Source organism: Rhinolophus sinicus, chromosome 9 (genome assembly GCF_057876585.1).
Source record: "Rhinolophus sinicus isolate RSI-liver-muscle chromosome 9, RSI-T2T, whole genome shotgun sequence".
NCBI classification, from domain to species: domain Eukaryota; kingdom Metazoa; phylum Chordata; class Mammalia; order Chiroptera; family Rhinolophidae; genus Rhinolophus; species Rhinolophus sinicus.
Window position 1 is genome coordinate 40,678,828 of NC_142509.1, and position 61,173 is coordinate 40,740,000.

The 61,173-nt window shown below is 44.1% G+C and overlaps 1 protein-coding gene and 2 long non-coding RNA genes across 3 annotated transcripts in view; 1 reads left to right on the top strand and 2 right to left on the bottom strand.

The window, feature by feature from the left end:
• LOC141569170 (histone-lysine N-methyltransferase PRDM7-like) overlaps nucleotides 1-14,760 on the bottom strand; it is a 24,265-nt gene extending 9,505 nt beyond the window's left edge. Inside the window, exons 1-10 of the mRNA XM_088801125.1 lie at nucleotides 14,662-14,760; nucleotides 13,047-13,175; nucleotides 12,528-12,651; nucleotides 12,131-12,238; nucleotides 6,671-6,720; nucleotides 4,828-4,984; nucleotides 4,105-4,206; nucleotides 3,628-3,899; nucleotides 3,182-3,249; nucleotides 2,031-2,300 (exon numbers count right to left, since the gene is read on the bottom strand). Of these exons, the coding sequence (XP_088657251.1) occupies nucleotides 2,031-2,300; nucleotides 3,182-3,249; nucleotides 3,628-3,899; nucleotides 4,105-4,206; nucleotides 4,828-4,984; nucleotides 6,671-6,720; nucleotides 12,131-12,238; nucleotides 12,528-12,651; nucleotides 13,047-13,175; nucleotides 14,662-14,760 (1,379 nt within the window). The remainder of the gene's footprint in view (nucleotides 1-2,030; nucleotides 2,301-3,181; nucleotides 3,250-3,627; nucleotides 3,900-4,104; nucleotides 4,207-4,827; nucleotides 4,985-6,670; nucleotides 6,721-12,130; nucleotides 12,239-12,527; nucleotides 12,652-13,046; nucleotides 13,176-14,661) is intronic.
• Nucleotides 14,761-34,100: 19,340 nt separating this feature from the next.
• On the top strand, nucleotides 34,101-43,438 carry LOC148757351 (uncharacterized). The gene is made up of 4 exons (XR_016022447.1): nucleotides 34,101-34,253; nucleotides 34,646-34,900; nucleotides 36,826-43,208; nucleotides 43,314-43,438. It is a non-coding gene; the product is annotated as an uncharacterized LOC148757351 (long non-coding RNA).
• On the bottom strand, nucleotides 34,763-60,229 carry LOC148757352 (uncharacterized). The gene is made up of 4 exons (XR_016022446.1): nucleotides 59,786-60,229; nucleotides 57,793-57,881; nucleotides 35,945-36,022; nucleotides 34,763-34,886 (listed from the first exon to the last, which is right to left on the bottom strand). It is a non-coding gene; the product is annotated as an uncharacterized LOC148757352 (long non-coding RNA).
• Between the last annotated feature and the right edge of the window lie 944 nt (nucleotides 60,230-61,173).

A 61,173-nucleotide genomic window follows, 5' to 3' on the forward strand; every position in this document is an offset into this window, starting at 1 on the left:
TCCCCTGAGTGTGTCCTCTGGTGTGTGATGAGATGTGGTTTCCGACTGAAGCCTCGCCCACACTCCCTGCAAACATAGGGCTTCTCCCCTGAGTGTGTCCTCTGGTGTGTGATGAGATGTGGTTTCCGACTGAAGCCTCGCCCACACTCCCTGCAAACATAGGGCTTCTCCCCTGAGTGTGTCCTCTGGTGTGTGATGAGATGTGGCTTCTGACTGAAGCCTCGCCCACACTCCCTGCAAACGTAGGGCTTCTCCCCTGAGTGTGTCCTCTGGTGTCTGATGAGACATGACTTTACACTGAAGCCTCGCCCACACTCCCTGCAAACATAGGGCTTCTCCCCTGAGTGTGTCCTCTGGTGCTGAATGAGATGTGACCCATCATCAAAGCCTTGCTTGACTCTTACAGTTCTTGACATTCCTACTCCCACAGATAATTTGCCTGTGTGCTCCGGATACACTTTCTGGTCTGTCCTGGGTTCTCCCTCCACCATTTTCTCACGTTCCCTACAACTCCCCGTTTGCCCATTGGGTGGTTTTGAAAAGGCCCCTGAAATCCTCCTCTGCCTGATCTTTTTAAGCAAAGGTTTGGACCTTCCTTTGACCTCTTGACCGTCAGCGCTGTCATCCCAGCTGTGTGGATCAGTCCCTTGCTCCTGCTGACTCTGATCCTCTGGGCAGGGTTCCTCCGACTGGAGGTGCTTCCCTGCTGATGTCCCTGGAAGGACCTGAGAGGGGTGACTGCGGCCCACATGCTGGCTGAGGAATTTCTGAGTGGAGAAGGCCAGAGAGCAGGAGGGACAGGGATGGATCTCCGGCTCTGATCCTGCTGAAAGAGAAAGTTGAGGTCAGGGCAGGTGTTGACAAGGCTGCCTGGGCCGTGTGCTGTGTCCTGGTGAGACCGGCCCCACTGGTCGGTCTCTGTGTCGACAAGGCAAGCTCTGCCTTCCACAAAGGGTTGCTTTACAGTCTGTTTTCATCCCATTGTTCTGCACTACATCTTCACAAACCCAGAAAGCCCCTGTCAAGGGCCTTCTCTACATACTGCCCACACTGGGGACTTCCAAGAAGCATCAGAGGCAGTTTCAGTCCTTTTATAGATGGCAGCGCAGTGGCCCTTCCCCATAGACAAGACTCTTGTAAGTCACATGAAAGAGAAAAACCACAGGCCCCAAATGGCGTCACTCATGCTAAAAGCTCATGAAAACACACTAGATTTAATACCCGATCTAACTGCAGTCTCAGCCTCTCCCAGAAACCGTCTTCATCAACCATTCTGGAATTTTCTGGTCAATACCAGTGAGATCATCTGTGGACCCTCTTCATCCCACCCCATGGAAAGAAGAGGCAAGCTGCAGGATAAAAACTCTTCTCCCCAAAGCTGTCCCAGCCCCCGCATAATCTTTTCTTTTGCTAATCGCTCCCTTGTCCACCCTTCTCCATATAACAACCTTCCATTTACAATCCTTTGGGGCGCCCTGGTAGATGCTACATGGGTTTCTGCTGACTCATGAATAACGCCAATTAAAACCTCAGATGTACTCGTCTGAATTTTGCCTTTTAACAAGCGTATCACTGTGAGACAGTGTCTGCAGCTATTTTACTGTGTTGAGAGCTAAGAACACTCTTGATGACTTAGGTTGAATTGTCCCTAGTGACGTCCTCTGTGGGGAAAGGATCTGTGAAGTCAGGAACCACCCAGCCTGGAGATCCACAAATGCGCAAGGCAGGATGGAGTCGTGGCTAAAGGGAGCATCTGCGTAAAGCTGAATCTGAGCCTTCCATTCGAAAAGGTATTTGAGGAGCCCTATGAGCCTGGATCTCTTGTCGGGAAGTGGGACTCGGATTGGACAAGACAGAGGGTCAGGTCCCATTGAAAGGATTTCAATCTGAAATGCAGCTGGGGGATAAAAAGATCAGAACAAAAATAAAAAATATAAAAATTGTTCCTAAGAGTCAAACATATATGAAATGAATCCTTCATTTCTGAAGCAACTGATTTGAAACTTGACTGACATTAGACAGGATTGTACCCTAGGAGTTGGACCATGAGCATTTCCAAGAACCCCTTCTTTTCTTTCCATTTTGAAGAAGAACTGCACTGCCCACCTGTCTCCGCCCCGAGCTCTTGCTTCCACTTGCTGCCCCACTTGATGCCCAGCTCCTGGCCGTACTCGTCCCCGTACCAGACCAGCAGTTCACAGCCCGGCCTGATGACCTGGCAGGTTCGGTAGAAAATCTGCCTGTGATACTGAAAGGCCACCAGGTTCTGCTCTTCGTCATCCCGGGCACAGTTCACATACCTGGGATTGAGAGGCGAAAGGAGGGAAAACACAGGTGCTAAGTTCCCACTACGTGCCAGATCCCTGTCCAGCTGCCCTCCTGATACGGAAAGCCTTCGGGCTCTGACGTCGCCCACTGCCCCGTGCACTCCTGGGGGACCTTCTGTCCACATCTAAGCCCCTCGCACAATGTCCTGTGGACGCCTGCGTCCAAGTGCTGCCTAGAAAGCTTGCCCCGCCCTTGGAGGTCTCTGTGGCAGCACGTAAGACAGGACAATAAAGCTCATTCGTATTCTGTATCCCCCATAGCAGAGAACCCCTCAAGGAAAGGGGTTGGGTCAGGAGGCCAAGGTGCCCAAGGCCAGACTGGCTCGCTCACGCTCTGCAGGCTGCAGGACCCAGGTCTGTTTAGAACCAAGGCTAGGGCGCTTTGCTGTCCTCACAGGTCAAAGGTCCCTTGTTTTAGGGTACCCTTGCACTGTGAACTTCTTGAAAATAGCAAAATTATAGTTAAATTTTTCTAAAATCAATTGTTTCACGTCTGTTGGCAGTAAGTCCTCCATAAGGACTAGGGTTGTGTGATCTGTGTATGTAAGGAATCCCACTGTCTGAATAAGTGTTCATTAGATTAAAGTATGAATCCAGGGTCCCCAGTGAATCTCTGCCCCTTCCAGGTTTTTCCAGGGCCCAAAGTTTGTACAGCATAGAAAGTTGCATTTTGAGGACATGTACCATATTTTATCTCCTTTTTTCTTCATGTCTCTTGGTACGAAAGAGCACTGTGTGGAGAAAAGAGCAGGGGATCGAGGGGACCATTGAGTGAGGCTTGATGAGAAGGGAAGGACCAGTGGCCTGACATTGATGAGGGTCCTGTCTGGAACCCAGACACCTACTGGCCTTACCTCATCCAGTTGGACTGGGATTCGTCCTTTCCATCCACATACTCATAGCAGTTTCTCCCTTTGGTGATCTGAGGTTCAGGGAAAGAAGTTAAAGGCTTTGTTTTGGTGGGGAGGTAGTAGAAGAATTGTTCTACTCCACTGTCATCCAGGCGCTTTCAGCCTGCATGGATCCCACTGCCAACTGTGATGACATGACATGCTTCTCGCTCACCATCTACACGTCTGAGTCGATCTGTCCACTCAGCAGGAGCACCTCACGGAGGGGCCCCTCTGCTGCGTCTGCACCACTTTGCTCCCGCTTACCCTCTGGTCTTTAAATTGGAGTGCCATGTTCACGCAAAGTACACTCAGCACACAAAGCTAACCGTAGTGTCCCCATACACGTGCCAGCATGTAAGTGTGGCCCCCAACCCACAGGAGACAGGGGACAGGTAGATGCTTCTCACCAGCCAGGAGTATCCACTGTTGGCTGCCTCTTCATCTTCTGTGATCTGGCCCTCGTAGGGGCCAAAGTTCAGACCCAGCGGCAGATCAGACGCCTCGTTCCACACTCCAAGCCCCGCCTCAGGGATGCCCGACACTCTGATTCTCAGCCCAGGGGGCAGAGTGAGGGCTGAGCGGTTGGGATGCCCCTTATCCACCACACTGTCCTTTACAAATGTAGGGGACCCATGAGTAGCACAGCGGTCAATGAAGAAGTTCTGACACTTCTCACAATCTGGAGGCAAGAGCAACGGGGATTAGGGAAGGTGTAGTGTGTGTTCCTGGACGTAAAGAGCTTCAGAGAGAGGCCAGGCAGTCACATCACTGAGCCTCAATCCTGTACTCCAGGCCACGAGAGGAAGGGAATGATTTGGGGACCAAATGACCAGACCAAACTATCATGTCAAGACATAACAGCCTTGCTTGTGAGGGTCACTTACACAGGTAGTCGTCATCCTGGGGCTCGCTGACCTCTTGGTATGTATGGCCCTTTCTTTCCCGTAGGCTGTACATCTTCACTTCAATCTCCTTTCTCCTGATTCCTAAGTTGGAGACGAGAAGGTGAGTGAGGTTGGCGGGCTCTGTAATGTTAGTCCCTGTTTTGCCAGAAAACACGAAATCTACTATCAAAATGTCACCTGTTTTTCTGTTTGTCCTCCCTTAACTGTTGGTTCAGAGACTCAGACTCCACAATGACTACAGGTGGCTGATTCAATTTTAGTTTCTAGCTCTTCACATTATCAGGTTTAACTTCCCAGTCTTCCTATTTACAAAATGGTTCATTCATAGTTACTCATCCAGAAAATATTTGTTGTGGGCCCAATATGTGTTAGGCATTGAGCATACAACACCAAGAAAGTATGGTCCCTATTATCATAGATGGATTTATTAGACAACTTGGATGTGTCAATTCTTTGAAATGTAATTTAATGCTTTCAAACAATGTATGAGCTTTGTATCCTTATCTTCACTTTACAGATTAGCATTCAGGAGCCCACAGAATATGTAAGATTTGCCCAAAGCCCCAGAGCCAACCTGAGGTCTCAGCTTAGTCCACCTTAAACCCAGGCCTACTCAAAGTCCACCCCACAAACCTCGGCCACACTTATCAACCTTTCCAGAGGATTCAGAGGAACTGAAGTCTCCAAATTATTTTCTCTTACCTGATTTTTGTCTAGAGTGCTGTCCAGAGGTATTTGCTTCTCCAGGAGGGGACACTGGTTTCTGGGTCTGCTCTGAGCCACTTGCCTTCAGCAAATTTGTGGTTCCTGACAATTCCTTCAAACTAGGTTTGTTCCTTGATGGTGCCCTGGACGTTACCTTCAATGTGATAGCCACATATTAAGAGATAAAATGTGTTTCTTTAATTCTTTAGGGCTTATGACGTGTTTTCACAGGCATGACTTTAATTACTACTTTGACTACCTTTGGAAGTTCCTGGGGAGTATGAATATTAGAGGGAACAGAAAGGGCCTATGTGGGTAATGAGTCCAAGGCTAGAACCCATGCTTTAAGGCTCTTTCCTTCCACCTTTTTCCATAAAAGTAGGAGTGAGAGAGATTGGGAATAGAACAAAGAAAGGGTTGGGAGAAACATACGTATCTAGACAACAAAGAAAATTATGCTGAAAGTTGCAAATTGCTCTATCTTGGAAAGAATGTTTGTAATTCGATTAACTGGTTCCCATCAATTCTGATTTAATAAGGTTGTACCACGAGGTAGTTCTCTTTAGTGTCCTGATCCATAACATGGTCATTCTTAATGAGTTAGAGACCATGGCATGTAATAACATTTACCAAAGTTTTTTGTGAGCTATTTAATTCAATATGGAAGTGAGATTACAGTCCTGCTATCAACGTATCCCTTCAGCCGTCTCCATTTTTGAAATCTAACAGATATTATCTTCAACATTCATTGACCCTCTTACTTCTAGTTTAATTTGTAAATTTGAAATCACTCATTCAGAAAACATTCAGGGGGCCCTCAGGGGACCTGAGCTGGTCCAGGGACTTCTGAGAAGAATCACATCTGGAGCAGCCTCTCAAAGAGCTCGCAGTACAGAGGGAAGCATTGATTCTAAACAATTCCAAACTACATGAGCGTCACCTGATTCAGCTCAGCGAAAGAAGCTGTTACTTCCACCTACAGGAATGAGCATTTGAAATCAGTTCCGGAGGGATGTGGAATAGTGAGCGATTGACATGAAGTCGTTACAGAAGGACGAATGTCTGTGGAATGGTGAGTGACTGATATGAAGACCTTACAGAGGGATGAGCGTCTGTGGAATAGCGAGTGACCGACATGAAGTCCTAAAGTTGTTGTATTATCTGTTGCTTCTTAGTCATCAGTCTTGAGGCTCCTCAGGGATAGGAGGTGATTCCTTTACTTAGAAGGGGAGGCTCTGAGGCTGGGGTCCTCTATCCTCCCTCCCCTGGGACCACTCACTGCACAAACTGCCTGCATACCAGAAAGCTTTCCTGAGTCAGAGGGTTGTCGTGCACCTCTCAATGTAGCATGGCAGAAAGAACCGAGGTTGAGCTCGTCAGTCAGATGAACAATGTAAACATGTATGGATGAGACGGTGCAAATTTTGTAAAATGATGATGTTCTAATGAGTTCTTAAGTGGTTTAGAGAAGGAGCTTTGGATTAGATTGCACTACCCCTGACACTGTGCTCTCAGACACATAATCAGACATTTCTGTAACTCTGAAACCTTAGTTTCCTCATCTATAAATGGTGATAGTTACAGTGCCTACTTCAGGATTGTTGTAAGTGTATTCATGTAAAACTCTTAAAGTCTGAAATATTATAAAAATAAAACAAGTGGCAGCTCGCGTTGTTGCTGTTTGTTATTCACTATTAAAATGATGAAGATATCGACACTGTGTAGAAGAGACCAGGAAAGGAAGGCAGCAGTCCCTAGAACAGTCTGCAATTCCTTCTCTTACCTGCATGTGGATCCACGAGGAACATTTTCTCGACAACAGGACTTGGGAACTACTCACCTTCTGGTGTTTACTCTGTCCCACTCTGAAGTCCACCCAAGAAGGCATGACTAAAAGGTGATGAGAAAGCAGTGTTTTGGTTGGTAAATGTTTCCAAAATCTGGAGATTCTTACTGGGGACACAGAATTCTGAATCAGAGATTGACAAGTACAAACCATTGGAAATGGTTTCTGAGGTACCATTAAGGCTTATGCTTCTATTGGGGGCATCAACTAATTTTCTTAAAATGTTTAAAACTAGACAAAGCCTCAGCTATGTTTCATTCTATGTTCATAAGGTATCTATTACATTTATTTAAAAAATAAATTGGCCTTTCATGACAAAAATACTCCACAAACTAGGAACAGAAGGAAATTACCTCAATATAAAGGTCATATATGAAAAGTCCATCTCTAACATCTTGCTCTACAGTGAAAAACTGAAAGCTTTTCCTCTAATATCAAGAACAAGGCAAGGATGCCCACTCTTGCCACTTCCACTCAACACTGTGGAGGAGAGACTGTTCCCTGAGATGACTGATGTCGGTCCCTCGTGCTAGGTCTGGTTAGATGCAGGCCAGAACAGAGATTGCTTCCCCAGAATCCCCAGAGACTGTGTGATTGACCCTCCCACTACGCTGGTTCATGCCGGTTCCTGGAACAGGCCAGTACCCTTCCCCAAGCTAGCATGTGAGGATGTCCCTCTCATCTGGGGTGGTCACACTCCATACCCCCATCCATCTTGCCCTGTTCTGTATAACCCCTTAGCTCCTGCCACACTTTGCGGAGGACATCCATGGTGTCTCGCTGCAGCCCAAGAGGCGTCTCATGTGTAAGTTCCCCTAATAAACTCTTGATGTAAAGATGGAGTTGTCAGCCTCTTCCTTTTGTCTCTGAGCCCCAGGAAATTTTATGAAACAAACGTAGTACTAGAAGTCCTAGCCATAGCGTTAGACAAAAAAGGAAACAAAGAGTCATCTAATTTGGAAAGCAAAAGGTGAGATTACATCTGTTTGCAGATGCCACGATCTTATGTGTAGAAATTCCTAAAGACTCCACAAAAAATCCTGTTAGAACTAATAAATCAATTCAGCAAAATTCCAAGCTACAAAATCAACAGTCAAAAATCAGTTGTATTTCTATGCACTACCAACGAACAATCCAAAAAAGGAACTTAAGAAAACAATTCCTTCTATAATAGCATTAAAAAGAATTAATGAAAAATAAACCTAGGGGCCGGCCCGGTGGCTCAGGCAGTTAGAGCTCCATGCTCCTAACTCTGAAGGCTACCGGTTTGAGTCCCACATGGGCCAGTGGGCTCTCAACCACAAGGTTACCAGTTGGATTCCTTGAGTCCCGCAAGGGATGGTGGGCTGCGCCCCCTGCAACTAGCAACGGCAACTGGCCCTGGAGCTGACCTGCGCCCTCCACAACTAAGATTGAAAGAACAACAACTTATTCGGCAGTGAGAAAAGATGATATAGGAACATTTGTGACAACATGGATGGATCTTGAGAGAGTAATGCTGAGCGAAACAAGTCAGACAGAAAAAGCAGAGAACCATGTGATTTCACTGATATGTGGTATATAAACCAAAAACAACAAAAGAACAAGACAAACAAATGAGAAACAGAAACTCATAGACACGGACAATAGTTTAGTGGTTGCCAGAGGGTAAGGGGGGTGGGGGGGGGAGGTGAGGGTAAGGGGGATCGAATATATGGTGATGGAAGAACTGACTCTGGGTGGTGAACACACAATGGGATTTATAGATGATGTAATACAGAATTGTATACCTGAAATCTATGTAATTTTACTAACAATTGTCACCCCAATAAATTTAATTAAAAAAAAAAAAAAAGAAAAAAAAGAAAGAAAGGACAACAACTTGAAGCTGAACGGCACCCTCCACAACTAAGATTGAAAGGACAACAACTTGACTTGGAAAAAAGTCCTGGAAGTACACACTGTTCCCCAATAAAGTCCTATTCCCCTTCCCCAATAAAATCTTCAAAAAATAAATAAATAAAATAAACCTAGGACGGTGTAGATGCCTGACTGTACACCTGAAGCTGAAGCTAAGTAATATTTAATGTCAACTATAATTTCATATATATGATCACAGGATGTGGAGGACAGCATAGGGAATAGAGTCAATGGAATTGTAACAGCTGTATACAATGTCAGAGGGCTAGTAGGTTGGGGGAGGGGGGTTATCACTTTGCGAGGGGTGTGAATGTCTATTATATTGTTTTGTACACCTGAAACTAACTTTAAAAAATGAGCAAAGAAAAAAAATTAAAAAACCGATCCAAGGAGGTGAAAAACTTGTACACTGACAATGATAAAACATTGGTGACATAAAATTAAAGAAGTGAATGGAAAGACATTTCATGCTCATGGATTGGGATACTTAATATTGTAAAGCTGTCCATACTTCCTAAAATAATCTAAAGATTCAAAGTGTCAATGTCCAAACAGTAGATCATTTGTATCAAAATTGATTTGAGCCAAACAATATATGCCTGGAAGCAAGAGCTCAACAGACTGAGAAAAATGCTTCTCAGAATAACATTTTTCAGCTTCTTTTATGCATTTAGCATTAAGGAGGGAATGTAAGGAAGATTACCAGAAGGTGGGAAAAAGGAAGGTGGGGAGTGGACTACAAGAGAGCTAACAAGATTCTGTGCTCTCTTGAGGGTGGTTAAGCTTCAGAGGTGTCTGAAAAGAGGCATTTCCAAGGTGTGTTAATGTAGATGCACAGAAACAATAAACAGAGCTTGCTTAAGGCAAAGAGAAGCCTTTTACTAAACAGTTATATGACTGAGGCGTGACTACCCACCATGACTTGCCCAGTTAGGAATTTATGATCAGATCACCCTGTGAAGTTACTTTCCGTAGAACCCCTTTTTCATCCACTAATGTAATCCCTATCAAAATCCCAATGGTATTTTTTTGCATAAAAACTATGGAATATCAAAATTAAATTAAATACGGAATCTCAAAGCATCCTGAAACGCAAAAAACAATCTTGAGAAAGAACAAAGCTGGAGGCCTCACATTTGCTGATTTCAAAACATACTACAAAGCTACAGTACTCAAAACAGCACAGTATTGGCATAAAGACAGACCCACAAGCCAATGGAACAGAGTAGTGAGCCTGGAAAGACACTCTTGAGTATATGGTCAAATGATCTTCATCAAGGGTGCACAGACTACACAATGAGAAAAAGATAATCTCTTCAACAAATGGCGCTGGGAAAACAGAATATCCACTCACAAAAAAAATGAAGAGGGACCCTTGTCATACAGCATATATGTAGAAATTAACTCAAGACAGATTAAAAACCTAATTGTAAGACCTGAAACTGTAAAACTCTTAGAGGTAAAGCTTCAAATAGGCAATGCTTTCTTGGATATGACACCAAAAGCACAAGCATCAAAAGCAAAAATAGACAAATAGGACTACATTAAACTTACAAACTTCTGTGCAGCAAAGAAAAAATCAACAAACCACACAGACGACATATGGAATTGGAGAAAATATTTGTAAAACATCTATCTGGTAAGGGTTAATATCCATAACATATAAAGAACTTCTACAACTCAATAATAATATACCAAATAATCCTATTAAAACTGGTTGCTATGGACTGAATTATGTCCCCCCTTTCCCCATGCATACACTGAAACCTTAACCTCCCATGTGATGGTATTTGGCGATGGGTCCTCTGGGAGGTAATTAGGGTTTGATGAGGTCATGAGAATGGGACTGCCATGATGGGATTGGTGCCCTTATCAGAAGGGAGATAGGCTCTCTTTCTTTCTCTTCAGAAGCATGCACACAGTGAGATGGAAGCTGCCTACAAGCCAGGAAGAGAACTTCACCATGCCGACACCCTGATCTCAGATTTCCAGCCTCCAGAACTGTGAGAAAGCACATTTCTGTGGTCTAAGTCATCCAGTCTGTGGTATTTCATTACGGCAGCCTGAGCTGACTAACACAATGGGAAAAGGACTTGAATAGACATTTCTCCAAAGAAAATATATAAACGTCAACAAGCATATGAAAAGACAATGCCACTAATCAAAGGGAAATGCAAATGAAAGCTACAATGAAATGTCATATAACAAGTGTTGGCAGGAATGTGGAGATATTAGAATCCTTACACATTGTTAGTGGGAATGCAAAATGGTTCAGCCACTATGGAAAATAGTATAAACATTCCTCAAAAAATTATAAATAGGGGGTGGCTGGTTAGCTCAGTTTGTTAGAGCGCGGTGCTGATAACACCAAAGTTACCGGTTTGGTCCCCACATGGGCCACTGTGAGCTGTGCCCTCCTTTAAAAAAAAAATATACATAGAACTGCCATATGATCTAGCAATCCAAATTTTGGGTATGTATCCAAAATAATTGAAAACAGGATCTTGAATAAATATTTGCACCCCCATTGAAGCATCATTCACAATAGCCAAGATGGGAAAGCAACCTAAATGTCCATCGATGGACAAACGGATAAAGAAAATGTGGTAAATGCACACAATAGAATATTATTCAGCCTTAACAAAGAAAGAAATCACATCATATGGTACAACATGGATGAACCCTGAGGACATTACGCAGAGTAAAATCAACCAAACACAAAAAGACAAACACCACATGATTCCACTTATGGAAGCTATCTAAAGTAATCAAATTTATGGAAACAAAATTGAATGGTGGTTGTCAAGGGGCCATGTGGGAGACATCAGGGAGGCCAAACAACTGTCTGAAAACCTCCCCCAGAATCAAGACAAAAATCGGGTTCATTTTGGTGTAAGAAAATTATGTGCTATGATAAAATATATGTAAGTAAATTATATATCTTTACATAATATCTTAATCATTTCCTCATCTAGGACATTTAATCCAATAACTGAACTATTATGAGATTAGTGTTAGAAAGCTCTTTGGTGGATTTACAGTGTAACTAAGGTTTCTGCAATTGCCCTTTAATTAACACTGTGTAGCAAAAATAATTGTTTTAAAAATGATAAATCGTAAACATTTGGAAAGTATGAAGAATTGCACTGGAAAATGTATACATGCACCATTTAGCCTAATGTCAGGATTCTGCCACAACGGCTTCAGATCTTTTTATTTCTATTTTAAAATTCAAAAACAAAAAGCTAACCCAGACATAGGCAAGTCACCTGCTAGATATTCCTCCTTCTCTTGGAATGTAACTATTCTGAATTTGTTATTTCTTATTCACTTTCAGATTTCGATACAGTTACTGCTTATTCATGTATCTGTAAACATATAATTATTGTACACATTTTAGAACCTGATAGGAACCTGTCGCTTTCTGTATAACACTTTTCTGGGCATCTTGTTTGCTGAACAAGCAAACACTGTTTCCTTAACCCCTGACAGGCAGCTCAGATCTACCCCAGGTCAGTTTCAGGACGGTGCCTCTGAGTCCTCCTGGCCCCTCACCTTGCTTCCTTGGAGTCCATTCTTCATCAGAATCCTCAGTGTCATCTGCCTGGGGTCTCATGGCCTGCCTGTGTTGACACATGAAAGCTGGTCGAGAGGCTCTGAGACCTGGAACGAAGCAAAATCTCTGTCCTGAAAGGGAAGAGCCTGAACGAGGAACAAAGCACCAGAGCAACTCTCTGTGATGGACTGGGTGGGCCGAGAGGGTCTAAAACATGGCACTGCGAGTGTGGCACCATCAGTGCCAGCCCTGCCCTCACACAAAAGAACAAAACTCACCCAGGTCGCTCTGCACACAGAAGGGAGAGGCAGGGAGATGAGCACCTGAGAACGAGTGAGGCCAAGTAATACAGCGTGTCAGGGCTCCCAAGCTCACGGCCCCAGCTTGTCCTGTTACCTAGAGCAAGCAGCGCCTCGTAGTTCCTTTTCACGTTTCTGTACCGGCTTTTCTCCCAGTCTCCCATCGCTGTCCATTCTTCCTTGGAGAAGTACGTGGAAATGTCTCTGAAAGCATCGTTGGCCTCGAGAAAATCATAGGTTGCATCAGTAACTTATTACAAGTCAGCACTTCGGGCTGGGCCTTCTCCTCCCCGTGTGTGCAGGGTGTTGACTGAGACCTCCGGGTGGTCTCTGTGAAACAAGGATGCAGACATTCTCTCCCTCCCGCTGTGCCCTGATGAACGGAGCAAACACCAGCTTTCCCAACACAGCAGCTGCTGACGCTAGTGTCCCGTTCTCCCCAATGTCCCAGACAGGACCAAGCGCCCCATTCTGTGCACACGCACAGCGAGGGGAGCCCACCAGTGCAGGCGGGGAGTCTGGTCCTCTGGGCACCAGCTCCTTGTCACCAGGCCCCTCTCCCCATCCTTCCCACAGACCCCGCTTGCAGGCTGGCTTGGCCTCCCCCACTTCTCACCTTGGGCTTCCACCCTCTGCTCCTTGTGTTTCTTTTCCGGCTCTCCTCTGGGGACCTGCCAGGGCTCATGGTGCTGGGACCACCAGGGGGACCCCGTTCTGGCTCAGAGGCTGGTACGGGCCAAGGTGCCTGTGGAGGGAGAAGGGGCTGAGAGGAGGTGACAGCCCCCACCAATGCCCAGAGCCAGGCCTGTCTTCTCCATCTGGGCAGGGTGCCCAGAGAAGGAGGATGTGGGGACCCCAGCAAGGATGAGAGCACGTGGGGAAAGTCTGGGGGCGCACTGATGGGACGGGAGGGGCTCCGCCAGCCACGACAGACCAGCCGACTGGGAGCTGGGCTTGGTTTCTTTCGCCCCCTTGTAGTTGGGCCCATCTCAGGAGAGGCAGCAAAGGCATCTGGGGGGATGTGGCTGCGGGTGTTTGCGGGGCGTCCTGAGGTGCGAGCCAGAGAAGCCCCAAGGAGACTCGGAGGCCCCTGACTGCTGGGATGGGGTCTGGCCGGCCATCAGGACTGTTCCAGAGAGAGGAGTGAATATTCCCCACGGAAGGGTTTGGGAATTCCGGGACAGTCTGGGCACAGAGCAGCGTCGCTCTCTAAGGGCCAGGCGTCTCTCGGGCTGAGAAGTTTTGGGGTCTCCCAGGCGGAGGGACTGGGCGCCTCAGGTGGGGGGGCTTTGCGGTCTCAGGTGGAGGAGGTGTGGGTCCCTTGGGCTGATGTGTTTGCGGTCTCCCGGGACAAGAGTCGGGGTCTTTCAGGCTGAAGAGACGTAGATGCTCCGGCTGAGAGAATGTGGGGCCTTTGAGGCTGAGGAACGTGAGGTGTCTCACTAAGGGGCCCTGGGTTCCCGACACTGCGGTAAGTTGGGGTCTTCGACACCGCAGAGATTCAGAGCTCCCAGGATGCGGGCATTTAGGGTCTGAGGCTGCGGAATTTGGTCTTCGGGTGCCTGCTGTAGTTAGGGTTTCTCAGGCTGCGGGGTTTGGGGGTTTCTCAGGCTGCGGGGTTTGGGGGTTTCTCAGGCTGCGGGGTTTGGGGGTTTCTCAGGCTGCGGGGTTTGGGGGTTTCTCAGGCTGCGGGGTTTGGGGGTTTCGCAGGCTGCGGGGTTTGGGGGTTTCTCAGGCTGCGGGGTTTGGGGGTTTCGCAGGCTGCGGGGTTTGGGGGTTTCTCAGGCTGAGGGGTTTGGGGGTTTCTCAGGCTGCGGGGGATTCGGTTTTCAGGGTGTTTGGGGGTCTAAGCATTAGGGGATTTCGTGTGTATCTGGGCGAGGAGATTTGCGGTCCCTCCAGGTTAGCGGATTTGGGGTCCTTCGAGGCTGACAGGATTTGGGGTCCTTCGAGGCTGACAGGATTTGGGGTCCTTCGAGGCTGACAGGATTTGGGGTCCTTCGAGGCTGACAGGATTTGGAGCCTCTCAGGGTGAGCGGATCGAGTGTCTCTGAGGCAGGAATTTGAAGGTCTCGGGTTAAGGGTTTATAAGGGTTTCACGTGGCAAAGGCCCCGTTTTCCTGTCAGTCTCCGGGCTCTTCAGCCGCACTGCTCACCCCGTCGAGCGCCGCCTCCCAGGCTGCGCGCCTTCCCCGCCCTCAGGAGTTGAGAAGCGGCAGAGGGCGAGGTACCCGCCTATATAGCTGTGTCAGGCGTAAGCCACCAATCACTGCTGCGATCATAGGGTCCTGCCCGCCAATTGGCGGACAGAAGCCAAGAGGGTGGGGCATGGGGCGGAGCCTAGCTGTCAGTCAGGAGCAGCACCCAGTCCTAGGCGGGGTGTGGGAGTGCAGCGGACGCCGGCTCTTCACACCTCCTGTGGAAGCTCCCGCCCCACTCCGCAGGGATTGGCTGCTCTGGATCCTGCCAGTGTCTGTCAAGAAGCCTTCAGCGAGGAAGCACAGTCTAGTGGTTTTCACTGCTTGTTTTCCAGCTGATGTTGGTGAAAGACCTGCCCCTCAGGACCCAGCGTCCACTGCTGAGCCTGGAGCGTGGACCTCGCGGCAGGTCTTTAGGGCGGACGTGGCCATCTGTGGAACGACAAAGATTCTTTGTTCCACCAGACTTTAGTCAGGATCCCAAACTTTCTCCTAGGATCATTTATGCCCTTTAAACTCCACTCCCCCCACCCTACTTTTTAAAAATTTATTAGTTTCAGGTGTACAAAGCAATGTAATATGTAAAATCCACTTTTAGCAAGAACTATATTACCAGTTAGTGTGTGGTGAATATCACATCACATGGGGAGGGGGAACGGGACTGTAATTCAGTAAATTCTGATGAGATAAGATGCAGACACAGTTTCATTTTGTGTCCATATGTTTCAAAGGTTCAAACAGAACAAAAGAAATAATAAGTATATTAGAAAAACCTCTAGGAGATTTTTAAATAGCAAAGAAGGGGCATTAGGAGTAATAGGCATGTTTAAGTTATATAGGTCTAAAAAGGATTCAGAAATAAGAAAATATAGAGAAAACCAAACAAAAACGAAAAAACTACAAATATTTTGCATCAAAAAGAATACATCAAATACCAAGACAGGGCATCCACAGAGGAGGGTCAGTCTAACATCTACTGGCTCTCACAAGATTAAGTGGGAAGAGTGTTTCTGGCCCTTTCCTAGTTTTGATCACAGAAATATAACATGATTTCCATGTATTGCAAATAAGCCAAGTAACTGTCGATTTATTACTGTGAAATTTAATAAAGGGAAATGTCAGTAAAGTCGAGTTGGGGAGCCAGAAGGGGGCGCTCTCACATAGTACGACCCGAGGTCAATGACAGACCCTCACAGAAGAATCCTCCACGGGAAAAAATCATCAATTATACGCCTCAATGAGAAAGATACGCAGTGAGTCTCCCGCAAAAAACTGGCTTCCCAGCATCTCAGCCAATGAGAAACCATCGTCACCCTGAACTCGGCTTTTCCCCAATGGACTTTTCGTTCAAAATGACCCCTCCCAACTGCCTTCTTCTTTTCAAAATCACATTCCTCGCCTTTATTTGTGGACTTGCCTATGACTTTTGCTGTAGTTCGCTTGTCCAAAATGGCAATTCTTTGCCGTTTCTGAGTAAACCCATTTTTGCTGGTAAAATAACTTTTATTTTTAGGGTCGACATTATTTGATGGCCCATATGGGGATCCAAAGAAGACCCACCCCTGGCATCTCTGGGGCTGGTGAGCTAGTAGGGGCGGTGCCCGCAGGGCCCTCTGAGCTGCCAGCTTCCTTGCGGACCCTGGAATTTGACAGTCTTTCTTCTGAATCTGCGCTTCTGCTCTGTGTTTGAAGCTCTCCAGACTCTATTCGGGGTCTATTTTAAGGCTTCGTCCTCTTCTGATTAAATGCCTCGTTTTGTTTGCAATTGCTCGGTGGGCACTTCAGCCTGACTCTTGAAATCAGGCTGTTCTCTTTGAACTGTGCTAGACTTTGGCCTGATTCTTTTTGGAATCCGGCTGTTTCTACTGAAATTGAAATGCCCAACCATTGACCCCAGAAAAGAAGAAACAGCATTGTAAATCTAGTAACTGTTGGTTCCCTAAAAATTGGAAACTGTAACTTGGGCCAAATAACAAACTGGTCCTACTAGAAATTCCAAGATCCCCACTCCTTGCTACTGTACATGCATTAAACCATTGGTCCTGTGCTGAAATGCTAGCACATAGGAACCACTGCTGGTGGGAAAATAACAAAGCCTCAAAGGTGCCTACCTCACTAGTCGCACTTTTCGAAAGTGGGAAGCCTTCCCCACCCAGGGAAGCCTGTTCACACTGCTCCCAGACATTTTAAATTGCCTAGCAAAGCATTTGAGTTTTGTTGAATAAACAGTAGCATGCAAATCTGCAGGATTATAAACAGTTGTCACTTATTTCTAACTCCATTGTCCACGAAGAGGAAAACTATCAGGTAACATTAAACGTTGATAAGTGAATGCTACATATTGTAAACGTTAGATAACCACTAAAACAATAATTTACAAAATGTGTAGCTAGCAAGCTTCAAGATAGAAAAAGTGGAATAAGATACAACAGAATAAAAGAACCCACCTTAAATGGCAAAATGAAAAGAAAAACAAAACAAAACAACAACAACACAATTCTCCAAACGCAAAATAAAAGACTTGGAAACAAAATAAAAAATTGAAAAGGATAATGAGAGAGGGAAAAAAAAGAAGTAAATGGAAAGGCATGTGTCCTTGTGTAGGAAGACTCAGTGTTCTAAATATGTCCGCTTTGTATGTTAACATAAATTTCATTGTCACTCCAATTAAAATAATTTAAGTATTCAAATTTTTAAGCTTATTAAAAAGAATATATGTAAAAATAAGCATGCTTGAATAGCAAGGAAATTTTGAAAACCACTAAGAGAACTGGGTGTGCTAGCCTATTGGACATTGAAATTTCTTATAAACATTAATATTAAGACTATACATTTTGGGAAATGAATACATAGTCAGTTCAATATAATTAAATATGAAATGCAGTAGACCCTATGATAGTTAATTTCACTTGTTACCTTAATAGCACTCTGGGATGGCCAGGTAGCTGGTAAAACACTATTTCTGGGTATGTCTGTGAAGGTGTTTTTGGAAGAGAGTAGCATATGAATCCGATTGAGTAAAGAAGACAGCCCTCCCCAGGTGGGGGGCATCCAGGCTGTGGTCCCGAATGGGACCAAAAGGTGGAGGGAGGTGGAATTGTCTCTTTCTTGAGCTGGACTGCTCACCTTTTCCTGCCGTTGGACATTGGAGCTCCAGGTTCCTGGGCCTTCATACTCTGATTAATTATCCCACCAGCTTTCCTGCAGACTGTAGGATTTCTCTGCTTCCATAACAGCGCGTGTCTGGGTTGGAGACACAAAAGCAAACATCCGCAAGTACCCCAACAAGGGGTCTTCCTGCTCCCCAGTCTCGCTGGCGGCTGGGAGACACACAGGAAGTAGAAGCCTGATCCGCAAACCACTGGCCGTTTTTCTGCCTGCCAACAAACCAGCCAACCAACCAACCAACCAACGAAGCCATGGCAGTTGTATCAGTGGCTAATTGGCTAACTCATTACAGCTGCTGGCCATCTACTGCGGAGCCTACACCTCTCCACGTGAGTCCCAGAGCCTGGAAATGGCTCTCTGGGACTCTGGCCCCACAGCATGACTCAATTGCCGTAATAGATCCCCTCTCATACGTATTTATATCCATATATATCCATATATATATATATATCCATATATATATATATATATATATATATATATATATATATATATATATCCTACTGGTTCTGTTTCTTTGGAGAACCCTAACTAATAAATACAGGCCCACACGTATAATGACATGGTACCCGAGGAAAGTGAATTTCAAACTTTGGGAGAAAAGCTGCACTGTTGTGAGACTGTGAGGAAGCAGGCTCTGTGCTCAGTAGGAGAGAATTGGTTAAAACATGTTTGCCCGTAATGTGGAATATTATACAACCTGAAAAATGAGTGAGGATGTATGATTTTATATTTCATTAAACAAAACCTGATAAGGCGGTTCTAATTGATTTTAGCAGAGAATAATTTCTAAGCAGTGTTTTTTTAAGTGAGAAAAGTAACATGCAAAACAAATTGCATTTTAGAAATACCCAGCCAACCTATAATTAAAATTCTGCTAATAGAAACATCGACACCAGAGTTAATTAAAAAGAAATTATTGGAAAGGTATTATGATATGAAAAAGCATAATTAACATGTTTATTTTAGTTAGCTTCTGTCCATCAAACAGCAATTTTGTTCCAAAACACAGAACCACTTCAAATTTAGAAAATATAATTTCATGACATTGAAATGGTTTTTTGTTTTTTTTTTAAAGCCTGTTCATCCAGTGGGTAGAAAACCTTGCTGTTACATGGTCTATACTTTGTCAATTTTGTGGAAGAAAATGAATTTGGCAAATTAACTGCTTTAGGTCATGAGTTTTCTATTCATATCTAGAACATTCTGAGTTTCCACTGTTCAATCTTATGATTTGCTATAAATGGAATGTATTTCAGAATATTTTATCCACAGGTTGTGCTGCCCTAAATCTCAACTGATTTTGGTCCTCAAACACCATGTTCTTGATTTTGTTGTTGTTGTTGGCTTCCACTTTACCACAGCTACTGGAAAATATACTTCAAAGGGAATAAAGATGAAATCAAATAAAAACCCCAATATATATATGTATATATAGTGTGCTAAAAATGTATACTCATTTTAAGAAAGGAAAACTGTATTAAAATTGTAATACTCACTATATACCGATAACAAAGACGATAATGAAGATGAATACAAGTCACGTGTGACGTCTGCAATGACAAGAGGAGCTCACAGTGGTTCCCATCAGTGTCCAGACACTTCTGATTCTGACGCGACCTACTGCTACATAGGTAACATCTCTTAAAATGTGTACACATTGTATTGGCACCTGTGGAGATAGAGCCAGAAGTGCAGTTTCCATGCTCTCAGCCTCACGCGGAAAGGTGTTGGCATAGGTAGTAAATGACCATCAACTGTGATTGGATGGTCATTGGCTGTAGCCGGTTGGCCAATTGGTCACTGATATGGCTGTCATGACTGCATCGGTTGTTTGGCTGGTTGCCAGGTGAGAAAAGGCATATTGAGGATCGTGTGGCTGCTACTTTGTGTGTCTCCAACCCAGCTGCCAGCGAGACTATAGTGGTATGACTCCCCTATCTATGGCTCCATGGAGGTTCCGTTTTGGCCTCACCATGTCCTGTGTTCTTGTGCGAGAGCGGGAGCTGAGACCCTGCATGTCACTCTACATGACACATGGTGCAGCAAGCAGGGTGTGGTGTCGGCGGAAACTCTCTGAAAGGCAATGGAGTAGTTTATATGTATGAAAGCTCAGTTTCAGGAAGCCCGTGAGGAGCGGCGCTGGGAACAGGAAGAGGGGGAAGAGGGGGCTGCAGGAGCCAGACTGCAGCCCCCAGGGAGAGCAGGGGAGGCAGGCTGTGGTGGGATCCCAGGTTCTGGACTGGTCGCTGGGGCTGAAGGGGCCTTGGAAGCTCCACTACAGGTGCAGCACTTGCAGGGGGAGCCAAACACCCTGCTCCTGGTGCAGCTTTGCTGGAACAGACATTCCTCTGCACAGCTGTGGTAGCTGGCCTGTCCTGAGGGTTGGGGTACAGTCTGTCAGCCTTGCCCTGGCATAAGGTGTCTTGTCCAAGGCTGGGGCCACCCTCAGGTCCAGAGGTCTGGCCTGGTGTGGGTACTCCAGTCCTGGGGTGTCTAAAGTCATATATGGAAGACCTGGGGAAACAGTGCAGAGTCAGCCAAGGACACCCCGAGAGAACTCAAACCCGTAGGCCACGCACACAGTCAGTAACCACGGGCTGGCAGCAGCTCAGCACCCATACCCCACATTCTCCATCTATTTCTGTCCCTGTCTGACCTTCTCCTTCAGTGTCTGTCAACATCTATCTGACTGGGTTCAAGATATTCATGAAACATCTGCTCTTGTCACCACCCTGCAGTGACCTCTTCAAGCCCCCAAGGGACCTTACTTCATCCCTAGCTCAGGATGCCTTATCTACCCTTGTTTCCTATCTTCCTACCTCTCCTGAATGTGGGGGTCTCTGACTCTCTCCTGTGTGCGGGGTTCCCATATGTATGTATTAAATCTGCTTATTTTGTCTTACTAATCTGTGTCACAAATACTTGATTATTAGAGCAGCCAAAAGAACCTTGAGGGTAGAGGAAAGTTTCTTCCCCATCTAAGCAAGTAATCAGATATTTAATAAAAGGTGAAATTTTGGAGTGTATCTACATCACTGCGTCATGCACTAAGAGTCAACAATTTAAATTACCTTATTCTAAGGACTGAGTGATTAGATCAATGAAATATGGGACAACATACCAATGTAACTCCTGGATGTGAAACTTTTATTTCAAAAGCAGGAATGAAGAGGACCAAAAGCTTGCCTTTGTGAATATTGACTTTAAGCTGGTTAAGAAACAAGACTCAAAGAACTTTGACCCTCCCCCTTTCCTGCCTAAGAGATTCTGATGGAAAGACCTGGTTTAGGAGGGGAGCCTAGGTATAAAGTCATTAGCATAAGGCGGAAGACGTCCAGGGAGTATGCTGCCCACCCTTCCCCCATGTCCCATTTTCTTCTGTGTTGTCTAACAACAATTTAATTTATGTGAGTGTGCCACTCTTCCTAAATTACCTGCAAAGCACCCAGTCTGACTTCACTATCTTGGTAATTTTCACGTGTTTGTGAATTACCCATGCGCATATATTAAAATTAGTTTTTATTTTACTAATCTGATTCTGTTAATTAGCTCAGGTGGAAGTTGTCACTGTAGTCAGAGAGAACAGTGCCTCGGGGAGAGGTGGGAGGAAAGGAAGGAAGATCTGAGGGGAAACAAAGAGAGATGAGATCATTCTGAAGAAAAGGTGTAACTACAGCTAATTGTAATGGATTATGACACTAATTGCATTGAAGGCTGGGAAAAATCTCCATCCCTTGTGTCCCCAGGACAGTTCCTTCCAGGGAATCCCACCTCCCATTGGGAAGGAATCATTAAGATAGACGCACCCTGGGAACACCCTGGGATCACCTGTGACTCCACCCCTGAATATTTCGCGCCCTCATTCAAATATAATCCTAAATTTTCTTTGTTCCAGCACAGTCGTTTGACTGGGCTTGCCCACTCTTGTGTTTTGGGAATATATGTTCTTTATTTTAATACTTCTTGGGCCTGCTTGCCTTTGTTCATGAGGCGTTGTTACAACCTACATCCTGGAATGCCTTCCTGTGATGACTCTGACCTGCTCTCCGATAACACACTTACTAGGTTAGAGCAAAAGAACTAATTTTTAAAGCCCCCATACCATTGGGGGGCCTGTGAGGAGAAGTACTGGCCAGGACACTTCTGGCGCCTGGAAACTGCTGCAGCTGGGAGCTCAAGGACAATCACCATCAGAGGTAAGTGGTGTGTTTGTTCCCCCTGTCGTCCTTCCTGGTCTATCTGTGGCTTTGGGAGAATCTAGAAGTGCGGCAGGTCCTGTTTCTCTCTTCTACATGCACATTGGCAGAGCAGCGACTCACGGGTTTTCTTAACTGAATCTTTCCTTCCAGAGATAGTCATTTTTTGTGTGTCTACGTCTCGTGTAATTTGTCATGACAAGGAAATACCACAGGGGCACAAATCCTTTGGCTTCCGTGGTTAAGCTGTGAAAAGGCTTATTGGTTGAGTAGCTATTAAAATCCTATCATCAGTGGCCAGAGTATGGATCCTTTGAATTGGAAAAACTTCTAAATTGGAAAAAAATATTAGAGATCATGACAAACAGCTGTTTTATTTCACCCTAGAGAAAGAACCCATTTTCAATACAAAAGAATTCGAGGAAATGTAACTATTCTTAATCTTTTGAATGAGTTATTTAGCTTCTTGGGTCTTATTAGATAGTGATATCAACATAACGTTTAAAAAAGGCAGAAGGGAAAATCAAGAGATGTACAAATGTTAAAAATCTTTCTGGAGATTTAAGATTTTGAGAACTGGTATGTTGAAAAAGGTTTTAAAGGATTTAATAACCAATCAGAAACGTGACAAAAATGGAAGTTGATTTTTCAGTCTGATAGAAGTGAGAAAGTCTCTGTGTGGGGACAGACCCAGAGAGCAGTTTCCAGGCTCTCGGCCTAACGTGTAAAGGTGCTGGCTCGGGTATTAGATGGCCATCAGCTCTAAGTAGTTGGCCATCAGCTGCGACCAGTTAGCCACTAATATAACTGCTGTGGCTAAGCTAGCAAGTGTGGATTGCGGGTACCAAGTGGGTTGGTTGGCAGATAACCAGACGGCGGATTGTGCATCGTGTGGAGTCTGCTTCCTGTGTCTCCAACCCATCCGCCAGCGAGACTATAGTGGTCTGACTCCCCTATCTATGGCTCCGTGGTTGTTCCTTTACGGCCTCACCATATCCTGCGTTCTTGTGCGGGGAGCACGACTGGAGACCCTGCATGACACTCTGCATCTCTCCCAGGTCCTCTGCCCAGTAGATCTGAAATGTGAACACAGCCCACAACTGCCCCAGGCCCGCTGAGCTAAATAAAATAAAAATTTCAAAAGGGGCACTTTTAAAAATACGAGCCTCCCTCGGGCAGCCTGGCTCCCATTTTTCTTCCTCCTTAAAGTCTGTGAAGCACAAATAAAATCCTGCGCACAATCTCCTTAGCAAGAGACAGGAAGACTCCATGCAGGAGCCTCACAAAAATTTACGTCACGTGTGTTCAGATTTCCCTGTATTACCTTAAATCTCCCATTTTCACGTCTAAAATCTGAGAACCCACTCCCACCCTTGTCTAAAATGTCATATTTACCTGGATTTCTCCTCACTGTCTTTGGAAATTTCATGGTTATGTGAATTCTAGGTGCACATGTATTATAATTCCTGGTCTCTGTCAGCAGTTGGGTAGAAGTTAGAAGGGGTGAGAGTCCTTCGTCTCCTTTCTGAATTTAAATTGGCAGAGAAACATATCTGTGCAGCTAACTTCTTGCACCTAGAGCTTCTAGGGTTTTCTTTATTCTTTCCTCCCAGAGATGTTCATTTTTCTTGTATCTGTGTCTTGCATGTTGTTTGTCCTAAGAAGGAACTGCCACGGGGACAGAACACAGATACAGGCTCCCGTAAGCCTGTCGTTGGAGCCGGCCCCACAGGCTGGGGAGTTAAGCGGTTCTGTCAAGACCGGCGTCTGCGGAGACAAACTTTGCTGTGGGTACCCGTCCAAAAACCGCTTGAGGTTTTTCTTTCCTTCTCATTCTGTGTCCCGGGACCTTGGCTTTGTGACCAAGGAAGCTAAACCTCTCCTGTCCCCACCATCGGCCAGGTGTACTTACTCCATTGCACCTGGTGGCCAGTGGGAGAAGCTGGGGTTCCCAGTGGGCCTCTGACTGGCTGTGCCGGCTCCCAGGGGAGTGTGTCCTGAGGGGCCTCTGCCCATAAGGGGCATCTGTCTCCCAGCCTTCCTTACCCGTTAGTGCTGGACAGATCCCGGTCCAGCAGCATCTGCCGGGAACCACGATTTAGTGGGTTTGGGGCTGGAGGTGCCTCACATTTTGTGGGAGACCGGAGACACCCTGTCCACTCCACCATCCCTACTGCCTGTGTGACGAAGGTCTGTGCTTTCTCTCATTGTCTTTGTTTACCATCTGCTCTGGGGGGGCTGCATTCTCTGCACTCCGTATAGAGGGGCCTCTGGCTTCCTGGCCTCACCCTGAAAAACTTTTTGTATAAAACTAGAAACTTTTGGTATAAAGCTAAATGCTTTCTCACATCACACCTTTTGGTCAGGTACTTCAACTGATAATACAGGTAGGGAGTGATTGAAATATGAAACACCACAAAAGAAGTCTGAATACTCAGACTCTTTGCTTATGTTTTAAAGTATCTGATAATACGTAGATAATACTGACCAGGAACCCATGTATGCAAGCTCTACTGGCCCATGTGGGCCCATTTCGGTCCCGGTTTTGGACTCAGAACTGTGTTAGAATCACTCTCCCGTTTAATTACCTGTGCATGGAGATATTGTTTCTGCCTTTTCTGTAAAATGGGACCAGTAGGTGAGCTGAGGCCTGTGAAGGGCCTGTAACAGGATTTATGTCAAAGAGAATGTAGTCCCAGGGGCCTGGATTCTCATTTTAAGGCTGGTGGGCAGGGAAATGCTCTCTGCTGCCATCTCGTGTGCATATGGGGAATAACACCGGGTTGCAGGTGATCATGAAAAGTTATTCTCTGCTGCCATCTCGTGTGCATATGGGGAATAACACCTGGTTGCAGGTGACCATGAAAAGTTATTCTCTGCTGCCATCTCGTGTTCATATGGGGAATAACACCTGGTTGCAGGTGACCATGAAAAGTTATTCTCTGCTGCCATCTCGTGTGCATTTTGGGAGTAACACCTGAGTGGAGGTCAAGATAAGCTCTTCTTTCCAAAGGCTTCTGAGCCAATGTGTCACACCCAGGGCTGTGCCCTGGAAGCTGCCCGCTGGAATGTGGGGTCCTGGAGGTGAAACCCGGCGCACGGTTTGGCACACCTGAATTAACTACCTTCTCACCTGGCTCTTACCTATGCTGCCTTGTTCGAAGTTCGAGTTTGGGTTCGGGTTCGAGTTTGAGTTTGAGTTCACGTTTGAGTTTGAGTTCGGGTCCGAGCTCGAGTTCGGGTTCGAGTTTGAGTTCGAGTTTAGGTTCGAGTTTGAGTTCGAGTTCGGGTTCGAGTTTGAGTTCGAGTTCGGGTTCGAGTTCGAGTTCGGGTTCGGGTTCGGGTTCGAGTTCGGGTTCGGGTTCGAGTTCGAGTTCGAGTTCGGGTTCGAGTTCGAGTTCGGGTTCGAGTTCGGGTTCGAGTTCGAGTTCGGGTTCGAGTTTGGTTCGAGTTCGAGTTCGAGTTAGAGTTCGAATTCGGGTTCGAGTTCGAGTTCGGGTTCGGGTTCGAGTTCGGGTTCGAGTTCGAGTTCGGGTTCGAGTTTGGTTCTAGTTCGAGTTCGAGTTTGGTTCGAGTTTGGTTCGAGTTCGAGTTCGAGTTCGAGTTCGAGTTCGGTTCGAGTTTGGTTCGAGTTCGAGTTTGGGTTCGAGTTCGAGTTCGAGTTCGGGTTCGAGTTCGAGTTTGGTTCGAGTTTGGTTCGAGTTCGAGTTCGAGTTCGGGTTCGAGTTCGAGTTCGAGTTCGGGTTCGAGTTCGAGTTTGGGTTCGAGTTTGGTTCGAGTTCGAGTTCGAGTTCGAGTTTGGTTCGAGTTCGAGTTCGAGTTCGAGTTTGGTTCGAGTTCGAGTTTGGGTTCGAGTTTGGTTCGAGTTCGAGTTCGAGTTCGAGTTTGGTTCGAGTTCGAGTTCGAGTTCGAGTTTGGTTCGAGTTCGAGTTCGGGTTCGAGTTCGAGTTCGGGTTCGAGTTCGAGTTCGAGTTTGGTTCGAGTTCGAGTTCGAGTTCGGGTTCGAGTTCGAGTTCGAGTTTGGGTTCGAGTTTGGTTCGAGTTCGAGTTTGAGTTCGAGTTTGGTTCGAGTTTGGTTCGAGTTCGAGTTCGGGTTCGAGTTCGAGTTCGAGTTCGAGTTTGGTTCGAGTTTGGTTCGAGTTCGGGTTCGAGTTCGAGTTCGAGTTCGAGTTTGGTTCGAGTTTGGTTCGAGTTCGAGTTCGAGTTCGAGTTTGGTTCGTGTTCGAGTTAGGGTTCGAGTTTGGTTCAAGTTCGAGTTCGAGTTCGAGTTCAAGTTCGAGTTTGGTTCGAGTTTGGTTCGAGTTCGGGTTCGAGTTCGAGTTCGAGTTCGAGTTCAAGTTCGAGTTCGAGTTCGAGTTCGAGTTTGGTTCGAGTTTGGTTCGAGTTCGAGTTCGAGTTCGAGTTTTGTTCGAGTTTGGTTCGAGTTCAGGTTCGAGTTCGATTTCGAGTTCGAGTTTGGTTCGAGTTCGAGTTCGAGTTCGAGTTTGGTTCGAGTTCGAGTTCGAGTTCGAGTTTGGTTCGAGTTCGAGTTAGGGTTCGAGTTTGGTTCAAGTTCGAGTTCGAGTTCAGGTTCGAGTTCGAGTTCGGGTTCGAGTTCGAGTTCGGGTTCGAGTTTGGTTCGAGTTCGAGTTCGAGTTCGAGTTTGGTTCGAGTTCGAGTTCGAGTTTGGTTCGAGTTCGAGTTAGGGTTCGAGTTTGGTTCAAGTTCGAGTTCGAGGTCAGGTTCGAGTTCGAGTTCGGGTTCGAGTTCGAGTTCGGGTTCGAGTTTGGTTCGAGTTCGAGTTAGGGTTCGAGTTCGAGTTTGGTTCGAGTTCCAGTTCGAGTTCGAGTTCGGGTTTGAGTTTGGTTCGAGTTTGAGTTCGAGTTCGGGTTCGAGTTCATGTTCGAGTTCGGGTTCGAGTTCTAGTTCCGGTTAGAGTTCGAGGGTTCCTGACAAAAGACTCTGAAACAGCCTTTGACCCTCCCTCTTTCCTGCCTAAGAGATTCAAATGGAAGACCTGGTTTAGGAGGGGAACTTGGGGTAAACTCCTTAGCATAAGGAGGGAAGATGCCCAGTATAGCCTGTTGACCACCCTTCCCCTGTGTACCATTATTTTCTAGGTGGCCTAACAATTTACCTTCCATGAGTGTGCCACTCTTCCTAAATTACCTGCAAAGTACCCAATCTTACCTCGCTGCCTTTGGAATTTTTACATGTATGCGATTCCCCATGTGCATATATAAAAATTCGATTTTATCTTAATCTGATTCTATTAATTTTATGATTAGTTGAGCTCGAAGAAGTTATCACCACAGGCAGAGAGCACAATGTCACAAGGAGAAAGGGGGAAGAAAGGAAGATGTGAGGGGAAACAAAGAAAACAGAAATGCAATCATTCCGAAGAAAAGGTTCAGCTGCAGCTAATTGTGAGGGATTATAACCTGTCAGAATTCCAGGCAGGGAAAATTCCTAAGACAAGGTGCAGCTACAGGTAATTGTGATGGATTACAATAGTATTAGCATTGCAAGCAGGAAAAATCTCTACCTCTTGTGTCCCCGTGACAGTTCCTACAAGGAATCCCTCCTCCCGGTGGGAAGGAGGCATCCAGAAAGACACGCCCTGGGAACGCCCTGGAAACGCTCAGAGATCACCTCCCTGGAATATTTCGCGCCCCCGTTCAAACATAATCCTAAATTTTCTTTGTTCGGTGCAGTCCCTCTCCTTCTGGTCCAGTGCACTCCTGAATTTTGGGAATATATTTTCTCTCGTTTAGTAAATCCTTGGCCTGCTTGCCTTTTTTCATGAGGTATTGTTCCTACATCCTGGAATGCCTTCCTGCGATGATACAAGGGGCTGATCTCAGCTAAGACATAAGATGAGAGCAAAATAATTTTTTTTAAGCCCTCACATTTTTTGGGAGCCTGCCAGAATTATTGGGGCACTGCTAACTCCTGGAAACCGCTGCCCCTGAGAGCACAAGGATGTCTGCCCGCAGAGGTAAGCAGTGTTTTTGTTCACCATGTCAGTCTTCCCGGTGTATTTATGGGGTTTGGGAGAATGTAGAAGTGCCTCATGTCCTTTTCCTCTCTTCTACAAGTAGATTGGCAGGGAAAAATGTTTGTGAAGCTAGCTTCTCGGGAGTAGCGACTCACAGCTTTTCTTTATTGATTCTTTCCTTTTAGAAGTGATCATTTTTTTCTGTGTCTATGTCTCTTATGCCGTTTGTCATAAAAAGAAAATACCACAGGGACAGAAAGCCTTTGGCTTCCTCGGTTAAGATGTAAAAAGGCTTATGGGTTTGAGTATCTATTAAAATCCTATAATCAGTGGCCAGACTATGGCTACTTTGAATTGAAAAAACTGCTAATTTTGAAAATGTGTTAAGAAAACTCTCATGACAAACAGCTGTTTTATTGGAACCTAGAGAAAGACCACACGTTTAATACAAACGAATTCAAGGAAATTTAACTTTTGAATTAGTTCTTCAGCTTGTTGGGTCTTAAAAATGCTAATATCAACATTAGGTTTAAAAAAGGCAGAAGGGAAAATTAAGAGATGTGCAAATTTTTAAAAACTGTATGGCGATCTAAGAGTATGAGAATTGCTATGTTGGAACAGGTTTTAAAGATTCTAATACCTGATCAGAAACTTGACAAAAATGGAAGCTGTATTTTTCAGTCTGATAGAAAGTAGGGTCTCAGCATCTCCCCCAGGTCCTCTCCCAAGCAGATCAGAAATGTAAACGCAGCCCACAATTGCCAGAGGCCACATAGCTAAACAAAGGAAAAGAAATTGCAAAAGGGGCGGTTTTAACAATACAAGCCTTCCTGTACAGCCTGGCTCCCCTTTTCCTGCCTCCTGAAAGACTGTGAAGCACAAATGAAAACCTGAGCCCAGTACCCTTAGCAGCAGACAGGAAGACTCCATGCAGGAGCCTCACAAAACTTGACGGGCCACGTGTGTTCATCTTTTCCTGAATTACCTGTGAATCTCCCATTTTTATATCTAAAATCTAAGAGCCCATTCCCACCCTTCTCTAAAATGTCATATTTACCTGATTTCTCCCGTCTGGAAATTTCATGCTTGTGTGAATTCCAGGTGTGCATGTATTACATTCCTGGCCTCTGTCTGCCGTTGGGTAGAAGTTAGAAGGGGTGCGAGTCCTTTCTTTTCTGAATAAGATTTGCAGGAAAATATTTTTGAAGCAACTTCTTGTACCTAGAGACTCCAGAGTTTTCTTAATTCTTTTCTCCCAGAGATGTTTGTTTCTTCATGTGTCTGTGTCTTGCGTGTCCTTTGTCCTAAGAAGGAACTACCATAGGGACAGAACACGGGCACAGGCTCCCGTAAGCCTGTCGTTGGAGCCGGCCCCACAGGCTGTGAAGTTAAGCGGTTCTCTCTAGACCGGCGTCTGCGGAAACAAACTTTGCTGTGTGGGTCCCTGTCTAGAAACCGCATGAGGTTTTTCTTTCCTTCTGCTGTGTCCCGGGAGCTTGGGTTTGTGACCGAGGAAGGTAATCCTCTCTGGTTCCCACCATCCGCCATGTGCACTTACTCCATTCCACCTGGTGCCCAGTGGGGTAAGATCGGGTTCCCAGTGCACCTCTGCCTGGCTGTGCCAGCTCCCAGGGGAGTGTGTCCAGAGGGGCCTCTGCCCATAAGGGGCATCTGTCCCCCCAGCTGTCTAGATGCCGGTCCACAAATTAGTGGGTTTGAGGCTGGAGGTGCCTCACATTTTGTGGGATACTTGAGACACCCTGTCCACCCCACCATCCCGACCGCTTGGGTGACAAAGGTCTGTGCTGTCTCTGTCTTTGGGGGTGACCCTTTGGCTCTGGGAGGGCTGCATCCTCTGCACTCTGTGTGGAGGGGCCTCTGGTTTCCTGGCCTGAGCTGTAAGGAGGCTGGTTGGTGTGTCTCACTATTTAGACCTCACTGTCCTTGTACAGACGATGTATCCCGGAATGGGAAAAACTTCTACATTTAATTGTGTTATAGAGCTCTTGTGACAACTAGTTGTTTTCTTGGTAAACCATCTCGTGCGTTCTCTACAGTTATTACTAATTCTGTTAATTTGTAATGTCAGTGTGAAACCAGTTTGTGTTTGTGGTAAGATGTTTTGTAGCTCTGGATGGTGTTACTAGTTTGTAGTATCTTACCGGGTAGAATAAATTAAATGCTTATATAAATTAAACAGAATACAAAGTAATCCATAGGCTTTTCTGGATCAAATGATCTGGTGAAATATTTGATATTAAAACTGGTTTTAGTTTGGTTTTATCACATAGTCATGTCTTTGAAAGTTATTAACGTAAAATATATATATATTTAAGTGGGTTTATAAAAATAAGTTTGTCATCTGTGTTACAAAATGTGTCAAGAAAACAGCTTCGGTAATAAGTGATTTTGAAATCTCAAATTTTTAACTAATATATAAAATAGATACAATGACAATAAAAGATATTTAGGTAAACTTTTAAGCAATAATTATATTGTATATATACATAGAAAAGGTTTTTACCAGTGTTTGGTAAGTTGAATCTTTGAAGTTTTGTTATCTAAATTAATGATGGATATGTATTGAATGTCTAGACTATTTCCAAATAGAAAATAATGAAACAGTACTGAAGATAGACTTATCAATTTTTGCTATTTATTGTAGATGAACTAAATATATTGGTGTATTAGTAAAGACGTCTTCTGCCACATTAAAATTTTTGTTTGTGCTATGGGGAATATTATTTCTAGAAATTATTAAATATGTTCATAATCGCATCAATCTCAAGAATCCTGGTATTGCTGCACAATTGCTTACTTTTCACTGCTGATTAAGATGGTCATTTGGATTGTTTAGGCCTCTGCTACTGTGAACAGTGCAGCTGTGGATTTATGTATCAGTCTATCAGTTTTTGTTTGAACAGCTCTTAAATTTTTTTGGGGGGGTCTATTTCTGTAAGTGGATTTGTTGAAACACGTGGGAATCCTTTATGGGGTGGACATGCCAAACTGTAGTACACCGAGGCCACACCATTTTACATTTTCAGAAGGAATGTTTAAGGGTTCTAATTTCTCGACATTGTTGCTGCCATTTGTATTACTTTTCTCCATTATGGCCATTCTGGTACATGTGAAGGGGGATCACACTGTGGCTGTAATTTGCATTTGCATCAGGACCGAGGATGTGGGACATCTTCCTGTGCCTGTTGACCATGCGTGTGTCTAATGTGGAGAAGGTTCTATTCAGGTCATTTACAAATTTTAGTTGTCTTTTTGTTCATGAGTTTTAAAAATTCTTTACTCTGGATAAAAGACTCTTGTCAGGTATATAATATTTTTCCATTTGATGGGCTGCCTCCACTTTCTGGATAGCTCCTTTTGATACACACGTTTTTAATTTGGAGGATGTCCAATTTACCTATTTGTTGCTGCTGCTTGTATGTGTTATCAAGTCTAAAAAAACATTGCTAATCGAAGGTCACAGAAATGTATCTCCATGTTTTTTTCGAGAATTTATACTTTTACCTCCTATATTTAAGCCCTTCATCTATTTCCAGTTAATTTTTGTATGTGGTGTGAGGTTAGAGTCCAGTTTCATTTCTCTTCATGTGTATGGCCAGCTGTGTAGCACATTTGTTGGAAATACCCTTCTGTACACAATTTAATGTTGTCTGCCCTTTATCAAAAATCAATTTATTTTGACCCTTGAGCAACAACAAAAAAACCAATGGATTTTAAATCTGTACATTGTACTGCATGTAAGAGATATACAATTAAAATAGTTTATGTTTGGAAAAAAGATCACTGGACTTAGATGACAGGGAGCTGCCGTAAGCCCTGCCATCACCCTGTGAGTGGGCTCGCCTGTCTGTGCACCTGGCAATGGTCCTGCAGGTCTCCCGGGAGTGAGGCACCACCCTGCCCGAGCACTGAAACTGTGGCTGAGTTCTTATTTGACATCAACAACATGTTATATCAGTGTGGCCTGTATCCACTTGAAAACTTGACTCTAGTGCAGAAATGTAGGCTCACCTTTACTCTAACATTCAGAGGTCATGAAATACCGAAATAACGTGGGACAACTAAAAGTTGGATTATACAAGAGTTCAGTTAAGAAAGTAGTGGCAATCCTCTCACATATTGAAAGGGTCCTTGAAAGACGATAATTTGATATTGTGACAAGACTGCCAGAGATGACAGTACATTCAGAGAAAAAGCTCAGAAAGCTCTCCAAGATGAAATCCTTTCTGTGATCAGACAGATCACAGCTACAGTGATATTCCTGTCATTGTCGGAAGTTTCTTGTTCCTTTGACCTCCTGATTTATACAAATATTAGGTTGTGCCTGAAAAATGGGAAGAGACAGGACCACAGTTGATCATCAATTGTGAGCAAGTCTGTCTTCCTGCCTCACTACCACAATCCACAGAGTAAATAGCATGGTGGCTCACAGAATCCCTGCTAATGACTGTAGATGAGAAGAGAACAATAACGTAATCCTCAAATGTGCTACTCCTGAAACCAAGTCAACTGTAGTTTACATATTTTATTGCTTAACTGTTATGCGGGGGAGAACGTAACATACTTGACTGGACCATGAATGATTTTTCCATTTTTGGGGGGTATCAGTTTGACTTCCAGTGCTGTTGACACAATTTTTCGCAGTGTTCAAAAAAGGGACCCAGCATATTATTTGTCTTGTAATGTCAATTCCTTGAAGGTGGTAACTGTAGATAGAAAAACTTTTGGCATAAAGCTAAATGCCTTCTCAAATCATACCTGTTTGTCAAGTAGCTTGACTCGGAATACAGGTAGGGAGTTATTTAAATATGAAACACAACAAAAGAAGTCTGAACACTCAGAATCTTTGTTCATGTCCTAAAATATCTGGTAATACATAAATAACAAAATATTGCTATCATGTCCTTTTGCCATTTATTTCATTTGTATAGTAACCATACTGAAAAAATCTCCAATTGGGTTGTAATTAATATCAGTTACACTTACAAAACTAATATTTGTACTGCTTAAATTCTGGTAATAGAGCACTCTTAAAAATATCTTTCTAGGGGTGGCTGGTTAGCTCAGCTCACTAGATTAGGTTATTAAGGTTATTTGCAGATTTTCCTGAATAGAATAACCAAGATTGCACCCAATGCTATAAGGACTGTTTGGATCACTCTGTCCAGGACCCTGTGTGTGCAAGCTATTCTTGCCCACGTTGGTAATTTCAGCCTCGGTTCGGACTCAGAACTGCGTTAGAATCAGTGTTAATTTTAAATACCTGTGAAAGGGAGATAATCATTGTTTCTGCCTCAATTGGAAAATAGGAGTAGTAGGTGAGATGGGACCTGTGAGGGCCTAAAACAGATTTATCTCAAAGAGAATGTAGTCCCAGGGGCCTGGATTCTCATTTTAAGGCTAGTGGGCAGGGAAATGCTCTCTGCTGCCATCTGGTGTGCATTTTGGAATTAACACCCTGTGCAGGTCACCGGGAAAAGTTCTCTGCTGCCATCTTGTGTGCATCTTGGGAATAACAACTGAGTGGAGGTCAGGATAAGCTCTTCTTTCCAAAGGCTTCTGAGCCAAGGTGTCAGACCCAGGGCTGTGCCCCAGGTGCAGTCATCTGTGCCCTGGGAGCTGCCCGCTGGAATGTGGAGTCCTGGAGGTGAAACCAAGCACAGGGCTTGGCACACGAGAATTAACTGCCTTCCTACCTGTCTCTTACCTATGCTGCCTTAGGCCACCCTCCCCTCTTGGCTCCCGAGCATCCCCAGGGCCGCTTTTGAATTAACAGTGCGCCTAGGCAGCCTCTGTAAGTCACCACATCTGGGAGCAGTGGGGTGCAAACCAAAGATTTATTTTGCTTGTAAAAGAGGCAGCCCAGGAGGACCAGACCAAAAGGAACCCAGGTCTGAGAGCTGAAAGGTTGGGTATGGAAAGACCACAGGGAGGCCAAACGAGTTCCTGGCTCGTGCTGCCCGCGCTGCTCAGCCAGTAGACCTACACAGGAGCTGGGTCATAGAATAAGCGTTTATGATCAGAGTTCCGGTGGTCTGAGAAGGCAGCCGGTTAACACCTCCAAAAACTACCGTAACATTCTCAGACCAGCCTGGCATATTTAAGGGGAAATCTCTGTGTTCCTCCAGAGGTCACGTGATGGTTCCAAGGGTCTGCATGGAGCCTTCCTCCTGGCGATGTTGTTCTCCTATGTGGTCACCAATCATGAGCAGTGATGACAGGAACCTGGAAGGAATGCTGGGCCATAAAGATTGTGATCAGTAAGTTCAGGGACACAAGTTTTGGGGTAATTATCTAAAACAGGGAACAGGGACAGGGGACATCCTAAGCTCAGGAACTGGGACAGGACATTCCAAGCCCAAACCGCGGGGGGGGGGGGGGGGGGGGAGGAGGTTGATCAATTGTTAAGCTCTAGGGCAGGGAGAGGCGAGGCCCCTTTAGTGGGGGTCCCAACCGGGCCCTGTTTAAATTCCCCCGTCTTATCTTCATTTTATTTCTATAAAATCAGTAACGTTAGATTAGAGAGGAAACAAATAACTATATTATTAAGACAGTTTTTAAATCCAGGGATACGGGTGACAAGGGCTCTTGCTACTTCCTGCTGAGAGGGCGTAGTCCCTGCCTCTGGCTAACAGAGTTCTTTGCTATTCAGTTACAGCAGGGAGGGTATTACAGAGGAACTGTCCTCTGGTTAAGCGGCTACTGGACTGGTTTGCCATCCTCGGGAGTGACAAGTTGGGGACGAGTTGGAACCCTGGCAGATGGCCACCTGGAGATGAAAACTGCTGTGTTTCAGACGACACAAACTTGTCTGTTTGAAGAGGAGCTTAAGGTCTTCAGCCGGCTCACAGGACAGGAGTGACAGTCTTCCTTCTGGGGGCGTCCTGTGGAGACTTAAATGAAACAGGTTTGATTCAAGGGAAGTGGACCCAGCCACTGACTCCCTGAAGCTCAACAACAGTTGTGGGGCTTGGGAAAACTGCAAAGGGTCCCTTTCATTTCTGAGCTAACTGATCTGTTAGAGACTCCTCCCCTTCTAGGCTTTCAGTAGTATTTGTCCTCCTGGCTTTCTGGGGCTACAATACATAGAGGGGTTGGCCTGGGGGAGGTACTGGTCCTCATACTTCCTAAGTGCATGCTGAACCTCTCCCAAGTTAACAACACAGGACATAACAGAATTGCGGTCACAATCTAAAGCAATGGGCAGCAATTACAGCCAGCGCCTAGCGGTCTCCTCACAAAACTTTTCCAGAGCCCTTTTTAAATCTGATTTGTTGATTTTATATTTTCTCTCAGCTATAGACCATTGGTAAGGAACAGGCTGAGTAAAACAAGCCCAAGTTTAGGGGCTGTTTTTATCTTTATAATCAAGCAGATTTTAGAGGAAGAAATAGGTCTAGAGTGAGCAGTCAAGACAGAATAAATGGCTCCCATATCAATTGGGGAATTAACAGGCTTACCTGACACGGCAAGGGTCACCTGCAGGTCCTCCTCTGTGATGAGCATGAGCTCTTTCTTCTGAGGAGCCACTGGGCACTTTAGGCCCCTCAGTCAATTACAGCCATTTGCAGGGAAGGAGTTGGTCCCTGCTCCCTTCAGAACAGGGGACGATCCCTCCTCCAGTGCCCTTCAGTTTGCACAGTGGGCATGGCTGCTTTGCATGATTCTAGCACGCCTTACGCCAGTGGCCTGGGCTTCCACGTCCAAAGCAGGCTCTTTTTCCTTTCTGGGGCTGCCGGGGTGGCCCTGAGGTCGCCCTGGCCTTGGCCTGTCTATTAACCGCAGCCAAAAATCTGGCCTGCCTCTGGCCTCATCTACAGTCTCACTATTCCTTTCTCTCCTCCTTTTCCCTGTCGCAGTTGTTAAAGACATTTAAACAACCCCCCTGTCCTTCTTTTAGTATCTGAGCCTCTATCAGGAATGTAACAGTGGACCAGAACCATTGTATTACCTTGCCAGGTTAGGAAAACAAGCTTCCTTATATTGGTCTATATCTGACACCGAAGAGAACACATGAACTGCAGCAGTCCTGAAATACAGAAGTTTGCATAACTATTAGAAAAACTCGGTTCTTAGATTTATTTTTCCTGAGTAAGTTAAGATCTAATTAAGACAGTAATACAAAGAAAATTATTTTCATGACACATATAATTTTTGCTTTTCAGACAAAAAACTTGAATATCATTAGCAGACCAGTAGTCTAACAAACTTTGTTCTATTTATCAGAGAGAGAAAATTTACCTAATTTTGTGCCAGCTTACTTTTGATACTTAAATTTATTTAAGTCACATTTAATTTAACCATATATAAAATTTCTTCAAGATTTTTCTTCACAAACCTTCTATGAGTTTCCCAGTCCCTCTTGGTTTGTCTCCTCTCACTCATTCAGAAATAATCACGCTTAGAACAAACTCCTTTCTTTTCTTTCAAAAATGTATTTTTATATCCTATGCGTTTCTTGAAAACATACATCATTTCCTTATATAGTAATGAAAATCTATAACCTTCAGAGCCTTAATTTTTACTGACAACTAAAAGCAAGTATCCAATATTTCCATCAGCAAGTGCATAAACACATCTTGCAACCTTTAGAACTACAGGTTTTTGTTAGCAATATATCTACCAATTTTTAAAAATTATATTTTAAAATTAAAAACCACATTTACTGACATCGTTAGTTTTCAGATTCCCTGTGACAAGAAACCAAAAAGTAGGTGAACTCAGATTCATCCAATAATTAATATTGCAGCATTTTGTTATTTAGAAATGCCTAGATATTCAATAGTTTTTATCATTTAACACAACTTAGTAAAATTCATATTTTTTTTTCAGGTTTTTTTTTTTGTTTTTTATTTGGGAATATTGGGGAACAGTGTTTTTTTCCTGGACCCACCAGCTACAAGTCAAGTAATTGTCAATCCAGTTGTGGAGGACGCAGCTCACTGGCCCACGGGGGAATCAAACCAGCGACCTTGTTGCTATGAGCACTGCACTCCAACCACTGAGCCAACCAGTCGCCTAAAACTGAAATCTTAAGTTACCAACAGATGCTGAGAAACCTCGTCCAAGCATGCACACTCTATTACTACTGAAAAGTTTTATCTGTTAACATTTTATTAGTTCTTAAGTTTAGGAGATTTCAAAGGTAATTATTACCCAAGCTATTTTTGGACAAATTTTGTGACTGAGATAACATGAATTTATTTTTGTAAACCCAGGCAAAAGATACCATATTTAACGTTAACCTAAAAAACACACACATATCTAACTAAAAGTTAAACTAGTCTTAGTATCAAATATTTTAGTATCAAGTACTCTAGTTAGTTTTTAGTATTTAAATTTATAAGTGCTTAATCTTTTTTTTTAAGCCAATCAATTACAAACTGGCAATACATCTGGAGGCAAAAACATTATATATAAAATGTACAAACACACATATCACAGATAATATACATATGAACAGAATCATTAACAATTGCAGAGAGGTCCTAAGATCTTACAGTTACCCTTAAAATTTCAAAGATGCTGGAACAAAGGGTGGGAGGTCTGGCTTGAGAATTAGCCAGTTGGTTTTAAAAGTGTCTTTTTTTGCTTCCGTTACCTCAGCCTTAGCATTCCTGTTCATTAGTGGATTAGGAGATGGGTAGAGTCCCCTTTTTGCTGAACTATCAGTTTAGTTCCATTCTTTTCAGAGTCTATCATAAAGGCATACCTAAGAAATTTCACCCTGTTTCTCAGATCTCTAACGGAACAATTCCAATTGCAAAATAGTGTAATTTAATGAACTATCGAGCAACCAGCATTCTCCAGAATCTAATGTATACATTGGCCAAACAGCGCTGTAATAGAACATTAATGTCTTTTTGGTCAACGGCTTATAGCTGTACTTTTGCCAATGTCCTAATATTTTACCCAATGGGCTCCCAGCTGGGATTGAAACCTTAGATCCCATATTTGAGCTTGAACACATACAGCTACACTTGATATACACTCACACACACACACACACACACACACACACACACACACACACACACAGAGACAGATCCAAGTATTTCCTGAATCAGACAGACAAAAACCAGAAAAACTAACTTTGGATCCGAATACCAAAACCAAAACCTGGCCAGGCACCAAATTGGGATGCGACATCGTCTTAATCCATATACATGGTCCTTTGACCATCAGACAATCAGCTAGTGAGCGAATACCGAAAACCAAGTGTGGCCCTAAGGCCACCCAATGCCCAAAGACTGAAACCGAGCATGGTGGCTTTCACAGTGCCGACCACAGGCGTGCTTCTAAGACCAGAGGAAGCCTGCAACCAGAGCCCCTTACTGGTGGGGGTATTACGCCTTGCTGGATGTTGCAACCTCACCTATTGATGCCAATGGGTCAGTATGACCCCCAGATGGCCCTCAAAGAGGAGCCGCAGATGTTGAGTGTAAAGTCCTCTGGCTGCGCATGCCAGAGCCACCCCGATTTCCAAACCAGAAATTAGAGGCAGGAAACAGAGCCAACGCTTATTCTATCCCAAATGTGCAGAAAAGGCATCCATGACGGGCAGGCCCTGGCACAAACCCCACCTCCACGAGCAAAATATCTCAGCAGAGGTCGGTCCTGCACTAAGGAATCTGCCCAGTCCCAGGCAGCCCCCGAGACCCTCCTCAAGCCGAGACTTACCGGAGGAGCCCCGAGGCTGTCCCATCTGGGTGGCCAGAAACTGAAACCGGAGGCAAACGAGTCCGGGGCTCGTGCTGCCTGCATTGCTCAGCCAATAGACCGACACAGGAGTTGGGTCATAGAATAAGCATTTATTATCAGAGCACCGGTGGCCTGAGAAGGCAGCGGGTTAACACCTCCAAAAACTGCCTTAACATTGTTAGACCTGCCTGTCGTATTTATGGGGAAATCTGGGCATTCCTCCAGAAGCTATGTGATGGTTCCGGGGGTCTGCATGGAGGCTTCCCTTTGGCGACTTGGCTCTCGAACGTGTTCACCAACCCAGGAGCAGTGACCTTGAAAGAATGCTAGGCCTTAAATATTGTAATCGGCAAGCACAGGGCACTGTGACTAGTAAGCAAGCGTAAGTTTCAGGGTAATTATCTAAAGCATGTAACTGGGACCTGGGGATCTCCTAAGCTCAGGAACGGGACATTCCAAGCCCAAACCTCCGGGAGTGGGTTGGTCATCTGTTAAGCTCTAGGACAGGGAGAGGTGAGGCCTCTTTTGTGGGTGTCCCAATCTGGGCATGTTTCAGAGAGACTAGAGAGAGTCCTGCAGGGTCCAGACTGCAGCCTCTCCCGGGACAGCTGAGGAAGCAGGGGGCCTAAAGGCATATATGAAAGACCTGGGAAAACAGTGCAGAGTCAGCCAAGGACACCCCAAGAGATCCCAAATCCATAGGCCACGCACTCAGTCGGCAACTGTGGGCTGGCAGCAGCTCAGCACCCCACACCCTACACCGTGCTTCTATTTCTGTCCCCGTCTGACCTTCTCCTTTGGTCTCTGTCAGCATCTCTTTGACTAGGTTAAAAAGATAGTCATGAAACATCTGCTCTGTCACACCCCCCCTGCAGTGACACTTTGAAGCCCCTAAGGGACCTTATCTCATCCCTAGCTTGGATGCCTTGTTTACCATTTCTATCTGCCCACCTTTCCTGTACCTGGGGTCTCTGATTCTCTCCTGTGTGTGTGGTTCCCCTACGTATGTATTAAATCTGCTTATTTTCTCTTGCTAATCTGTCTCATGTCTATGTGATTATCAGAGCAGCCAAAAGGAACTTGATGGTAGAGGAAAGTTTCTTCCTCCTTCACATAAGCAAGTAATCAGATAGTTAACAAAAGGTGAGATTTGGGAGTAGATCTATATCACTGCATCATAAAATAAGATTCAACAATTACTTTATAAACTAACTTATTAGTGATACAGGTTAGCTAGCATCCCTGGTGGAATAAACAAAAGACAGCCATAATCCTAAAACTCCAGGTTTTGAAATCACTCCTTTGCTCCAGGACGTAATATAACAAGGCCTTTAGATTAATCATAAAATTCTTTTTGGCCTGACAAACGGAACAGATCTGATACATAAGAGTGGATTACTTTCCTAATTCCTTTAGGATGGGCAAGCAGCACAAACATGGTAGAGAAATTAGATTAGAAGGCATTAGAAGGTGTCAGTTCCCTTCTTCAAACAGCTCCCTTTTCCCAAACAGGCAAGGGAAGATATAAAAGTAAGGGCTTTTGCCTCCGTCACGGGGCCACCCCCATTCGGGACCCCCTCCTGCTCGGGAGCTCTGACTCTTTGCCTCGAATAAACTATCCTCTTTTTAAAACTCTCTACCTCTCCTGGGTCCGTGTTTCCATTCTTGGGTCTCACGAGACACGATCCTGGCCTACACCCAGAAACTGCCGGCAGATCCAACATCATCTACATGAATTGGGGAATCACAGGAAAATATTCCTCCATCATTAGGACTGAGTGATTAGATAAATGAAATACAGAACAATTTACCAATTTAACTTCTAGATGTGAAACTCATAAAGTTTCAAAGGTGGGAAAGAAGAGGACTCAAACTTGCCTTTGGGACCATTGATTTAAAGCTGGTTGTTAAGAAACAAGACTCAGAAAGAACCTTTGACCCACCCCACCCCCATTTCTTGCCTAAGAGATTCAGATGGAAAAACCTGGTTTAGGAAGGGAAACTTGGCGTGAACTCCTTAGCATAAGGCGGGAAGACGCCCAGTGGATACTGCTGACCACCCTTCCCCCGTATCCCATTATTTTCTGAGTTGCAACAATTTACCTTCCATGAGTGTGCCGCTCTTCCTAAATTACCTGCAAAGCACCCAATCTTGACGAGTATGTGAATTCCTCATGCACATATATTAAAATTTGATGTATGTCATCAATCTCATTTTGTTCATTTGATGATTAGCTCAGCTAGAAGAAGTTACCATAGGCAGAGCGAACAGTGCCTCAGGGAGAGAGGGGAGGAAAGGAATGAAGACGTGAGGCAAAACAAGGAAGAGAGGAGATGAGATTATTCCTAAGAAATGGTGCAGCTACAGCTAATTGGAGTGGGTTAAAACACTTAGCATTCCTGGCAGGGGAGGCAGGCTGTGGTGGGATCCCAGGGTTTGGCCTGTGCACTGGGGCTGAAGGGGCCTTGGGGACTCCACTCCAGGTGCAGCATTTGCAGGGGGAGCTGAACACCGGGCTCCTGGGGCAGCTTTGCTGGAACAGGCTCCCCCCTGCACGGCTGTGGTAGCTGGACCTGTCCTGTGGGTTGGGGTAGAGTCACTCAGCTTTTCCCTGGCATAAGGGGTCTCATCCAAGGCTGGGGCCACTCTCAGGTCCAGAGTGCTGGCCTGGTGTGGGGACTTCAGGCTCGTGGAGGCTTAAAGGCATATATGGAAGAACTGGGAACAGTGCAGAGGCAGCCAAGGACACCCCGAGAGATCCCAAACCCACAGGTCACGCACACAGCGACCTTGGGCTGGTAGCAGCTCAGCACCCCACACCCAGCATGCTTTGTCTATTTCTGCCCCTGTCGGACCTCCTTTAGTGTCTGTCAACATCTGTCTGTCTGACTAGGTTCAAGATATTTATGAAACATTTCCTCTTGTCACCCCTCTGCAGTGACACTTTCAAGCCCCCAAGGGACCTTACTTCATTCCTAGCTTGGCATGTCTTAGCTACATAGGTTCCCTTTCTAATTCCCTACCAATCCTGTACGTGGGGTCTCTCACTCTCTCCTGTGTGCGGGGTTCCCATGTGTATGTATTAAATCGGCTTATTTTCTCTTGGCTAATCTGTCTCATGTCTGTTTGATTATTAGAGCAGCCACAAGAAACCTTGAGGGTAGAAGACGGTTTGTTCCTTTCCTCCACCTGAGCAAGTCACCTAAGCAGGGTAGTTACTAAAAGGTGAAATTTGGGATTGTATCTACATCACTGCATCATGAAATAAGATCCAACAATTTAACTAACTTATTCTCCGGATTGAATGATTAGATCAATGAAATACGGAACAATCTACCAATTTAACTTCTGGCTGTGAAACTTGTATTAAAGTTACAAAGGTGGGAATGAAGAGGATGAAAAGTTTTGTCTTTGTGCACATTGACTTTAAGCTCCTTGTTAGGGAACAAAAGACTCTGAAACAGCCTTTGACCCTCCCCCCTTCCTGTCTAAGAGATTCAGATGGAAAGACCTGGTTTAGGGAGGGAACCTTGGCATAAACTCTTTAGCATAAGGCGGGAAGACGCCCAGGGAGCCTGCTGACCACCCTTCCCCCAGTCCCATTATTTTCTGGGTTGCCTAACAACAAGTTACCTCCTGAGAGTGTGCCACTCTCCCTAAATTACCTGCCAAGCACCCAATCTGACCTCGCTGCCTTTGGAATTTTTAGACGTATGTGAATTCCCCATGCGCATATGTTAAAATTCTATTTTACGTTAATCTGATTCTATTAATTTTATGATTAGCTCAGCTAGAAAAAATTACCATAGGCAGAGAGCACAGGGCCACGGGAGATGGGGGAGGAAAGGAAGGAAGATGTGAGAGGAAACAAAGAAAACAGAAATGCAATGCAATGATTCTTAAGAGAAAGTGCAGCTACAGCTAACTGTGATGGATTATAACACTATCAGAATTCCAGGCAGGGAAAAATTCCTAAGAAATGCTACAGCTACAGCTAATTGTAATTGGCTATGACAGTATTAGCATTACAGGCGGGAAAATTCTCCACCCCTTTCACAGTTCCTATAAGGGAATCCCTCCTCCGGGTGGGAAGGAGGCATCAACAAAGACAGGCCCTGGGAACGCCCTCGAAACGCCCACAGATCACCTGTGACTCCACCCTTGAATATTTCCCGCCCTCATTCAGATATAATCCTAACTTTTCTTTGTTCCAGTGCAGTCACTCTCCTCGTGGTCTTGTGCACTCCTGCATATTGGGAATATATTTTGTTTCTTTTATTAAATCCTTGGCCTGCTCGCCTCTGCTCATGATGCATTGTTCCTACGTCCTGGAATGCCTTCCTGTGGTGATAGATACAAGGACCTGATCTCCTCTAACACACAAGATGAGAGCAAAAGAATTTTGTTAAAGCCCCACAGTATTGGGGAGCCTGGGAGGAGAATTACTGGCTGGATTACAGCGCCTGGAAACTCTGCAGCTGGGAGCTCATGGACATCTCATCTGCAGGCAGAGGTAAGCGGTGTTTTTGTTCACCCTGTCATGTTTCCTTGTCTATTTCTGTGGGGTTGGGGAGAATTTAGAAGTGCTGCGTGTCCTTTTTCTCTTTTCTACATGTAGATTGGCAAGAAAAAATGTTTGTGAAGCTGGCTTCTCGGGAGTAGCGACTCAGGTTTTCTTTATTGATCCTTTCCTCTCAGAAGTGGTCATTTTTTTCTGTGTCTGTGTCTTGTGCCGTTTGTAATCGAAAGAAAATACCAAGGGGAGAGGGGGCTGGTAGATGAGGGTAAAGGGGATCAAATATATGGTGATGGAAGGAGAACTGACTCTGGGTGGTGAACACACAATGTGATTTATAAATGATGTAATACAGAATTGTACACCTGAAACCTATGTAACTGTACTGAAAATTGTCACTCCTATAAACTCTAATTAAAAAAAAAAAAAAGAAAGAAAATACCACAGGGACAGAAAGCCTTTGGCTTCCTTGGTTAAGTTAGTCAAAGGGCTTTTTGGTTTTAGGAGCTATTAAAATCCTATCATCAATGGTCATACCACAGTTGCTTTGAATTGGAAAAACTTCAAATTTTGAAACTGCGTTGGAGAATTTTCATGGCAAACAGCTGTTTTATTGGAACCTAAGAGGAAGACCACATGTTTGATACAAACGAATTCAAGGAGATTTAACTTTTGAATTAGTTCTTCATCTTGTTGGGTCTTAAAAATGCTAATGTCAACATTAGGTTTAAAAAAAGCAGAAGGGAAAATCAAGAGATGTGCAAATTTTTAAAAACTGTATTTCGATCTAATATTACGAGAATTGGTATGTTGGAACAAGTTTTAAGGAATGTAATAACTGATCAGGAACTTGACCAAAATTGAGGCGGCTTTTTCAGTCTGATACAAATTAGAGTCTCAGCATCTCCCCCAGGTCCTCTGCCGAGCAGATCAGAAATGTAAACACAGCCTACAACTATCTGAGGCCAGAGAGCTGAGCCAAGGAAAATAAATTGCAAAAGGGGCATTTTTAACAATACAAGCCTCCCTCTTCCAGCCTGACTCCCCTTTTCCTGCCTCCTTAAAGACTGTGAAGCACAAATAAACCCTGACCACAATCCCCTTAGCAGTAGACAGGAAGACTCCAAGCAGGAGCCTCACCAAATGTACCAGCCACGTGTGTTCAGCTTTTCCTGAATTACCTGTAAATCTCCCATTTTTACATCTAAAATCTAAGAGTCCACTCCCACCCTTGTCTAAATGTCATATTTACCTGATTTCTCCTCGCTGTATTTGGAAATTTCACGGTGATGTGAATTCTAGGTGCGCATGTATCATAATTCCTGGTCTCTGTCTTTGGGGTTGGGTAGAAGTTAGAAGGGGTGCGAGGCTTTTGTCTCTTTTCTGAATTTAGATCGTCAGAAAAAAATACTTGTGCAGCTAACTTCTTGCACCTAGAGACTCTATATTCTTTCCTCCCAGAGGTGTTCGTTTTTTCTTGTATCTGTGTCTTGCATGTCGTTTGTCCTAAGAAGTCACTACCACGGGGACGGAACACAGGCACAGGCTCCCGTAAGCCTGTCGTTGGAGCCGGCCCCACAGGCTGGGGAGTTAAGCGGTTCTGTCCAGACCGGCGTCCCCACCATCGGCCAGGTGCACTTACTCCGTTGCACCTGGTGGCCAGTGAGATAAGCTGGGGTTCCCAGTGGGCCTCTGCCTGGCTGTGCCAGCTCCCAGGGGAGTGTGTCCTGAGGGGCCTCTGCCCATAAGGGGCATCTGTCTCCCCAGCCTTCCTCACCCGTTAGAGCTGGACAGATCCCAGTCTAGTAGCACCTCCCGGAAACCACGATTTAGTGGGACTGGGGCTGGAGGTGCCTCCCATTTTGTGGGAGACCGGAGACACCCTGTCCACACCTCCATCCTGACCTCCTGGGTGACGAAGGTCTGTACTTTCTGACTGTCTTTGGGGGTGACCCTTTGGCTCTGGGAGGGCTGCTTCCTCTGTATTCTCTGTGGAGGGGCCTCTGGCTTCCTGGCCGGAGCTGTAAGGAGGCTGGTTGGTTGTCTCACTATTTAGTCCTCACTGTCCTTGTACAGACGATGGATCCCGGAATGGTAAAAACTTCTACATTGAAATTGTGTTACAGAGTTCTTGTGACAACCAGCTGTTTTCTTGGTGAACCATCTTGTGCGTTCTCTAAAGTTATTACTAATTCTGTTAATTTGTGATCCCTGTGTGAAACCAGTTTGTGTGTGGTAAGATGTTTTGTATCTGTGGATGGTGTTACTAGTGTAATATTTGATCGGTTTGAATAAATTAAATGCTTACATAAATTAAGAAATAAAATACAAACTGACCCAAATGCTTTTCAGGATCAGATGACGTGGTGAAATATTTGATATTAAAGCTGGTTTTAGTTTGTGTTTATCACATAGTCATATCTGTGAAAGTCAGTAACATAAAATATTTATATTTTAACTGTTTCTGAAAATAAGTTTGTTATCTGTGTTACAAAATGTGTCAAGAAAATAGCTTCGGTAATAATTGATTTTGACATCTAAAATTTTCAACTAATATGTGAGATAGATACAATGAAAATAAAAAAATATGTAAACTTTTTAGCGATAATTATATTCTACATAAGCACTGAAAAGGTTTTGGTAATTTGAAACTTAACAGTTTTGCTATCTAAATTAATGATGGATATGCATTTAACGTCTGGACTATTTCCAAATAGGATAAAATAATGAAACACTGATTACTGAAAATAGATTTATCAACTTTTTGGTATTTATTGTAGAGGAACTAAATATATTGGTGTATTACTAAATATGTCTTCTGGTATATTAAAATTTTTGTGTGTGTTATGGGGATACATGTTTCTAGAAATTATTAATATGTCCATAATTATATCAATCTAAGGAATCCTGGTATAGCTACACAATTATTTACTTAGTTTTCACTGCTGATTAAGATGGACATTGGATTGTTTAGGCCTCTGCTGTTGTGAACAGCGCTGCCGTGGATTCATGTATCAGTGTTTGTTTGAACATCTGTTTTCAATTTTGGGGGGTCTACTTCTAGAAGTGGACTTGTACCACATGGGAATTTTTTTACGGGTTAGAAATTCCCAACTATAGTACACTCAGGCCACCATTTTACATGTTCAGAAGGAATATTTAAGTGTTCTAATTTCTCCACATTGTTGCTGCCATTTGTTTTATTTTTCTCAATTATAGCCATTCTGTTTCACGTGAAGGGGTTTCACATTGTGGTTTTAATTTGTATTTTCATCATGACTAGTGATGTTTAACATTTTAGTGTGCCTGTTGACCATTTGTGTGTCTAATATGGAGAAGGTGCTATTCAGGTCATTTAAAAATTAAACTCCTATTTCCCCAAGTTGCTCACACACTGAAGTGCCGCAAACTTAGAAGAGCATGAACCGGCAGAGGAGCCCCTGTGACATTGGGAGGGTGACTCCTCAGTATCTTCACCATTCCCTTTTCTACCAATCATGTGTTGAAAAGACTCATTTAGTCATTCAAACATTAAGTAATTTGGGTAAATCTATAGACACAATTCTGCTAAGTGTTCTGCAATAAAAGCTTATGTTTGTAGACCTCTGCCCATTTCCCAAAGCCCTTTCTGTATGTACTACTCAATTTGATTTTTGATTACGGATTCAATCTCCTTATTTGTTACAGGTCTATTTAGATTTTCTATTTGTTTGTGATTTAGTCTTGGTAGGTGTTGTGTTCCTTGAAATTTAACCAAGACCGTTACTACATTTTTAAGAAATTTCACATACATCAAGATTATTTCCCACTGCATAAATATTCTGTGTACACGTGATTGTAAATGGTTGCGTATATGCCATCTCACGTATATGTCGTATTTATAGACTTCCTCCCGTTACATCTAGGTTGACTTCAACTGTTTCTCTGCAATGAATATGCTAACACTGTCCACACATTTAATATCAGTTCCTCAGATTGCACTCCTAGCTGTAGAGTTTCTGCATAACTGGGTCTGTAAGCATTTTTTCCTGCTCTGACCACGTTTTTCTGAGATGATGCCTGGAAGGAGATTAGACTCAAAGTTTGAGTTACCAGTTGAGCAATAAGAATAATGTATGCAGACAATTTTCTCAGTATCTTTCTATTCCAATTCCACTATCCAGTAAACTATGTGCTCAATAGATGGAAAAATATGAGTATAAATATTAGTCTTGTCTAATAGCAATAAGCCTCAAGTACAACTTTATTTAAAGAAGTTTTACCATTATTTTTAATATGTTCACTCATGTGAGTTCTAAGTGTCATCATCAGAACAATGAATGACACCAATTCCAGAGGCCTAATGCTGGAGTTCCCGCTCTCAGAACTCCTGCAGTCTCACATGAAGAAGTGATAATTAGAAAAGGAGCCACTCTGGGCTAAGTAACTAAAAATATTTTTTCCCCCCGTGACTGACAAGAGACCAGGCTGGTGATCAGAGGAGGGGTTGGACTTTGGGCCCAACCAGGCCCCCCCCACCCCCCGTAGTATACTTCCTTTGGAAATAATTACGTCAACCCAGGAGCTTGTTCTCTCTCACATATAACATACCTGAGTTCCCACGATTTCCAATGAGACTACTGGCTATTCTGGTTGTCAGAAGGCCTGGATTCTAGTCCTTCTGTCCCTGAGTATGGGATGGGATTTAATTCACAGAGACTAAGGTCTCAAGAGCCATGTGGCACAACCCTGCTGCTGTTCTGTGGTCATCAGTGTTTGGTGGTGGCTTGTGTGTGTGCCAATCCTTGGTTGAGTTCATTCAGCCACTGCATGTGCAGACTCAGCACCAGCCCCTCTGGGCCCACTGGCACCCAAGATGCTTTTCTGGAAGCAAAATCTGACCCAGACCTAAGGCAGCCTCCTGCTGAAAGTTGCTGTGTTGCGGTTACAGGACTAGCACTGAGCCCCAACTGTGAGAGGTCAGCATGTCTCAGAGTTGGCCTTACTTGGCACAAGTCATAGGTGTGGCTTTTGGAAATGCTGGCATTTTGGAAACACCTCCCCTTACACTGTTAACATTCCTGGGCTGATCCACCGCCTTGTGAGCCCCTGGTTTCCCAGTTGCTTTGGTTACAGTAAAAGCAGCAGTCATTCTGGGCTTCAGATCAGGCCTTTTCCTAATCCACCGAACCTTACTTCCACCATTAGCTGGGCTTTCTGGGTAATACAAAAACATGAGACACTTAGATAAATGTAACAAAATGAGGATGGTCTGTACACTGAGAAGTATAAAATTTCTCCCTTATAACTCATAAGTTATGTAGTAAGACAAACCAAAAAAAACCAAAAAAAAAAACAAAAACCCACAATAAAAATATGTTACCAGATGCTTCACTTAAAAGAATACATAGGACTGACAGTCCATTAAACCCATGTAAAGAGGCTCAGCATTCATTAGTCACTACGGAAATGCAAATGAAAAGCCAAGGAGCTAGTACTTCACAGTCAGTAACAGAACTAAGATAAAAAGTGTAATAATTGCTGAGTACTGGAGCGAATAGAAACCTCATCCGTGGCTGATGGGATTACGAAATAGTGCAGCATCTATGGAAAACAGTTTGGCATGTCTTTAAAATGCTAAATGTAGTTATATGATTCATCAAGTCCATTTATCGAATTGAAACCCTACGTACATGTAAAGAACAGATGTCACGTATAATAATTCACAACTTGTGACTGGATAAACAAATTGGGGTATAGCCACATAATGGAATTCTACTCAGCAATAAAATGTGACAAGCTAATGACCACTCAACTGCATGGTTAAATGTGACAAGCTAATGACCACTCAACTGCATGGTTAAATGTGACAAGCATTCTAAGTAAAAGAAGTGAGACACACAAGAGTACACACTCTGTGACTCCCGGATATGCCATTCTAAAACAGATAATGTCTAATGACAACAGATAAGTCCCTGGTTGTCTGCAGCTGGGGGTGGGAGAGCAACGGACTGCAAACAGGACCACCATGGAACCACTGGGAGCGATCTGTCTGTTGATGGTGGTGGTTCCGTGACTATTCATTTGCTAACACTTTAAATGGACCCAGTTTGCTCTCTGTAAATTGTACCCTCAGTAAAGCCGATTTTAAGAAATACTCAGAAAAACGGATTTTGGGGAAACAAATCTTCAGCTCCAAGTGAATGCTCACAACAAGTTGTACTCATCATTGCTTATTTAAAAAACTACAGACATCTGACTAGGAGGTACCCGATCTGCTGAGCCCTTTACTGCATTAGGTTATTTCTATCTATAACCGTACGAGGAACACAATATTCTCCCCTCTCTAGTTAAGGGAACTAGAGTTTGGCATTTTTAAGTAATTTGCCCAAATTCACATAGCTAGTAATGGCGAAGCTTCAATTAAAAAATAACTAGCTAGTGTGTGGCTGGTCTCAATACTACAATGCCTGGCACATGGCATAGCATCTTATAAAATCAGCTATTCTAACTGAAAAAGTAAATATGCCCTACCATCGTTATTCTCTTGGGAGAATAATAATTCTCTCTGAAAAATCACTCAGAGCTCCCTCGAACACTGTCCTGTCTCCCTCTGTCATTGTGTTGATGTAATAACTTAGAACGCAATGGCTACTAAGTAGAAATTAGAATTTGAAAGGAAGGAAGTAATTATGTTTTAAACGTCATGTGGCATGTGAGTTACACGCACCATCTCATTTAAATTTCACGGTAAATCTGTTCATACGTATGAACTTCCACTTCATAAGCTCAAAGTGACCTGGGCTAGGTTGCACAATAAGAAATAGAGGGGCCAGGGTTCACACCCAGATCACTTTGGCTCCATAATCTAGAGGCTGCACTATTTTCTGAAACTCCTTGCTGCCTCCACATCTGGCTAAGGATCTTGGCGGTTTACTAAGAGGAATAGAAAAGCCCTGAGGAATTAAAAAACCCCAGCATCACAGTGTCCAAAGCTATAGGCACATGGGGGGTCAAAGTATCTTCTTAACATTCATCCCTTCATTAAGCATACACTGATGAAAACGGTGGCATTGGTTTTCTTGTTACACGGCAGGAAGGGAAAGAAATTGATTTAGTTAACTTCGTCCTTAGCCGAGTTCCAAACTAACTATGTTGCTAGTGTCTCAGCAGCTGTACAGGAATCAAGTAAAAACAAAGTAATGGTGTATAAAACCAGCTATTGGTTGTAGTTGGCAAGTTACTCCAAGAATGAGATGAATTTAAGAGATGGATGGCAAGGGAATAGAGATTCCACAGATTTTGGGCTTCAAACAGTTTGAAAGACCAACCGCTTTTGGTTACGTCCATCAGCAATTACAGTTTAGATATTTTCAGTGACAAAGTTCACTCAATCACACAGTCCTATGGAAAAAGATTATATTTAGTGTGTATCACCTTATAAATAAATGAATTCTATCCTGACTGTCTGTTAAGCATTGAATTGTGTCCTCCCAAAACTCACGCTCGGAAGTGATATCCCCCAGGCCCAGAATGCGGCCTTTTTTGGAGAAAGGGTCTTTACAGAGGTCATCAAGGTAAAGTGAGGTCATTAGATCACCAATCCAATACCTCTGTTGTCCTTATTTTTTAAAAAAGGAGAAATGTGGACACAGACACACATAGAGTAAAGATGATGTGAAGACACAGAGAGAAGACAGGTCTACGAGTGAAGGAGACAGGCCTATAACACATCCTTCGCTCACAGCCCTCAGAAGGAACCAATGCTACCAACACCCTGATTATGGGCATATAGTCTCCAGAACTGTGACACAATACATTTTTTTTTAAGTCCACACTATGTGGTACTTGTTACAGCAGGCCTAGGAAACTAAGGCACTGCTTTATTTAACATTGCAGCTACACCACTGGCACTGTCAATCCCCTTTAGTTGGTTATTTCTAGTTTTTCCAGAGTACTTGTTACCTTTAAAAAAAATCAATATTTATATCATTTATTATGTGTTCCCCTCCTCAATGAATTTATCACAAGGAATATTAGTTACCGATGTATGTTCTGTGCCTAATAATCGTGGCAGGCTCATACCAGGCATTTGAGAAATATTTCTCAAGTGTTGAATGAATCAATGACGACATCAACCTTCATCCAGTGAATCACAAATGGGCAGGTGTCATACATTTATCACCAACCAATAAGTAAAGACATAGTCATCTTTTAGCAAAGAGGAAGGGGAGAGGATAGTCCTTGGATAATGAAGACACCATGCTTGGCACATGGAGATACATCCTAACAGACATCACAATATACATAAAGGGTGGTATATGTCGAAGTGGGTAATCAGAGTCTAAAATATCACGCAAGACCAAAGGAATTAAAATAACCGAGACCACTTTGAAGAAGAATAAGAAGTGTTTTGACCTACTACTTGTCACGGCTCACCGTAATGCTGTAAGAACGAGACAGTGATGTATTGGCCTAGGGTAATTCACCAGGACTTGGCAAACAACATATCATAGTCCACATCTGTCCTGCTGTCTACTATATTTCTCCCCCAATGCGTTATTATGAAAAATTTCACACATACAGAAAATACGAAAGAATTTTACAGTTATCACTGATAATCCCAGATTTAACATATTTGTTGGATTTCCACCGATTATTTGCATTATTTCCCTTGATTTGCAAAAACTATAGTCAGTAAAACTATTGCCACTCATTATGCATCAAGCAAATGGTACTAGAGTTGATTAATCAGTACCTATGTTATTATTCTTCATGACCACATTCACAGTTTTAAGAAATGTGACATATTTCACTTCAGAATGTCCTTAATGGAGCGTTAAAAAATAATTTTATAAGATCTCAACTTTTGATTACCTGTCTTATAATATCTATGTAACAAATATTCTACAATTTGTATTTAAATTGTCCCCAGAAAGAGCACTTGTGTGATGATAAGATTTGGAAGCTCAACTTTGCATGAAGGAAAATTCATGCAAAATAAATAACAGCGTTTCTTGGCAATATAAAACTGAGCTTCAAATGAAAAACAGAATTTTGGAAAAGTTGTATCTGCCACTGTGAACGTCACAGCTTCCAAGTACTTAAGACTGACGATAGTGATGAATATGATTATTGATGTAAAATGAAATGTGTTCACATTCGTGAGATCTGCATAGGTCATCGAACCCATAGTTTTTTGAAATAACCGGTGCATGATGTTACAAAATCATGCACGAAACTACGATTTAAAGTGCACGTTAGACCAATGGATTGTAATATAATACAGCAAAAAAAGTTTGCCTGTGTAAAAAAAATACAGACCCTCGCCCAAGACTGGAATGGGGAGGGCCTGTAGGGGGAGCTCTCACTGCTACAAGGATGACAAAGCCCTACAGGAAGAGCCCCTTGGTTATCACAGCTCTCCAAACTCCTAGAAAAGAATCTCTGCTTTTCTGCTGGGGACTGGCAGCACGGCTGTCCATGGCTGCATGTCCTGGGTGTGAATTCTCCCTTTTCCCCCAAATAAACCTTTTTTTTGGTTGTTGAAGGAATATCTAGTTGACCTTTTGTTTAAGGTCAACATCTGTATGATCTCAGACTGTACAGTGCTAGTAAATGATCCCTTGTTCAGTTTTTACTGTCTAAGAGCAATATCCACAGTTACCGGATAAGTATATTAAACTACCTGTCCTTTTTCTACTACATACTTGGGCGTGTCCATATTTCCTTAATGCATTTCCACAAGTACAAGATGTAGATTGAATGCAGAAGATACCATGAGACTCCAGCTAGTTTCTATTAAGCCTGGCATTTAAAAGATTGTCTTCCAGGGCAATGGAAATGTTGTAAATCTTGATGAGATGACTGTTGAAAAACTATCAAATTACTCAAAATCTTTGAGGTTAAAAAATTGCTCTCTTTTTAGGAGAGTTAGTGAAGTATAATATCTATATTCCATACAATTCATCATTTTAAAGTGTATCATTGTGTCACTTTCAGCATAATCGTTCCCATTTAATTATGGATGATACATTTACAGACCCCCAATGGATGCCTGAAACCTCAGATAGTAGTGAACCATACATATATATTCACTTAAAGGAAGAACTTTATGGCTTTTCTTTGGTGTGTCAGAATTGCCAGCATCACTATTGTTGTACTTTGGAGCCATAATTAAGTAAAACGAGGGTCACTGGAACAAAAGCACTGCAGTACCGCTGCAGTCCACCTGATAACCCAGGTGACTAATACACAGGGAAAATATATAGCGTGTGTACGCTGGAGAAAGGCATGATTTACATCCTGGGTGAAAAAGTACGTAATGTTACTGGATGTCATCATGCTTCTCAGAACACTGCATTTTAAAACTTAAAATTTTTTTAGTGGAATTTTCCATGTAATAATTTTGGACCAAAGTTGACCACGGAAAGTGAGAAAACATGGATCTAGGGGACCCTGGTATTCACACAGTTGTGCAAATCTCACCACTGTGAAATTCCAGAACATTATCATCACTCCAAAATGAAACCCTGTCGCCATTCACAGTGACTCCATTCCTTCCCCTATCCCCTAGGTACCATTACTCTACTTTGTATTTTTAGGAGTGTACTTAATCTGGACATCTGTATAAACCCATATAAAGAGAAGCATTCTATCGGTGGCCTTTTCTATCTGGCCGTCATTTAGCGTTCTGTCAAGGTTGTTTTGCGTTGGTCTGAGCTGGTCTGTCACGATGCTATTGCCTATGGATGCCTGGGGTCCTTGTCACTTGTCGTGAGCCGCTGTAGATATTTCCCTGACCCGAAGCAATGTGGCCGGACCCGCCCTTATTATTATTATGATTGTAAGAATGACCTCAGCAACAACTATCAGGAAACTATGAGGGGGGGAAAAAAACAAGGTTTATAATTTACGGCCCGTGGAAGGTCTGACTGTCCCTGGCCACACGGTAAGGTCCTGGGTATAGAGGGAGTGCACGTGCAGACCTGCGTTTCTGCCTTTGTAGGGGCAGATGTTGGGAGTACCTTGGGTTTCAGAGATTCACTCTTTATCGGGTCACTCTAGCAGGCAGAAATTTAGGTCAACTTGGGCTTTTTTAAAGGGGAAGTTTATGGGTGAGGCAGCCTGGCTCTCTCTGTGACTGTGTACCTGCGCAAGTATATTTTAGATGGATGGTTTAAAGTTGGTGCCTCAGCAACCAAAAGCTTAATGCCCAACAGTTACATTACAGTAAAACAAAACTGAACTAATTTTCAGGCACTTATACCACAAAAGTTCATCTCTGTAGTTAGGGTATTTATCAGTTTATTTTTTTATGGCTGACAATAGACTTGAACACACCCTTCCCCATAGGAAACACCAATGGGCAAAAACACACTCAAACAGATGTTAAACATTATTACTCGTGTAAATGAAAATTGAAATCACAATACGATACCCCTTTCACACACAGTAGAATGGCTATGGTTTTGAAATCACTGGAAAGTAATAATTCTAAACAACCATGTCAACACCACACCGAAATAGTGGAAAAGACATCCCAGTTTATTACACAGCACAAGCCCTACGCAGACCCAGTTCTCCAAAAGAGGTGAAGCTAACTGCCCTTGGCGTAAGAGTCACTGTGGGGAGACCGTATTAGCGCCTTGGGTAACGTGGATGATCTGGGCTTTGGGAGACAGCAAGATTTCTAATTCCAGTTTTCCACATTACTATTCCAAAAACCACCTATATTAACCAAAACAGGGTGGTATTGGCATAAAATCAAACACGGAGATCAGTGGAGCAGAATCCAGCCAAATTTGAAGCAGCAGAAACGACACTGGGAATATGGGACAGCTGTATGCAAAACAACAGCACTGAACGCTATTTTACGCCAGAAATAAAAACCAACAATTTTCACTACTACGTCTTTTCAGTGCTGGGCCCTCTAGTGGCCAACACTGGCCAACACACCTCCCGCGAACCGCAGAGTCGGCATAGTCTCCTTACCTTTGGCTGTCGTTCGTGCCTCCCGGGGAGACAGAGGTAAAGCAGGTACAGAAGGAAATCCCGTGTCGTGTCCCAGCCGGAGAGCGTCCAGGATAGATACAGTGAAAAAACCAGTTCCCTCACAGAAGATACCACTGCAGGACACGAAAGGCATCATGGCGTCTGTCACGGCAGAGGCCTCTCTTCTGATTCTCTAGCGGCCCCAGCTCTGGTGTGACCCTCTGCTCTCATGAGATTCCCACGACCATGTTTATTGTGCAAACTGCTGTTCTCCCATGACTCCAGTGGCCATGTTTCACGCGTGAACCTCTGCTCTTGTGCGATTTTGGCGGCCATATTTTTCACGCGTAAGTGCTGTTGGGAGATACCGGCGGCTGTGTTTGTGGCGAGATTTCGGCAGCCATATTTTAATGCGGAAGTGCTATCGGGAAATCTCAGCAGCCATATTTATCGCGAGGTTTCGGCGCCATATTTTCCCGCGAAAGTGCTGTCGGGAAATCTCGGCGGCCATATTTATCGCGAGATTTCGGCGCCATATTTTCCCACGAAAGTACTGTCGGGAAATCTCGGCGGCCATATTTATCGCGAGATTTCGGCGCCATATTTTCCCACGAAAGTATTGTCGGGAAATCTCGGCGGCCATATTTATCGCGAGATTTCGGCGCCATATTTTCCCACGAAAGTGCTGTCGGGAAATCTCGGCGGCCATATTTATCGCGAGATTTCAGCACCATGTTTTCCCGTGAAAGTGCTGTCGGGAAATCTCGGTGGCCATATTTATCGCGAGATTTCGGCGCCATGTTTTTCCGCGAAAGTGCTGTCGGGAGATCTCGGTGGCCATATTTATCGCGAGATTTCGGCGCCATATTTTCCCCGCGGAAGTGCTGTCGGGACATCTCGGCGGCCATATTTATCGCGAGAGTTCGGCGCCATATTTTCAAGCGAAAGTGCTCTTGGGAGATCTCGGCCATATTTATCGTGAGATTTCGGCGCCATATTTTACAAGCGAAAGTGCTCTCGGGAGATTTTGGTGGCCATATTTTTCACACGGAAGTGCTCTTGGGATATTTCAGAGGACAAGTTTCTAGTGTGAAACTCTGCTGTCCCGAGATTCTGACAGCTATGTTTCTGTTGCCTAATTGCTCTCAGGAGACTCTGGCAGCCATGTTTCATTTACCCGTGCCCCTCACATGCAAAAAGAACACAGACGTAAGCTCTGAGAAAGAAGACATCTCCTTAAGTGTCAAGGCCGGCTAACGCCTCAAATTTTTAAAAAGGTAGCCCAGCAGCCATTTTCACACACGGTTTTTACACAAACCACACTTCAGGGAGAGGCTGTCAGGAAACCGCCTGCTTCCCACAGTGCACTGCATATGAACGATGTCTCTCAGGGGCAAAGCAGACAGGACCAGACAACGCCGGAGCTCATGGAGGAACGTAGAGCAGAAGTGTCTAGCCAGAGAGGGAACTCACCTCAGGGTCTCTTCTACTTAGGGCTCTGATGATCCATAATTGAGCTGTAACACTACTGAGCCGCTCCACAGCTATGCCATTCTCACAGCAATGCTGTATCACAACAGAGCAATTTTTACTGAATAAAATTTCCATCTTCACTGCAACCCCAATTTGGGAATTCCTTTTGACATTGAATTATGGTCAACAGTTATAGGTTGACAGACACCTGCTGCCAGTGCCAGATTCGGGACACAAATCCTTGGTTTCCTAACCTGTACTGGGTACCTAACGATTTTCACAAAGCTGGACAACAGACCCCGGGACATCGATCGGATGTCGCAGAGTAGAACCGGACCCCAATTTGAGCCAGTCTCAAAGCCAGAGCACAAGCTAGACACCACGGATGCTGGACACCAACCGCTAGAGCCTCACATGTGATGCCGGACCACGGATACTAGGTTGCAGACATCAAACCTTGGATCCAGAGCTGTACATATCCCACACACATGGGCCCAGACTTGAAGCTGGACCCAACCAGTCTTGAAACCCGGATATCAGATGCAGAGCCCGACTAGGGACCGAACCCTGAAATCTGAGCACAGAAAGAATCTAGTGCTATAGAAAGTTTTCCATAACTTTGTAATAACTGCATAGTAATCTATTTGAAACAACCACATCAATACTATGCCAGAAAATCAGAACACATCCAAGTCTGTTACAGGGGACAAGACCTATGCAGACCCAACTCTCCCAAAGAGGTGAAGCTAATTAGAGGCACTGTTGGGAGACTGTATCAGTAGCCACTTTGCCTCGGGTGACATGGGTGACCTGGGATGTGGTAGACATAGTCAGATTTTTATTTCCAGTGTTCCAGATCACTAGACCACGAACTATAGTAGCAAAAACAGCGTGGCACTGGCACAAAACAAAAGATATAGATCATGGAGCAGAATGGAGCCCATGACTGAACTCACATAAACGGCGCTAGGAACACTGGACAGCCACATACAAAAAAATCAGCTCCGAATACTTACTGATACCACAAAAAAAACATGATTTTTCACATCAAGCCTTTTCTATGCCTCGTTTTCCGATAACTGACAGCTCTTCCCCACCTGTCAGCAGACTGTACACACAGGAAGATTCTCCTTACCTTTTTCTTCTTTTCCACAGTTCCTGAAGAGATACTGAAGTAAAGCAGGTACGAAAGCACGTTCCACCTCGTCTTCGAAGACGTAGTACCTGCAGGGTAGATACAGAGGTTTGCCAAGTTCCCTCCAAACAGGTTTGGATATTCTCTGAGCTAAGAGTTCAAACTGATGTCGGCTTTGTTAAACACAAAGAGAATTTTTTATTAGTTTCATGCGTTTAGAGAATGGTACAAACTGCTGAATACTGAACCTAGAACATTATAATTCAGATGCCCCTTTTTCTACCTTTTGACTTAAAGCTGCAGATGATCCACCTTTTATCTTAAAAATGTGACTAAGATACATTATGAAAAACTTTTCACTTATTGAAGGGTTCATCGGTTATCCCAGTAAGGTCAAAGCCCCATTGAATTTACCAGACTGTAAGTGCACGACAGTTACCAAGAAAAAATAGTAGGAGACATTCTATGCATAGCTATTGATGTCTAAAGGTCATCATTTTTGAGGATAAAGTAGAATAACCAATGCTTCCTACCCCCTGCATTTGGTTCACTGTTTTTACGGGAGCATCACAGAAAGATCACAGACCACTCAACAACCTACATGAAGCCGGTCACGATTTGCCCTTGTGTAATTTAACTGTATCATTTTCTGTAACACATTTACTATACTGGAGGGGTGAGGCCCTACGAATGTATATGGGACCTGGAACTTCAAATCTGCCATCACCTTTTCCCGTTTCACACATTTGTTCAAATTGTTAACTCAAAACATGTACACTTTCACATTAAATACATTCTTTGGTTGACAGGCAGCACTGTAGTATTTATATAAGCATCACCACGAATGCATGAATGATGCCTTGTGGTACATTAGGACAGCTAGGACATCTCCAGGTGATAGATTTTCTGCACCATTATAGTCTTCTATGGTCACTGTAATATGTCCAGTCTCATTGACAGAAACATCACAATGTGATGCATTTCTGGAGACATAGAATGCAACCCAATGAAGACCTCAAAAATCAATGCATCCATCTTCAGTCATTTGTCATAGGAGGAAACCATTCATTTAGGTAAAGAGTCTTTTAAAAAAAATGGTGATGGGCAATGGAGTATCCCCAGGTGTAGGAATCAAATGGGGCCCTTACACCCACCATGAAATACTGACTCGAGATTAAAGGCTCACATGTATGAGATTAGATTAAGAAAGCTAAAACATTGTGATGAATGTCTGACCTAGTACTCGACCTTGGTGTCTTTAATCTGACACCAAAGCAGAAGCAATGAACTAAATAATGGACAAATGATATTTGCTAAATGTTAAAAACTTTTGTGTACCAACAGAAGCTATGTAGGTGCACAATTTGAGTGCAGACATAGTACCTGTAATGCTATTCAAAGCTTTCACGTTTGAAATTAATGCAAAGTAAATTACAATTCTACACAACAATGTCAAAACCGGACCACGAAAGCAGAAAGACATGCATTTCATAGAGTCCAAGCCCTATGCATATCCAAGTTCACTCAAGGAGGTGAAGCTGTTCACCCCTGTTGCAATCACCGTGTCATTAAAAGGCAATGTGTGAAGACTCCATCAGCAGCCGTTGGGCCTCAGGTGACGGGAGTAACTAGAAATGTGTCAGCAGACACAGCAGGAGTTTTAATGGACTCATCCAGGTCACTCGAGAAAAGACAAAAAATCATAAGCAACACAGTGGAATTGACATAAACCACATACATCAAGGAAGCAAAATGGAGCTTAAAATAAAACCTACACGAATGGCAGGGAAAACAGTAAACAGCCGCACGTAGAACAATGACACGAATGGCAGTGAAAACAATAAACAGCCGCTCCTAGAACAATGACCCTGAACCCCGTCTCGCTTCACATAAACACCAGCCCTGGTCCCACACCCAGCCCGGCCTCCGCTCTGTCCGCTGGGGCTGGACACCCCCCTTCAGCGACTCGGCAGCACAGGAAGCCCCTCCTCACCTTCTCTTCCCTCGTCCAGTGTTTCTCTGGGAAACACTGAGAGAAGCAGGTATAGACGGCAGTCGATGCCGTCCCCAGAGCAGCAGTGTCTCCACGGCAAACACCGAGCTGAGCAAAGCTCTCAAAACAAACTACACCTCCGGTCGCGGGTAAACATCCTGGCGTCTCTCGCTCTCCTGGCTCTCGCGTGAATATGGCCCGTGGCTCTCACGCAGGGCTCGATCTCGGATCTCGCGAGATTAAAGTTAGGGATAGGGTGAAAGTTTACGGTTTATGTTTAAGGTTAGGGTTAGTGTTAAAGTTTACAGTTCAGGGGTAGGTTTAGATGTTGGGTTTAGGGTTCGGGTTTGCGTTTTTTTTTTTGTTGTTTTTTTTGAGAGTTTTTTAAAAAAAATTTATTGGGTGTGACAATTGTTAGTAAAATTATATAGATTTCAGGTGTACAATTCTGTATTACATCATCTGTAAATCCCACTGTGTGTTCACCACCCAGAGTCAGTTCTCCTTCCATCACCATATATTTGATCCCCCTCACCCTCATCTCCCACCCCCCGCCCCCCTTACCCTGTGGTAAACACTAAAGTATTGTCTGTGTCTATGAGTTTTTGTTTCTCATTTTTTTTCTTGTGCTATCAGCATTTGGATTTGGTTTCAGGGTTTGGGGTTGGGTTGGGTATGCCTTTTGGGTATGAGGTTTATGGTATAGGGGTTCAGGGTTCGTGCTAGGGGTGCGGGTTTTGGGGTTTGGTGTTTCATTTTGCGGTTTAATTTTGGGGTTTGTGTTTGTGTCCTGTTTTGGGGTACATGTCTTTGGGGTTCGTGGTAAAGGTTTTGGGTTTCATGGTTCCTGGATCATGTTTAGAGGTTTGGGTTTGGTTTCGGTGATCTTGTTCTGATTTGAGTTTCTGGGTACATTATTTTGGGGTTCACAGGTTTAGGGTTAGGGTATAGAGGTTTCGGTTTCAGGCTCTGTTTAGGGATTGTGTTTTGGGTCTGGTTTTGGGGTAACGGTTTTTCGGGGTTCAGGGTTTGGGTTTTGGGGTTCAGAGGTTCGTGGTTGAGGTTTAGGGCTTTGTGTCTGGGGTTAGGGATTTGGTTTGGTTCGTGTCTCTTGTTCTGTTTTGAGTTTCCGGGTACAAGATTTTGGGGTTCAGTGTTCAGGGTTCGGGTATCGTGTTTATGGTTTTGGGAATCGGTTTCTGGGTTCGTTTTTGTTGTTTGTGTTTGTGTTCCAGTTTTTGGTACTGATTTTTGGGTTTCAGGGGTTCCGGATTCAGTTTCGGTGTTTGGCCTTTAGGTTTGGGTTCATGGTTCACATTTGGATTCAGGTTTTGGAGTACAGAATCCAGGGGCTTGGGGTTAGGGGTTCAGGTTTCGGGATTGTGTTT